Source organism: Chelonus insularis, unplaced genomic scaffold, assembly GCF_013357705.1.
Source record: "Chelonus insularis isolate UGA/USDA-ARS -01 unplaced genomic scaffold, ASM1335770v1 contig_90_pilon, whole genome shotgun sequence".
NCBI lineage: Eukaryota > Metazoa > Arthropoda > Insecta > Hymenoptera > Braconidae > Chelonus > Chelonus insularis.
Genome location: NW_023276779.1, coordinates 361,041 through 433,129, shown reverse-complemented (window position 1 = coordinate 433,129; position 72,089 = coordinate 361,041). Strand labels below are relative to the sequence as shown.

At 32.4% G+C, this 72,089-nt stretch overlaps 2 protein-coding genes across 2 annotated transcripts; both read left to right on the top strand.

Annotated features, from left to right (window-relative positions):
• Nucleotides 1-17,317: 17,317 nt before the first annotated feature.
• Nucleotides 17,318-19,928, top strand: LOC118072276 (uncharacterized). Its single transcript, XM_035091989.1, has 3 exons — nucleotides 17,318-17,527; nucleotides 17,608-18,469; nucleotides 18,529-19,928. The coding sequence occupies exons 1-3, from the start codon at nucleotides 17,318-17,320 to the stop codon at nucleotides 19,926-19,928; spliced, it is 2,472 nt and encodes an 823-aa protein (XP_034947880.1).
• Nucleotides 19,929-31,616: 11,688 nt separating this feature from the next.
• On the top strand, nucleotides 31,617-65,288 carry LOC118072255 (uridine phosphorylase 1-like). Its single transcript, XM_035091967.1, has 6 exons — nucleotides 31,617-31,917; nucleotides 50,416-50,539; nucleotides 55,204-55,365; nucleotides 55,462-55,647; nucleotides 60,793-61,125; nucleotides 61,771-65,288. Exons 1-6 carry the CDS (start codon nucleotides 31,883-31,885, stop codon nucleotides 61,951-61,953), a joined length of 1,023 nt encoding a protein of 340 aa, XP_034947858.1. The 5' UTR covers nucleotides 31,617-31,882; the 3' UTR covers nucleotides 61,954-65,288.
• Nucleotides 65,289-72,089: the final 6,801 nt, after the last annotated feature.

Here is a 72,089-nt window from a genome sequence, read left to right as displayed (position 1 = left end):
AAGAAACTTTAGAACATTGGTCTATAAGAATGCGTATAGTATGAGTGTGAGCAGGAGTTATAAGATTAGCTAAGCTGGTTGCAAGAAGAATTTGTGAACATTGAGTATTTTCAGGGGAAGCATTAGGTGATTTCGATAGGCTATGATCTGCATTGGTGAATGCAGGTGAGTTATGGTGTTGAGTATTTGAGTTTGTGAGTGGAAGAGAGTGAGAATGAGTGTTGTTGAGTGCAGGAGACTGTGTGACAGCCTCAGAAACTATTAAAGAGTGAGACTGCTTCTTTAATTGAGCTCGATGTTGAGTTGTCGGTGACGAAGACCGGCGGTGAGTGCCTTGAGTAGTTGGTTGAGTGTAAGTGAGTATGTTATTATAAGTTCTTGATTGTGGTGGTGAGTGCGGACTAGCATGAGTTGTTGACTGAGTGTTTGAGTAATTGTGTGAGTGCGAGGATGAGTACTCTAGCACAAGCGTGTTTTCTCATTGTTGAGTGTCAGAAGAGGTAGCAAAATTGTGGAGCATTGTATGATGCAAGCCTCCTTAGTGTTTGCACCTTTTCGTTGTGTTGCAAGCTTCTGGCTTGTGATGGCCCAAGCAGTTATCACATTACTTCTTGCGACGTGCGTAATCAATCCGCAACGGCCTCGTTAGGTGAAAGAATTTCTCACATGTGACGATGTAGTGGTCAGGATCACCACACATGTCACAAGGATATGCAGGCTTTCTGATTGCCCCTGACTTTTGAGTGCTTTCTGAGCTCGCTAGTTGTTGAACTGCTGATGATTTCTGTTGAATACTAGTTGGCGAACCAACTCATGAGTGCGATTGAGTGCCTGAAGTACTTGGTTGAGTACTTTAAGGATGAGTGCTGGCAAGGTGAGTATTGATGAGTACTGGTTGAGCTCGGCTTGGAGGTCCGCGGTTGAACACTGGCAGTATGAGTTTTCGCTGAATTCTGCGTCTTTTGTGGAGACCACGTAGTGGCTGAGCTAAATGATTTTGCTAGAGGGGCACTCTACAGACTTTTTTGAGCTTTTGCTCTGCCCGTGATGAAGTCTATGAGTGCTTGGAGCTTCGGTATCTCCGTCGAGGCACCCTGTCGATTCTTCCAAGCCTCTTTGGTGCTCGTATCAAGCTTGGACGTCACGAGAGGTACCAATAAGTGATCTCAGTGCTGTATTGGTGAGCCCAGAGCTTTGAGTGCGTTGAGTGAGTCAATGAGTGTGCTGATGAGTCTATTGAGTGCGTTAGCCGACTTGCTTGTAAGTTGTTGCAGCTTCAGAAGTCGGTCGACTTGAGCAGTTATGAGAAGTTTCCTGTTCTCATAACGCTTGGTCACCGTCTCCCAGGCTGACTTGAACATTTCGCCGGTTGGAGGCACAGAGGCGAACAAACTCTGTGCTTTGCCCTTCAGGCTACTCTTCTAGTATCACATTTTCTTCACTGCAGGCATAGTGGAGTGATCATTGAACTCAGGGATGGTAATTTTCAGAAAAATTATCCTAGAGCAATGGTTGAGCAATGGAGTGCTGGGATGAATGCTGAGCCTGTGGGAGATGTTGAGTGCGCAGATGATATTCCTTTTTTATCATCTGAAGAAATTGAGTGTAGTGTCTGAGCGCTGTTTCGTAGATCCCTTTTTTCACGTAGTCAGACTATAAACTCTTGAGTGCAGTTACTGATGAGTGCATTGTACTCGTGGATAAATTCACGTCAAAATGTGTCTACGACATCTTGCTTAGCGAGCAAATTAACAGTTGGGAGTAATGAGTTCAAAAAGGTCTTTTGATTATCGACCTTTTCCAACAAGATCCTGTGTCGTCTATATTGAATTTTGAGGCGATACACAAGTGTAGCTGACTGTAAAGAGGCCTTAGAAACAGGGGATTTAGGCCTGCCCTTGGTCTTTTTTGTGCCTCCAGCATCAGTGCCGAGCTGCTGTGATGGACCAGGATCAGTATCTGGTTCATCGTGAGTGTCTAATTCACTCGTGGGCTCCTGAATTATGATGATTGGACGATTGAGTGCATTTTCGGGTGCGTCAGGTGACTCAGGTTCTCTTTTCTTCGACTTTGCCATCTTGAATAGTTGATAAGTTCACACAATCCACTAAAGCACCGTTAAATTGAGAATTGAGTCCAAAAAAAATAATAATTCAATTAAAAAATAATTATAATGAGTCTATGAGCTCTAATTATTACAGTAATGTGTCAAAGAAAATTAATCGTGAGTAAAATGGATTATAATAAGTCCAGAAAGTAATAAGCACAACTGTTAATGAGTTTAAATGAGTCTCACTGCATACAAAAATGGTTGAGTTTCAGTTGAAGATGAGCACCACTATAAAGTGTAAATTGAGTATCACTATTATAAAATTGAGGTCGATGATAATCACTTAGCGCCAAACCAAAACTGAGTATCACTGGTAAAGAATGTCTCAGCACTTACGGGCGATAGCGACTAAAAGTTTTGTTTACGTCTTGAAACAAAGAGCACAGAGCGTTCAGGAAGTGCATGAAAACTGAAATCACTGCGCCACCTATCGAGTTAATCCAGCTTGATGGACCATAAATATGTATAATAACATGTTATGCTTGCATTCATAAGGCAACAATTCTAGATCCTCGGCGGTAGACAACCAGTGCGCTCATTTATTCACAGGTGCATTCTATGCGCTTATCAACTCATGGGACAACTCCCAGAACCACGAGTTGCTCCATCACCTACATTCACCGATAATTTCACTCATAAACATACATAATAATAATATAAGATGAGAGATATTCCGGGTTAACTCGATCGAAAATCTACAAAAATTATTTAACACTGATAACTTTATTAAATAATAGGCAACAATAATCACAGTTTTTACAGTTCTATAAGTGTATGAGTTCATTTGGTTCCATAGAGATGATGAGAACTGATAGTAAAACTATCAAAATGAATGATTGAATGCACTACGACGTGGATTGTAAGGCCATGTCGCTAATAATGAGTCCAGAATTTATGATTACAGTAAGAGTTATGAGTTTTTTGAATCCTAGATGAGTTCAGTGAGCTGCTAAAGTTAATTGTTGAGCACTAATTATGATCTCGATAATTACTTGAGTAGAATAAATGCAGAAAAAAGAAAAATAAATGCTCGTACGACAACTACAATCTATCGTCGGTGATCACGGTTCAGCAACTGATCGGCTATCGAGCTTCATCAAGAAAATTCGTGAAGCCCGGAAGTCGGCGTCATTGATGGACCCTAATTGGTCCGAGTGATGAGTGTTTTTATTGGTTACCGGCAAGATGACTAGATCTGAATTATTTAATTGAGTGAGGTTAGCTATTCAGTAATTAATTACTGAACAAGTAACAAAAACAACAATAACAAATTCAATTCAATATAAACAATTTTCATAAACGAAACGTAGCCTATAACCTTTTTAACAACCCCCTCTATGTGCCTGCAATGTTTGGTTTCGATCGGATTAGTTTTTTTGGAGATTAGCGCGGACAGACATACAGACATTCGAAATTTTTTTTCCATCGTTAAATAAACATGATTATTCATGTTAAAAAATTTAATCAACTTCTGTTTTACATAATTTAGATTCGAAAATAATCCATAAGTAAATAATGTTATTTCTATTTTCTATAAATTTTGATTTATAAGACATAAAAATCTCGAACGAAACAAAGATATTAACCATTCATTCGTTTAATTTACGAAGTAAGATTATACCTATATATATATCGTAGAAAAATTGTGGCCACGAGAGAGAGATCCGCGTTAGATGGCATTTAGGTAACACTGACAAACAAGAGGCTGGGAATCGAGTGTAAATAAGCGGAAAAACGGGATTTCTTTTAGATGAAACATGTTATTTGAACAACAGGATTGATTGGATTGATTTTTGGATAAAAGAAGCTTATTTTCAATTTTGTTACCTACTCAATAAGTTGTTTCTCGAAAATTTACATTGTTGGATAGAGCATTTTAATTTTCTGATGAAATTATAACTTTATCCTGAGTATGTGATATATTTAATTGTTGGTAGTTTTGGGCTTGAAGAATATTTTGATTATTCTCGTAGCAACTTTGAGTATATTTATACATTTGTAATACAACAGCTGTATTTAGAAAAAAAAAAAAACCTACGATAAATGCGTGACTTTCATTATTAAAAATATTCACTAGATAATAGCTAACATGATTCAATACGTTATGCATTTCATAAATAATGAGGAATTTATGTTATTGAAAGAATGTTGCTTCTATTAGATTGATAATTATTACAATATTGAATCAGGAGAATGTAATTTTTTTTTCTTTGTACTATCCTTCAATGTTATGCACTCTATCTCTCCTCGTTTTGTTTTTGTTTTGTTTGATTATCAAAAATTATCTGTGACATTTATTTAAAAAATACCTAACAACTTCGAATGAAATGAATTTATTTGACTTTGATAAATATAATTGATTTTATCTGCATATAATTAATTTTATATAATTATTTTACGACTTTTTGTAATCTTTAGAGTTGCATATATTTACGAAAATAGCATTTAAAGAACAAAGATTATCGTCCTTGTTCTTTTGACTTAGCGCGCTATTTTTTTATTTCATGGGGCTATTTTTGGTAAGATTTTAGCACAGGTAGCATAACACAGTCTAATAGGCAAAAAGTACGACCACCTTGTTGATACAATCTTGAATAAGTACCGTTATTTTCATTTTGTCACTCTTTGTTTTCGACATATCAGCATTTGTCCATAAAAAAATCTTTTTTCTTTAAATAAAACATAAGAAATTGATCTCATGCACTTTTAATCTTACATACTAGAATAAAAATGCTAAATTAATTATAAACAAAACGATTGAATCCTTTTTAATTACTGTCGAAAGTAAAATGTTTATCAATAATCAATGACAATTTTTTGAATATAGAAGTCGTATGGGTTTGAAAGTTAAAAGTACGATCCCTCTACAGAAACTTTTATAAGAAAAGTTGTATTGTTAAATGAAATAAATCTGTATTTTCTTAAATCTTGTGTATGGGGGCATGAACAACTATTAATTATGTACAATAATTAAAATCGAAAGACAATAGTATCCCCAATATATTCTTGAAGTAAATTAATGGGGTTTACCGAAGTTTTTATGGCATGTTCAAGTCATGATAATAAAGATATTGCAATTTCAAAGTGCATAACTTCAACAGACTATGATTCAAGCAGACATCGAGACACGGTGATGCTCTCGTCCCCGCCATTTAAACTTGGCGTACAAGACACTACTAACACAATCATAACTACCAACACAATCATAATTATGTTAAAAAGTTCGTTCGAATAAATTTTTCAAATATTATATAACTAAATTCACCTCCGGCCTTGCCCCGTATCATAACAATGTTATGTTGTTAAACGGAAAATAGTAAGGTGTATGTTAGGTCTATATTATATTACTGCAACATAATGAATATAACAAAGTTATATAACAGCAATATAACAATGTTTACTGAGTATTTTGATGTGCTGCACTTGATGTTCATGCGAACAAAATGCTCTACTGCTTCGAAATGAACAAAAAAAGTATGTTTTTATTTATGTCATACGGTTGGTAACATTTTTTTAGTAAAAGAAAAAATTATGCGTTAAAAGTACTCATATATATATAGCATGGATCCCTATTTTTATTGTTTATAACAATTTAAAACTTTTTTTTTAAATATTACCATGATCAATAATCATTTGTTAGTAACGATTTTCAATTGTTATGGACACAATTCCATATTATTAACAATTATTATTGACTATTATAGGGTCTATAATGCTGTTTTCTCAATCCGGACACGAGTTTAAAATTCTTTCATTGCTGATTTTGTTTTTTAAAATATTTTTTTTTGATGAAATGTTGTCATCATATTTTTATACAAGTATTCTAATTATTTAATATTCATATCTTTTTTAAGATTTCGAAATTTTATCTAAAAAATTGTATAATGTATAAATTGAGAAATTCAGTTTATTTTCCATTTTTGCTAGTTTTTTGGTTCTGCACAAAAAAATGGCTAAACCGAGTTTGCTGAAAATCTAATCAGTTCTGAGTTACATAATGACGCGTCGTATGCAATTGGTCCCACATCGATATGATCTCTTGTTCTCGAGATAATCGAGGCGAAATATAATTTCGAACGAACGTACGCACATACGTACATCATACACACAGACGTCCACTGGAAAACGATCGTATTCGACTCTGAGGACTTTGAAACGTGGAGATATGTCAAAATTCGGGATTCGCGACATTGGGTCTATTCCTATAACTTTCCACTAGGAAGTTAGAAACTGCTCTAATATGTCGTTGAAAGACTGCTGGCGAATGAGAGAGCCCGAATGGAACCCTCAAAAACTCATACTAACTATCGGGTGTCACAAATGATGTATATTTAATGCTCGACTCTTCAATTGACACATGACAGATACCATCTCTAAGATCAAGAGTACTAAATACAGCTGCCTGTTGAAGTCCATCAAGTTGATCTTCTATTAAAGGTAGAGGATACCGATCCCTAATAATTATCTTATTCAGTAATCTATAATCTACACAAAGTCTGAGTTCGCCATTTTTCTTTATAACCAGCACAATTGGACTGGCGTATTCTGATACACACGTTCTCACGACATTTTCTTTTATCCACTGATCAATAATTTTATTTACTTTACATCGTTGTGCTTCAGATAATCTTCGTGGATTCTGATAAACAGGAAGTTCATCTTGCAACATTATACGCATTTTCACACCACTGTCGGCTGTTTTCTCGGGTTTATAGTTTTTAACTAACTGCCGCACTACTTCTTTAATTTCTGGGTCCACTATGTGTCCAGTCAATATTATTTGCTCAGGTGATTGAAAATCAGTTTGTGGGTTGTCTTCTTTGATCTCAGTCAACGTCGCTTGCCTTTTTTTCAAAATGACCTCATCATGGTCGGATAATTCGCCACCAATTAACAAATAGTGTCCTGTGTAATCATCAGGAACCACGTCGAAACTGGAAACAAACGACACTCCATCAATTTTTATCTCTGCATCAAATCGTCCCGACGTTTTTCCACCCATCGATCTAACGCCATTAAATGGAATCGTTTTTTTTTGTAACTTTGGTGCACGCCTAGCTAAACATATAGTGTTGATCGTACTAAATGCAAATCACTATCCGAATCAATTATTGCGTCTATGTCTTTTCCAAAAATGTTTATCCTTTTATGAATTTTCTTGTCATTAACACTAGCTAAATCACAGCGAGGTTTAGTTCCACTTAAACCTTTATTATCAACATCTTTCGTGCATTTACTCGCGACGTGTCCAAACTCCATCCCCAGAATCCTGAACATTTCGATCACTTTGACGCCGCCGATTTTGATTTTCTTGCGACCCTGAGGCTTCATCTGCAGGTTTTGGTAATCCTTTACATAATCGCTTAGCAAGTACAGCTCTGCTACCACTTAAATCCATGCTTCCCCCGTCCGAAGGACGGAAATTGAGTCCCTCGCCTCTTAGGGCATAACTCTGGGAAATTATGACTCTACTCTCTTCGCGATGGCGTTTACCGGGACGCGTATACCTGCATCTTGAAACAGGCACAGGGATGAATGTAACGAGCACGAGGCCTTACAACATACCACTACGAGTCCGACCTCAATTGGCCAGTTGTACCCAGTCCTACATGTCATATTTTGACTTTGCAGCTCCAGACACAGGGCTTGAAATTTAGCCTCCCGTAGTACCAACTTTATGCGCTTTGGTCGGCGGTCGCTAACTTGTCTCGCGTTCGGCACGTTCGAAGTGCCCACATTCAGACTACTATACAGGGCAGTACGAAAATGGGGTACGACGAACTATAATCTGTCCCTGTTGTTACGCGACATATCTTAGAGGACAAAAACATCTATGTAACTTCGGGAGCCATCTACTACCACTTAATAAAAGATTCAGTTCTTCCAACTTTTATCTCAACTCTTCAGTACCTAACGAATCTACGTTGAAATCAGCAATATTCTGTTCAGTCGCCATTGCACTTTAGACCAAAGAGCAGGGAGTACTGATTGAACACCTTGTACGTCACTAGATAAAACTGTTACTAGGCCGTCTACCGTTAAACAGTTTTAATACGTTTAGCACGTCTATCTAAACGCTCAACAACATAGCACTTACTATGTTCAACCGTCCTCAAGTCCTTTGCTTACAGCACTCTCAAAAATCTACGTCACAAAACTCTAACCGTTCGGGCATACTTATTAATTTCATATTGATCCTGAATCGCTAATGTGGCTCTCATCCCGGACGAGCCCCCACATTTGTAAAAATGAAAAAACCCTGGGATGCGTGATACAGGAATAATTTATTTAAAAAAAAAGGATGTCGAAAACTTGCACTCTTACATGCATCTCTTTCTTTGCAGAGCTCATCACACACTGCCCTCTTTCCCTTTCATCTCCCACTCTCACACTCTATAATGTTAACTAAAGCTAATACGCACTTATTCAAAACAGAATAAACAGGATCACACGCATTTCATCCATTCCTATCTGCTCTCATTCTAAACACTAATTCTTCGTAACCATAACTTTTTTATGGAACGAAATAGAAAAAACAGTATATCTCTACACACATATGTTCACAAGGGAGAAAAACTGCAGTTGCTTCGTCTCTTTGCATACACAAAATCTTCACTTTTTCTTCTAACTCTAACTTCGGAGTTCGACACAAATCTATGACAAAACAAAAAATATTCATTCAAAAATTTGTATTTTTACACTTATTTCGAAAACCAATCGTGATTTTGAAAAATTGTTACACAAAATAAGTCACTAATAATTTTATGATTAAGTAATATAATAATTAGTTTTATGACGTAAGGATAATATAACTATAAAAAAAAATTGAAAAATTAATTCATTTAACATACTTATGGGTTTAACATTGTTTATTCAATCGCCGTCGGAATGATTATGGGATCCTACAGGGATCCATCGTCCTGTCGTGTGCTGTAGCCGCAAGTTTGCCTCACAAGAATTTTTACAGTCTCCTTGACTTGCACTACACGTGTACTTAGCCAAGGTTCCACAGTTTGTATGATAACTTAAATCAATTGGAAATCTATTATCATGAAATACAACGTCGTGCGGTCATGTATCCATGGCTTTCATACAAGAGAATAGAAGTTGACTGTTCTGATGATAAAACGCGACTGAGTAAATTGCGCAAATGTATCGAGAATAAATTCGTCAGGATTTCATGGATCTAATTAGATACCAAAACAGAAACAATTTATTTATAAGTGATGCCTTAAAAAACATGAGATTGGCATAAAAATTAATGGAGCTGGCTACAAATGACTGTAACATGACAATTGTGAACTTGTACTCATTTGTGAACAAGTTGGAGCTATAAAAAAACGGATTCACAAGAGCAAATAAAGTAGGTTAAGTATCATTTCTAAATCGGCATTGAGCACGTGTTTTATAATTTACACTGTGCAGTCGACGTTTTTTTTCTTCTTGCTAACAGATAAATTGATACCGTAGGACATAATAAAACTCAGTCGATAACGGTACACTGTCGAACTAACTTAAAGAGTTCTGGTGTGCCACAAAACATTCATTGTCGGTACGTCGAAAAATGTGAATTTGGAATTGAAATCAATAAATATTGTTATAGATGACTACTACATAAAGATCGTAGATTTGTAGTAATTTGTAGTGGAGTAAAAATCATGAAAAAGTTAGATACATCTATGCAAAGTGAATATAAGATTTTCATTAATATCAGTGTTTTTGTAATGCATTCAAGTCGTGCATATTGCATCAAATACAGCAAATACATTTGTAGTATTCACGTCATATCCTACATAATAACGGGTTAAGATAATGTAATTTTTCTCTTAGATTGACAATATTTGCCTGTTTCCAACCAGATAGTTGAGATACAATTAATATATCATTACAGCAATGGAAAACATAAGATTAGCCTTGAAATCAATAATGATTGTTATTGATGACTTGCACATTGTTCTGACTTTGAGTCGGCTAAGTGAGAAGTCGGGAATTTGTGGACTGTATTTGTTAGGATATTTGGATGCTAGAACAGTTGGGACTTTTTTAGTAGTCTAAGTTCCATTGTGTTGGCGTCAGCCACACAGACACAAGCGAGTTGTTCGTGTGTGGATCTTGTGTGTGTGTCTGTCCATGAGGCCGTGAGGCGTCGAAGCCGACATCATGCGCGCCTTTTGTAAGAAGGTGCTGATGCGGACCAACATGAGCATACTGATGATGTCTTCTGAGAGGTAGACTGCCTTATAGATTAATAATCATCACTATTGATGATTAACTGGTGAGTTATTCTATTTCTGAGGAAGATTCTGAGGAGTTGTCTGGGTTTTCACAGGAGAGTTCGACTGCTTGAGCTCTCTGCTAGTACACACATACCGAGTTGACTGATGCAACGAGTTGTCTGTGGGTTGGCATCGTCCGATGATGCTCAAAAGTCATTCGAGTACGAGCTACGTACGAATACTGACAGTCACCAACGAATACTGAAGACTACAGACCGTTTTTCCCGATAACTCTGCGTTCTCGATCCTTTGAGAAGTATATCTATGCCTAGGAATTAATTAGAGTAGTCTTCTTATTCATCTTATTATTTGGTGGAGAGAAAAATGTTAGGCCGTCGGTAGAGACCAAGTCGGAACATTTTCCCCTCATCAGCAACGTCTTTGCTGATGATCGTGGTGGTCTGTCGATCATCTGAGGTCTGTTCATTGGAGGTGGAGTATGTCTGTTGGTACTGTTGAGTTGGCTGTGTAGATGTGATGAGTTGTCTTCAATGTAATTTGAGTTATCTACTGAGGTACTGAGATCTTTATAAACTGAGAATCCATATCGGTATTTCCCACAATCAACTCGAGGGTGAGTTTTCTGAGTTGAGTTATTTGCATTTTCCTAAACTATCACAGGCTAGGACAGAAAAAATGAGTTGAAGTGAATTATTCAAGACCTTTGATCATCTTGGGCAAAGTTGAATATGAGTTGCTGCTGATGAGTTATCTGAATTTTCTCTTAGTTTTCCCAGCTCCTTCTAATCTGTAAGAGATGAGTCGTCTGAGAGGTTCGTTAGCTGACAGATGAGTTGTCTAAGAGGTGTGTTAGCTGACTGAAGAGTTGGCGGCTTGATACACTGTGTTCCTTTTCATTCGAAGAGTGTGAGTTTTTGTCGTTCAGTGAACTATCCGAACGTGGCACCACATAAGTCTGATGGAAAACTATGTCAATCCCACACTGCATTGACTGAGCGAGAAGCGCACGGAAATGCATGTTCATCGCTGTTGCTATTCTGGAGCTCCTGCCTCCACAAGACTAATGAGTAGGTGAATCAGCGCGTTCCACACCACAGACGGCGTATGGTCGGACGAAGTCATCTTCGGTTGAGGCATGTGACTTATGAGTTGCGGTGCTTGTTCGCCATATAGAAGATAGACTATGAGAGTTCTACCGGACTTTTTTTTTTTTAGAGTGCTGTGGTAGAACTCTCATAGCTGTAGACGTGAAAAGTGGGGGGGGGGTCCTAGGTTTTATTGACGCAGGGGATCGAGGGAGGATTCAAATGAGGGGTTGAAGAAAGATTCCTGAGGTAAGGTGTCGAACATAGATGGGGAAATCTTACTGAATAATTAATGGAGTGTTGATCTAAGTGTGGGTGTGCTGTGTCTCAAAAAAGTACTTTTTGTAATTTGTACTGATTTAGAGTGCATTATTGAACCACCTATTGGAGAAAGATCTAATCATATACCATGTAGTATAGCTTTCTATATACATTGCTCTTATGATGATTCACAATCGAGATTTGCTCTTAAACGTGGGGAAGATTGTATAAAATGGTTTATGTTGCATGAATTTTCTAAAAAATATAAAGAAATAATTGACAATTCCAAGTCAATGGATCCATTGAGTGATGAGCAGCAGTCTTATATTCATACAGAAAAAAATTGTCATATATGTAAAAAACGCATTGAACCCAATCAACCGGGAGTTCGCGATTACTGTCAATTAACAGAAGAATTTCGTGGTCCGGCTCATTATGAGTGTAATTTAAATTATCAAATAGAACCCATACTTTCAATTGTTTTCCATAATTTATCGGGATACGATTCACATTTTCTTATTTAATCAATATCATTATCAGATTTTCCGGGTACTATAACTATTATTCCTATAATAAAGGAGAATATATATCATCCTCCAAAGTAGTTAAAATCGATAAGAATAGAAATTCAAAAAGATCAAATGAGGATAATGATTAAGAAAAAAAAAAATTCAAACATACAGCTTCGTTTGATAAATTCATTTTGTTTTATGAGCTCTAGTATCGATAAATTATCTGAATTTTTATCTGATGATGATAACATAATGATGCGTAAGAAGTTCCCTGATGAAGAATCATTAAAATTAGCAATATGCAAAGGTGTGTTTCCATATGAATATCGCAATAATTGAGGAAAACTTGAAGAAAATCAATGACCTGATAGAAAATTTCTTTTTTATTCTCTAAATGATTTAAATGTAACCGATGAGGAGGATTATGAACATACACTCAAAGTATGGTCTCCCTTCAATACTAAAACATTAGGTGATTGTTATGATTTATATTTGACCATAGATGTTTGCCTTCTAACTGATATATTTGAATATTTTAGAATCAATTGTATGAGAACTTATAATTTAGATCCTTATTATGATGTAAATAATTTGTATGGAGCAGCCATGAGCTCTTCTTTACCATATGGTTCTTTTAAATGGTTTACGACAGAAATCCATATTATGACTATAAGCGATGATGATCTTACTGGTTATATACTTGAAGTTGATTTGGAATACCCTCAAAGTTTATTTAAAAGACACAAAGGTCTGCCCCTTTGCCCTGAGCATTTCCGAGCACCTAATTCAAAGCATTCCAAATGTGATTCCATTAAATCAGTGATGGCATCAAATTTTTAAAAATATAGAATTAGCATAAATTCTCTCTGCGATTAATTTTTGTTCAAAATGATCCAACATCTTCTCTAAAATAGATACAGTTTCATTTAATGATAATAATGATATTTCACCGGATACTGAATCTTCTATGTCGTTTATCTGTTCTTTCAAAGTAGATATAGATTCTCTTAATAATCATGTTTCATCATGTGATAAATCTATTGTTTCATTCAAATCTGCCAACAGTATTTCATGTAAGTTTTTAAATTCTTGATGCACAATATTATTAACACTTTTCAATGATGCTGCATCATTTAAATCAGTTATATTGCACAATCGTTTTCCATCAATATCGCCACTAGTTAATTGGAAACCTTCCAGGAGGCCCTCTCACTAGACCGGGAGTAGATTCCCAACGCTCTCCAAGACGATGCATGCTTATTTTTTCAGAAAACGATGTGAACACCACAAAAGTTACCACACGAATGATTAGTTTCTGACTATACTTCAGATTATATACCTTTTTCAAGTATCATCTCTAATTCATCCAACTTGGTTTGAAGTGCTGTTAACTTTGAATTTATTGTATTGATTGAATTGGCTGTAAAAGATGTATGAGTTTTCACCCTGAAAAGCAATTTCTGAATCTTCTATGTAAAGCGTATTTTCTCGAAGTTCTCTTACGCCACACTTTGTATCCATATTTTAATTATTATCTCTAAGCATTTTTATGTATTTATTTATTGTTTCGATGATTTTGAGGGGGGTACTTGATATCATACTCGCTGTAGGCTTTTGTCGTTGATCTTCTTCTTCTTCTACAACTTCCATTCTTTCTACTAATCCCTCCTTTTCTCCTCCCACCGCTACTTCTTTCTCGCCTACAGCTTCTCTGTCTTTTCCTTTTGCTGCTCTTTCTTCTTCTTTATCTTGTACTTTTGTATTTTCCATCATTTCGTGCTTCGAATTATTTATAGGGATTGGTCTTTTCATAGCTCTTAATATTGCTCTAACTTCTTTGCTCTGATTGATTTCTTCACGTTTATTTTTTTTCATGTTATCGTTATAAATAGAGAAAATATCCAGCTTCGGATGATTGAATTTCCTCTTTCCCGAGGCGGCATATTGTCTTCCATTCTTCGATATATATTCCCATTACCGTCGTTCAATACTGATATTTTAGGAAAGACGTTTTTTTTATTTATAAGTTGATGTAATGGTGTCACTACGGGCTTAGAAAATTCATTTAATGAATACTCACTATCATTTTTCCCATGCTTAATCATTTCATGTTTTCGACGTATAACATCGCTGACTTTCATCAATTTTCCCAAGACATTGACTGCCTCCTCAAGTTGTCCACTCAATTCACTCATATTGATGATGTTTACTTAACAAACAATTATTTATAAATGTATATACTCAGAATAAAGCATTTAATTTATACATATGTGTTGAGAATTAATTAACTCCCACTTTGAATTTGCCAGCTGACAGAAACTTCGGCGGCCATCTTGGGACTGGGTCGACAACCAATCGACCAAATAATCAATATTTCTTAATCTAGTCACTCATTTGACTAATTTTTAGTGTCCCTTTTGACTAATGAAGTTCCTGTCGCCATTCTTTTACTGTTCTCGTTTACGTGTACACGCCATACTTATTCATTCTTAACAAATCTTACAAGTTTGAGTCAATCATCAGTACTAGTGCTATTGAAAATTATCAGAGCCATTCAAGCTTCATTCTAAAACTAGAATCAAGTAATATTTCAAGACTTTTCATTGTAATTCACGACATTTCATCAAGATTCATTTTGCATTGCATTGATGGGCTAACGCCACGTGCACAATCACATTCTTGCTCAACTTGAGAAGCGTGCTGAGCTCGTGTGGGAGGTCAATAATACCGAACACGCCAAGTTGAGTATATTTTGGACATTCAATTCAGATTCAGTATAATTAAAATAGACATTCAGTGATTTTGAGCGACATTCAGTCTTCCTAGTTAGTAACACAAATTTGTCTGTGTATTTAGTGTACCTGTTAGTGCTTAAAATAAAGATACTTTATTTTTTATATAACGATGGCGCAGAGGAGTTTGGTAGTTCAACCGATTAATTAGATGATCCATCAGCTAAGCTAGGTAGAAGATCAGCTACCGAAAGCATCATTCCAGTTGGCACACCACCCAATCCAGGTCTACCCATTCAATTGACCTTCAAGATCAAGTCTCAAATGGCTCGGCTACGCTTAGCCCAGTCATTCACTCAACAAATCAGAGACCAACAACAGACAATCACCAAAGAAGAAAGACTCTCGCTGGAAAAACAACTCACAGCTTTGCACGAGTCTTTTAATTCAGAACATCAAGTGCTCGAGGAGGTTTGGCCACCATCTCAATTTCATCATCCGTACATTGTGGATGATGTCTTTGAGACATTCAACAAATCAGTCTCAGACTTCTTCATGATATCTGCTAAAGTAGCTTCCAAGGAACCTCCAGCACAATCAACATCAACCAGTGGTGCATCTGACGTCGCACAAGCTTTAGCCCGACTTCTTAAGCTGTCAGCTGCCTCATCTTCCACATTCTCAAACATCTCGATCAACATACTCGTGAGCCCTGGGAAACCCAGAATAATGATCTTGAGTGAATGCCTACATACTCAGAGTTTCATGACTTCCTATTAGCTCGGATTCGTACTTTGGAGAAACTGGAGCCACGCATCAAATCAGACAATCAACAACGCTCATCGCACTCAACCACCAGTGAGCGTAGATTCATTTGTGACTGCTGCAATGGTGGTCATTTCATCGTAGTCTGCCCAGAATACAGGGCTTTGCCTCTCGAACAACGGTTGAGGACTGTAGACAGTATAAAACTGTGCAGAAACTGTCTTGGAAGACATAACACACCATCCTGCACCAATAAGAACGTATGTAAGGAATGCAACTCCAAACATCACACCATGTTCTATTCACTTCTGTTTAGACAATCATCAGGCAACAACAATCAAGCGTCTTCCAGGACACAATCGCCACAACAATCACCATCAGACACTCAACCTTCAACTTCACAGCAATAAGGAGGCGAAGCAGTCTTCGAAGAACATTCAAACAATTCACAGACATTCAATCTTGCTGATGGACTTGCTCTGGAGGGTCAAACTGACTGGATGACCTTAGCACATGAGGTTTCGGCCTCAGGAGGGTTGAGGGTTCAGTTGGAATGGTCCAAAGGACGAGTTCAGAAGCAGCAAAATCATCTAGGACAATCAAAAGGTCAGAATGACCACAAGACAATCAATCAACATTCAACTAGTAGTGCAAATAGCACGCAAAATCATCAATCAAGTGACGTTAAATCAACTCAACTTAGTAGACAATCATCGACGAGAGCAATCTGCTCAAGTCAAACAATTCCAAGTCATCTACATGATGATCATTCAACGCAGTTAGCAACAGCAAAAGTCAGAGCCAATTCACATTCAGGGAGTTACATTGCACGAGTGCTCATAGATCGTGGATCAGAGCTAACACTAATCACAACTCAACTAGCCAATCTGCTGCAACTGAGAAAACATCATCAGACAATCAACATAAGAGGAGTAGGCAGCTCTAAGCTCACTCAAACAAAAGGTGTAACATTCTGCGAGCTACAATCATTATTATCCAGTCATTCAGTATACATTCGAGCTCACATAATGAAACAGTTGACAGCTTCAATTCCGAAAGTACCATGTAATTATCCCAACAATCATTGGCCTCATCTCAATGGATTAACACTAGGTGATCCAACATTCAACATTCCACAATCAATAGACATTCTACTTGGAGCTGACTTTTATGGACAAATCATAGAACAAAATATCATATGTAATTCTCCAACAGCTCCTATAGCCCAACTTTCTATCTTTGGTTGGCTAATTCTTGGTCCAGTAGCACAAAATTCATCAGTCAATCATTATCATATTCACTATGCTACTACAATCACGAACCATGAAAACATTCAAGAGTTGCTGACAAAATTCTGAGTCCAAGAAGAGGTTCCCATGTCAAATCAACATCAATTATCATCCTTGGACCAACAATGTGAAGATCAACTCACTCTAGACATTCATCAGGACAATACATTGTCAGAATTCCACTCATTTCTTCACCTGCAGCTCTTAGAGACTCCTATACAACTGCGTATCGATGTTTGAAACGTCAGTTGAGGAGACTAACCAACGAGACTGAGTACAGCAATCTTTACAGACAATTCATGAAAGAATAAGAAGAACTTAGTCACATGAGACCTGCTCCAACAATCAATCAAGAATCTCAAGACATTCATCCATACTTTCTTCCTCATCATGGGGTTTTAAGACCAAGTAGCACAACCACCAAGCTTAAAGTCGTCTTTAATGGATCCAGCCCGACGTCAACTGGAATCTCATTGAATGACATCACTCATACTGGAGCAAAAATTCAATTAGACATCTTTGACGTACTTCTTTGGGTTCGTCAACATCAATACGTATTCGCACTAGATCTGCTCCTTATCTAGCTCAGACACATTCATATTCACATCAAAATCAGTCACCACATGAGTCAACATATTCAAAACGCCTCATTCTTTCAGAAGTAGCTCAAATTTATGATCCTTTAGGGTTTGTGTCACCAATCACAATCAGAGCTAAGATGCTCCTTCAAGAACTATGGTTACACAAACTCAGCTGGGACCAACCAGTCTCACAATCAATCATCAATCGCTGGCTGATCATCAGAGAAGAATTCACTCAACTTCATGAGATCTCACTTCCACGATGGATTCACTCAACCAGACATTCAACTGTAGAAATTCATGGATTCTCTGATGCTTTACAGCTTGCGATGGCTGCGGCAATCTACTTAAAAATCAATTCACCGTCCACAGGGCCCAAAATCACACTCATCTGTGCGAAAACTAAAGTAGCACCAATCAAACAAATCACGATCCCCAGGCTAGAGTTAACTGCTGCGTTAATTCTAGCAAAACTCACAAAGTATGTTCGAGCTACACTCCACAGAGTGAACATACATTCAATTTACTTATGGACGGACTCTTCAATCACTCATCCATGGATCAATTCAAATGCAGGACGCTGGAAGGACTTTGTCAGGAACAGAGCAGTGAAAATTCAAGAACTAGTTGCGGACGCGCACTGGCACCACATTTCTGGCAAGGAAAATCCAGCGGACTGTGCTTCAAGAGGCATTACAGCCAATCAATTGAAAGATTACTCGCTATGGTGGAGGGGACCCACCTGGTTAGCTGAAAATCAAGAAAACTGGCCAGTAAATTCACCACCAGCTGACGAGGCTTGTAACTTAGAAGCTCGTCCTGGAATTTTACTCATAGCAGCCATTCAAGACAAAATCATTCAATGGGACTGGGTAACAGATATTCTACACTCAACAAGTTACTTAGAATCACCGCCTTAATCATCGAATTTACTCCAAGACTTCGACATTCACCAGTTACCAGTCCTTTAGCATCAATCACAATAGCTGACATCGAAAAGGCGAGAAATTTCTGGATAAAGTCTACTCAAGCAGCACATTTTCACCAAAAAATCAGGACTTTATCCAACAATCAACATCTTCCACCAAACCATTCATTCAACAGACTCACAGCATACGTTGACTCAGAAGGAATTCTACGAGTAGGAGGACGACTTCAGCATGCTCAGTTGAGTCATGATTCAAAACATCAATCAATTCTACCTCGACATTTGCCATTCACCACTCTTGTTATTAGACATTATCATTTAACCACACTACATGGTGGCACTCAACTTACACTCACAACAATCAGACAACGTTCCTGGATCATGGGTGGAAGAGCTCCAGTAAAAACATTCATTCTTCGGTGCATCAAATGTGCTCGACAAAGAGGCATAAGAGCACAACAGCTCATGGGCCAATTGCCACGATCACGTATCACTCCTTCATGGCCATTCTCTCATACTGGCATTGACTATGCTGGGCCATTCACAATCAAAACATCATCAGGCAGAGGAGCCAAGACTAGAAAAGCTTGGGTTTGTGTATTTGTCTGCATGTCAACTTCTGCAGTTCATTTGGGAGCAGTTAGTGACTATTCAACTGAAGCATTCATTGCTGCCTACAGGAGATTCACCTCTAGACGAGGATTATGCCAGACAATCTATTCTCACTGTGGCAGAAATTTCATAGGAACTGATATAGAACTCAAGAAATTATTCACACAATTCACCAGAGAACATGAGGTCATCTCTAGATTCATCATCACCAACGGCACTCAATGGTCATTCAACCCACCTGCAGCACCACACATGGGTGGCAAGTGGGAGTCAGTAGTGAAATCACTTAAATTTCATTTGACGAGAACAGTAAAAGAATCACTCTTTACGTTTGAAGAGATCACCACACTACTGACACAAATAGAAGCCATTCTCAACTCAAGACCTCTAGAGCCAATCAGTGATGACCCAGAAGACATTCAAGCACTCACTCCTGGACACTTTCTTATTGGGTCAGCACTCAACACTGTTCCTGAACCATCAACCTCAGAACCTGCACATTCAATTCAAAATCGATGGCGGATGATTCAACGACAATCACAGCAGTTCTGGTACAGGTGGTCACAATCTTACTTACAAAAATTACAAGCTATTTCTAAGTGGTTTTTCAGGAACAGAACAATTCAAGTTGGTGCATTAGCCTTGCTAACAGATGAAAGATTCCCCCCCTCCCACGAAATGGCCACTCGTGAGGATCATTCAATTGCACCCAGGGCAAGACGGGCTGCTACGAGTAGCAACGGTGAAGACACCAACAACGACGTTGGTCAGACCAATCGTCAAGCTAGCCATTCTACCAATCAACCCAACTCCTAAAGCCCAGCAGCAGAATCAACCAGGAGACAATCATCAACCAGTTGCTGATGGCGGGCGGCATGTTGAGAATTAATTAACTCCCACTTTGAATTTGCCAGCTGACAGAAACTTCGGCGGCCATCTTGGGACTGGGTCGACAACCAATCGACCAAATAATCAATATTTCTTAATCTAGTCACTCATTTGACTAATTTTTAGTGTCCCTTTTGACTAATGAAGTTCCTGTCGCCATTCTTTTACTGTTCTCGTTTACGTGTACACGCCATACTTATTCATTCTTAACAAATCTTACAAGTTTGAGTCAATCATCAGTACTAGTGCTATTGAAAATTATCAGAGCCATTCAAGCTTCATTCTAAAACTAGAATCAAGTAATATTTCAAGACTTTTCATTGTAATTCACGACATTTCATCAAGATTCATTTTGCATTGCATTGATGGGCTAACGCCACGTGCACAATCACATTCTTGCTCAACTTGAGAAGCGTGCTGAGCTCGTGTGGGAGGTCAATAATACCGAACACGCCAAGTTGAGTATATTTTGGACATTCAATTCAGATTCAGTATAATTAAAATAGACATTCAGTGATTTTGAGCGACATTCAGTCTTCCTAGTTAGTAACACAAATTTGTCTGTGTATTTAGTGTACCTGTTAGTGCTTAAAATAAAGATACTTTATTTTTTATAAAACCTGACTTCCGTTTGCTCTGTTCCGGCACAATCATCCCTATCCTTAAACGGTTAGGTAAGTTCACAAGTTAAGATTTTCTCAACAATATGAAACTATCAAAACCTCTTCTATACCCTCCATTATTGATTTTACCATCTCTATCGATGACGAGAAGTCTAATCATTTTTATTCCAACATGAAGTACACAAATCTTCAAATTGTTAAAATTTCATATCTGCATTAACATGATCATTATATATGTATCGTAAATTCATTTCATCTTGTCGCAAGAGAATGAGGAAATTTACATTATCCCGTATTAGATGTTTTGAGATTCTTGCATAAGTTTGACAAAGATAAAAACTATTAACATCTTTGTGACGACCCATACAAAAATATGCTCGAACATTGTCTGGCTTCTCACAAGCTATATCATCAAATATCATAATGGAATTAAGTCATCATCTGTCTTTACAACTTGTTCATTATTATTGAATAAAAAAAAAACAACGTCATCAATCGGCTTGAGTAGTTTTTCTAAGTATTTATATTCAGGTTGATTTAATGATTTAGAATACAGATAAATATTTCCAAATCTTAATCCATTTGGATGAGTGATTAAAGCCAACGATGCATTTGTTTCTCCACAATTAGACGGTCCATAAATAACTGAGCGTATAGAATTTAGTAATAATTTACCATGACGTTTAGTCTTTGTATTTTTTTTCATTGGTATAACTTTATCAAAATTTTCTACAGATAATTTCAAATCTTGTGGTTTAAATTCCATCTCGATAATAACTAAGCGTAAGGATTGAAATATCGACACTTTTATAGTTTTCAATTAGTTGAATAATGACTGTCAAGAAAAAAACATCTAATAAAGGAGCGGAGATACTAAATAAAGTCATTAATAATTCATCTGTTGAATTACATATTTCAGACTATCAATTTTGTGGGCCGGGTACAGAATTACAGCAACGATTGGCTCGAGGTGATCAAGGAATCAATCTATTAATTACTGCTTGTCGAGCACATGATATAGCATATCCTCAGAATAGAGAAAATCTATCAGAAAGTTAACTCACGAAAGAAGAGAGTAAAAGGGGGACAAATAAAGAAAAAGAAAACTCCACAACGTAAACGTCGTCTACCTTCAACCAAAACATCTGGTGGCTTGTTACCACTGCTTTTATTGTTAGCAGGTTTACCATCATCAGGACTTTGGGAAAATGAATCAGCAATTATCAATTTAGATGGATCTGGAACTCATTGAGTGTCCCAAGATGGCCGCCGAAATTCCTGTCACGTGGCAAATTCAAACTGAGAATTAATTAATTTTCAACAAATACATTTCATCCATTTGTAGTTTTTTTGTGATATAAGTGAAGGTATTGTTAATCATCAACTTATTCTTCATCTTAATAGCATGTTTTTGTTTTTTTAAATTATTACTTTTTGTTACTCGATTGCACAACAATGTTTAGGTAATCTTAAGACAAATTGTAAGTTTTTCTATTTATCCGTGGCTGCATGAAATCTACTCAAATTTTCATCTTTTATCCGAATATCTCTAGCCTTTAAATGCTTATGCTGTTTGCTTTTTTTAATTTATTGTCATTAGTTTCTTACACAATATTTGAGATTTTTATACTTTTGATAATTTTCTTGTACATGCGTCCGTATGGTGGTTTGTATATTGCGAGAAAGTAGTATGTAACTTTCATCATTTTCAAATCGTTTATACACGAGTTATGAATTCGTTTCCATTGTAATATGGAATTACATTTGCTTCCATTCCCTGCCTGTTACGGAGGTTCGTGCATTAAACAAATTTAGAGATTTATCTTTGAGAATTTTGAAAGTGATAGCTAATAATTCAAATGAATTTAGTTGGCTGTATCAATAAATGTCACCGTTTAGATTAGCAATAATAAATGTATAAAGTTCAGTTGAAGGTTCAGTTAAACACTCAACCGAATGGCGCAATTAAATTCAGATTTCTTGTAAACAATACGATTGAAAGTTTCATAATTTTTTAATAAATTAATTCTCATTGTCAAGTATAATTTCATATCAAATACAGTCATTTATCTTTAAATTATATTTTAACATAGGTTTTCTTCATACTATACTATTAGTCGTGCATGAATTTCTTTAACGGTAAGCGTTATATATTTTTTCATAACTCAAATAGTATGCTACACTTGTCTCGAAAATACTATTTCGATTCTTTAAATCGTAATTCGATTCGTTTACATCGATTTATCGTAGCCACTTATCTTTTTTCTACTAACCGTAAATTGAGAGCGTTGTTATTGTGTATTTATTATTACAAAATATTGCTTTTGGTGGACGTAATTCATTAAAATCTTTAACTTTTATTATACTTTGGTTGTATCCTTTTCGATGATGATTTTCTACGATACATTTTTGACGTCAACACATTTATGTTAATTTCCGAGAATCACATAACCTTAAAAATTTTTCCTTAATGAATAAACAGAGATATTCGAATTCATTTAAATTTTATTATAATGCCACGAAAGCCTGCGAAATCTCCGGACAAAATATTTAATGTTCTAAAAGATATAAATTTTCGTTTAGATGATAACAAATTTTTGCCATAGAACGATTTCGTCTGGAATAGAGCATCTCAGTTGTTACAACCTGTAATGTCTAAAGATTATTTATACCAATATATTACTCATAATCGGAATAATGTTTCAAACCGTATTAATTTTTTTATCAGACATAAAACTGAGTAACCAGCCTGAAGATTTTCAACAATCTCCTTCAACGGTTAAAGAGAGAAGCTTGAATGTTAATGAGATTTTAAGTGATCACGTTAAGGTATTATTAAGCGGAGTAAAAATTTATCTTCATCAATGTTTAGAAAATTCTGAAAATTCAATTATAAATATTGAAAAAATAATTGTAGATCGATCAGTCATACTATGCCTTCGTATCAAAGTTATATCGAATCTATTGATCATGAAGTGTTTAATTTCTTAAAGAAACTTTCCAAGAATGGCGTTGATTTACATGTCTATGTATTAAGGACTAAAATTTTGTCTACATTAGAGCCTCTAAGGCAAAACGTTCAACTTCAACGCGAATATCAGTAGTATTATAGGTGAGCTTCTCTACAATATACCATTTCTTACTGAAGTAACCAAATGTGATACTTGTAATGTTATTAATCGACAAATTTTTGGAATTATAACGTTAGATTTAGAACGATTGTATCAGAATGGAATTTTTGAGCTACAACAGGCATTAAGTGAATCTTATCGACCTAAAATAAATGTCTGTAGTCAATGTAGTCAAATAGAAGAAAGAACATTTGCAAGTGAAGAACACATATTCATTGATATTGAATCACTTCAGTGGCCAACTTTAGCTAAAAATGTGGATTTCACAAAAAATATAGACGTCTCATTGGACTCACAAGTTTACCCAGTGATATCAAATTTCATGGAAATAGTTATAGACTAATAGGAGTTGTAGAGTATATTAAAAATATTCCTGTGTCACATTATCGATGTTTCGTTCAACGAAGAAATGGTGACTGAGAATTATATGATGGAATAAGTAAAGAAGCTACATCTATAATATTGTCAGATACTGAAAAAGACAAAGAACGAAAAATTTATGTATTGTTTTACGTTAAAATGTAATAAACTACCATATTTGCCACTAAAATAATTGTGATTTTTGCTACATGATACCATATCGTTCTTGAATTCTGTAATATAAGGTGGGTGACCCAAATAAAGCCTATGTCCTAATAAGGCCTTATTTGGGTCATCCACTTTATTATAAATTATTATCTCTAAATAGCTGCGTAACTCATAGATACTTTTTTACTCTATTTCTCCAAGGCATTTGAACATCAGTTATATAAAGTCGTGTTAATAACTTTCAACAGTCGTTGATGGCGATGCTGAAAGTAGCTCTATTTAGATACGACTTGATGAATACCATTTCACATTTGGTAGTATTCAACACAAAATACCATGAGAAAAGCTTAGATCTTCCTAGATACAATTAGATCTTTTCTCAGTAAATCTAGTATATGAACCCGAGAAAAAAAGTTTATATATAAACATATATAATCGGATATAATTTGATCCAGTTGGATATAAAATTTAAATTTTATGATATGTTTTTATATATAATTATATTTACTTAGATATAATTTTATATAAAAATTTTAAGTTATATATAATAAGATATTAATACTTAATTGACTTTTAGATCTTAGTAAGTACCAGTATCTATCGCTATATCAAATTAGATATGAGCATATAAGAACACATCTAAGCAGACATCAACATACATTATAAGGGAAAATCATTTTATTCAAACAGATATAATTTTACGTAACCACATATAAACATATATTGTTGGATTAATTTATATTAACGCAAAATTTTTCCAAGTTTCGCATTATATTCCTAGATATAATAAGGTATTACAACATATGTAAATATGGATACATGCCTCTAAATTTATAAAATTTATGTATTAAGACATATAAGTACATATTACTGTATTCAATTACTATTATTTTCAAATTAAGATAATTTTCTCGATTAAAAAATAATTATGCTAGATATTTATGGAATAATTAATAAACAATGATTTAAATTTTAATTTTTCGACTGTTTATTAAATTTTAAAAAGTATTAACAGTAATATTACATGTTCTTTCGTAATAAATTAGGTCTTTTACATACATATCGCTTTACACGAATGATTTGTGTAGTAGATCGGACATCCACTATTTTAATAATTAAAAATTCATCCTTTTCTACCATTGGAATAATATGTCTTCCTAAAGTATTTGTTCTATAGTGAATAAACATTCTATCATGTTCTAGAGAAAATTTTTGAAGTATCAAGTACAGTTGATGTTCAATTTCAAAGAAACATCTAATCAATCCGTAAATATGGAAATTATTATTTGCTTTTAGCTGAACCTTGTGGCTATTAGCTTTTTTTTCTTTGTATAAATCGGTTGTATAAATTTCATCATTCAACTTCGCACGGGTGTGTATCTGAAGTTTTGTAACATCAATATTTATGTCTGATAATATCGATCATTCTATATCATTTAACTTCAAATGGCTAATACTTTTACCTAAAACTTCATAAGTATATCTCACATTATGTTCTTCATTACACTGATTCTGCAAGTCTATGCGATGCTTTAAAATAACAATGCCTTGACATATTTGTATATTGTTTATAATTTGTTGGCTCATTTGTTTAGTACCATGAATACTTTTAGCTATGAAACCATTATAATTTTCAAAAGGGAATGCTGAGTTAGCCCATAATGGACCTCATCGTTTAACTGATAAAACAAGATGTAATAGTTGATGAGTATTATAAGTTAGTTCTCTATCACTAAAAAGATTTGGAATATCTCCGACGAATGATCGTAGTAAATTATCTGCTCTATATAAATCATCTATTGCTATAGAATCTTGAAGTAAATTGAAAACTGCAATGACTTGGGTTATTAAATGCTGAAAATATTGTTCCGGTAAATAATTCACAAGAGCGGGAAGAGAATAATACAGAAGCAAATTATAAAATTCAAATGCCTTGAAATATTTCAAATGAGATAACGGTCTTGGCATTCGATTACAAGTTAGAAGTAGATGAATGTTTTTTAAAAAATCGTCTACATCACTGATATGCGCTGTAATATTCCAAGGACCTTTTTTTTTAAAAATATAAATTAAACAATTGTTTAACGACTCCTAGTAACACAGAATGCAGAAATTCTGGTAAAAAACATGTACCTAAATCTAGTTGAGGTATACTGGATAATATAGAAGCTCCCTTCACTCCTCTTATCTGTTCTTTATGGTATACAATTAGTTGTCGAGCTCGATGCTTCTTTCTCTCTCCATCTCTAAGTTTTTTATTACAATGAAAACATTTTGTAGTTGAGCTCTAGCTGGAGCATCAGCAATAACTAATGGTGCAACTATTTCAGAATTGAAAGATTTATTCGTTATTTGAGCAACCCAATCAATACCATATTCGAAAAATTTCTGTAATTTTAGACTTAGTGGTTAAAAAAAGATATTCATAGGTGGTTTGCAGTCTTTATCATACCACAAACCCACAAACACATTATTGGCCAACAATGATTTTTTGCACTTTTAGTTAACGAAATTCCATCTGTATTTATTATTAACGTCAAATCATATTTATTTCTATGTAATCGCGAATTAACTCGGATGTACTCCGAGCTATCAGTTATATCTGTAATGACATCATTATGTCGAGGGTGTTTTTAATTTTTCTCCAAGTTTGCAATTTTCAAATAAATATTTTATCTGACTACAAACATCAATTTAAAAAAAAAATGCATCTTCTTGTACAGTTGTATTGCAAGACGGACAGCTAGATATTTTTTGATTATTACCAATGTAAAATGAACAAGTTCTACAATAAAAATGTTTAACAGCATGAACCAGTATCTTTGTCAATATTACAATCTCCTTGGTATAGATATGGATAACTTCTGTAGTATTATTTAGTAATTGTAGTTAATAATATTTCTCAATATCCTCAAAAAACAGAGTAAGAGTATTCTTATCTAGAGTTAAAATAATTCTTCTTCAATTTGCGGAGTCGAGTGATTATCGGTGGTGACACACCCCACGCGAGACTCAAGCTCTCATTGACCTATTGCTGATTAATTATTGTAATCTTAAAGCTAGCCGGTTCAATTCAATAAATTGTTCAAGGTCACTCTATCATAAAATTCTTCTTATTTTCGAAAGGTTGAACCCAATTGACCTCTGACTCGGCGCCTAAAATTAATATTAATTTCTTTTTAACGATAAACACTGCGCTGAGGCACAACAGTGGACGTAGATTGAGAACCACTCTCTGTTTATCGTTACAAAATATATTCTGAATATACCTGGAATACATTTGGAGTATAAAACAAATATAGAAAAAAACGGCCAAAAGTTCTATAATTAAGGTATATATTTCATATGTATGAGTATATTTTTTAAATACTTTTACCGTATACACTATATACCCATGATATAAAATGTATTGTGACGACATTTTTCCACTGTAATAGGTGTACTAAATATTCACCTCCATCTAGGACAATATTTTACCATCTAACATCCCTAGTTCGCTTATAACAATTATAAACGACAGGCACCAAGTTATTTTTAATCGCCAGAACAACTAAACTGGCAAAACTTACATCTTAAGTTCGAAAATCTTAAACCTAAACCAAAACTTACAATTAATTTCCACTCAGAATCCAGAACGAAATTTCAAAGAGCTCAAAATTCCTTAAAACTAATCTAAAATCTTAAAACTAACTTAATGAATAAGATGTTGGTGGTAAAAATGCCCTGACAGGAGATCTCCTGGAACTGAGTTATGTGGGTTGTGGAGAGAGGGTCAGGGCCGGCAAAGAAATTTATCAGTTGTACCCCATAAAAATTATCCAAACAACAAATAAAATGATGGAGTTGAAGATTCCTTATTACATGAAGTATTTAAACCATAATTATTCAGTAAATATTAATTCATTAAACCAAAATCAATCTTTCTGTAGCAATTCTGCATTAACCAAATAAAATATTTCACAATCAAATGACGGTAACTTCAATTCTGGAACGTTCTACAATTTCTTCCAACTGTTAATTTGTACTTATCAATAATTATCTTGTATAAAATTTCTAACATAGTTAAATCTCAAACTAACAACTCAAATACAATAGCTTTTACTCTACAATTGACTCTCAAACCCGAAGCAAAATCATGAATATTTCTGAAATTAACTATGATCTTTTAACGGAACTTACTAACTAACTAATTCACGAGAGCAAACCTTGGTTGGAAGATCAATTATCTTACATTCTTTTTAACTAAATTTGACCACGGTATTGAAAATCCCACAAAATTTAGACTCAATACGACTTACAGAAGCTGCAGAGGATACCTAAGTGTAGTAATCTGGTCTCGATTGGTTCCTGGGTGAACTGGAACCTCCTCTCTGCATCAGGGAACTCCCTGCAGTCTGCCATGTCTCTACCTTGTTCCATCCTTCTCCTTGACCTGCTCAATGTCTTCAACCTCTAACAATTTTCTTCATGATTCTGACGTTTTTCAAAACTAGACTGCTTCTCACGCCTTTCAAAATTTGACTAACTAATTCAATCTCAAAAATAAGACTACTACTTTTCTACTCTTCCATCTCCAAAATCCTACTCCTCCCCTCTTCAATTACTCAATTTCTCATTCTTTTTCCTCTTTCAATGTCATAACTATTTCTTGATTTGCAGAATTGTGTCCCCTTCAGTAATTTTATCACGTGATCTCTCCTCGATTTTTCTTGTAGAAGAGCGTCTTATCCTAGGTGCTTTCTTGGAGGCAAAGTTGATCAGGCTTTCTCCACAAGGCCTGCAAACTTATATCTAATTCTTCAAACTTATGGCTAATTTTTTTACAAAATCTCTAAAATGCCTATTCCACACCTCCATCTCTTCTATTGGAGTGCCAAGTTACTGGACCTGATCGAATGATGATAACTCATAGGGCTAAAACGTCTCCTAGCATGGACCATCTAACGGGTGGCACGTTTCGTTGGTTTTTTTTGTCTATTCTTAATACTAACAAATTTATCACTTTTTTTTAATACTATTGCAAAGCAATACTGTAAAATATTTGTTTGTCGCCATCTGATGACTATTAGACTAACGACAGTTTGTTAGGTAATGACGATTGCTTGACGATTAGATTGTTTATAGCAACGAGGGGAAAGTTTGTTTATCTCCAGTTTTTGACTGTGACTTGAGTTGACCGCACGGATTCTTACTTTTAATTGATTGCTGTCAATCATTAATAAACATTTTTCTTTATTTACTAATTTTCCGAAGTTGTTATTGAGTCTGATTTTGCAATACGTATTCGGAATTGGCTCATTTAAACTATAAACTCACTATTCCCAACTATTTCCTATCAATCTATTATTATATAACGAAATTATGCACATTATGCAGACAAAATCGCGAGAATCAGCTAGTTCATAATGTGACAACGTTTCAGGATATTTCGAAGAGATTCTAGATTTATCCAAATCTAATATCAAAGTTTTCATGTATATTCGAACGTTTTTTCGAAAAATATTTTCACAACAATACGAAGGATTGCTCCGTTCTTTTTCCTTTAAAAAATAACAATGTAAAAATTCGATTTATAATCTAATAACCGTCAACGGTTACAGATGTTTAACGTTCCACACAAAATTATTGTACGACTGTATATTTTTGTATTGAAATGCACATTTCGTGGATTTCAAAAGTCTATTTTATTCCGTCCCTGATTAGTTACAATGCAACTTTAATACATTTTTTTTATCTTAGTAAGAATTACGTTCCAAGAACACAAGTTTATTGTCTATTTCTGAATATATTTATTGTATTGAAAAGCCTATTTTTTTCTTATAGTTTATAGAAACTGCTTCTCAGTTTTTCATATTAAATTTAATTATTATAAATTATAATTAGATGTTAAAATACATACACAACTGTTCACAGTCATTCTTACAATATTTATTACATTTAAAGTTGAATTTCTTCTATTTCGTTAGTAAAAATTATTTTAAATTATTTGTAACTACAGAATTACTATAAACAATTCGATAGTTCTACTATTTTAATCATTATACGTAATAGTCATCAGAAAGGAAAACAGCCTACAAAAATTTGTACTTGATAAATTTGAAAGTTTTCTTTTATCAAAAAACTAAATACGCTACCATAAACAATTCAAGATAAACTTATATAGCACAAGAAATTAAATAATTGATTTGGCAGGGATGTGGCACAAGAAATTTCTAGTTGACTCTGCACCCTCGATTTGTGCGGTAGAATGCGTAAGCTCAACGTCAACTGAAATTGAGTTGGCAACAATGGTATAATTCAAAAAGTGATATTTTCTTTTGTAGATTTTTCATATCATGTCAACAATGTATGCATTCGTTTTTATCATGATTTTATATAAAGTAGTATGCTAATTTATGAATGACTGTGAGTAAAGATATAAATATCTAAATTCGTTTCAAATTTCTTATGTTTTGTAAAAATTTTATGACGTGACATTTCATCGTTCAATATATTTTGTGAGACTCATAGATTCTCTAGAGCTGTGGTAGGAACTTTTTAAAGTAAGCACTCATTCTTACTCGAATTCACTAGCACGCTTTTCCTTCCAAATGTGCTAATATAAGGCTATCAACTACTCTATCTTTGAAAAATAACTAATTATTATTGATTATAATCAATTAAACTTACATTAACAAATAAGAGTAAATCGTGTTTATTGAATAACCAGTTGAATGGGTTTCTTTAGAAATTATAAATCCAATTTAGTTCTTGATAATCGAATAGGAGAAATAACGATTCTTCATTAACAACATTACAAATCTGTCATAATAGAACGAGAAATAATTTCGTAAAGTTTTTGGTAAAATTACATTTAAGTATTACAAACTTAGATACAATTTGAATGTGATCTTATCGCTGATTTTTACAAATATCTGTTTTATCCGAATGCTTTATATATCAAAAAGAATAATTTTGGTTGAATATTTATGGAGGTGTTTTGCAAAATTGTCAATAAATTATCGGAGAACAACATCATTTTATTCCGTCTTTTTTTTATTTCTACTAATGTTTTTTTTTTTTTAATTTCTTGCCCTGAGTAATTTTTAAGATAGAACAGAGTACATGAAAAGAAAATAGTTTCGATAATGACAGAATGTTCCGACTTCCAAATTTGCATGGTAAAAAATTCATGGAATAATAGAACTTACTATTGCTTATTTAGTACAGTCCATGATCGAGCAGAAAGATTTCGATATAGTGAATACTCTTGTATGTTATTTTACCTTTTAAATCTTTATTTTAATAAAAACGTAGTGGGAGACGATTAGCGCAGGCGTAAATTTCAGTCTCTGATATTTCTACTGTTCTTCCTTGTAAAAAGCTATTCTACTCTTGTGCTCTCTGGTTTCCACCTTTAATATTAGTTCCTTTAACTCCGAAATTATTTACAATACTAATCGATTCCATTGATTGTTTTCTATTTCAATATGAACGACAGTTTAAACTTGAAGGAATAATAAATTTTCTACAATAAGGAAAATCAAGCTTACGGTTTATTCCATATTTGGTATTTGATTCATTTCAACACCTTTTTTGGAACGTTTACACTGACGAAAATATGAGTTTACTACTGGAAGAGGAAGAGGTTGATGGGTGAGCTAATTACTAAAATAAAAAATCCTCAATCTTTATTTAAAGTGTGCGTTCTATGCATGTATTGCATGTGTAAAAATAAAAAAATATTGTATCGACATAATCAATATTTACATTTTTAAGTATAATTTTTCAATAGATGAATATTATTTACAAATTTGTGTTCGACATTTTTACTTAAAAAATTCATGTAATTCATGTAACTCACTCGTCACATAATAAAAGGATAGAATTATCAAATTAAAGTACTACAACATTGAATTAGAATAACGTTCTTAATAAGTTTGCTGTTGATATTCGAAAAATTTAAAATAGACTAAATTAATATATCATGCATATTATTGTCTAATTTTTTATGATATTTATACTTAAAATATCTTTTTATTTCCTTAAAAAAGCTTAAAAAGAAAGTGGTTTTTATTTTTATATAGAATTTGAAGGTAAAAAATCGTTAAATTCAGGGTAATAAAACTGATGAGTTTTCAGCACTTGTGTGCTTATTACCTGTTAGAAACATTTCTTTAATCGATGAAAGTCTGTGAATATAAACGTGTTTACAAGGCGAAACATTCCATTTAACATTTATGAAAGATAAAATTTCATTATTCATTGAATAGAAAAAAATCTTTCTATTATTAATTTTTATTAAGTAATGAATATCAATAGTACGACTATTTTGCTTTTGAGTATATTTTTGAATCGGAGTATATTTGATCAGCTTCAGACTTTTGACATGTATCATATTGATTAGGTACACAACTTTGAAAGAGTTGTATTTAAACGTAATGCTAGAATAATAAGAGTTTATAATACATAATTTGAAAATTACTATAAGTAATAAGTTAGAATCAGAGTTTCTCACATATATCGATTTTTAAGCAGCCACACCCTTTTGTCAAACTACTAACAAAAATTATTTGTAAAACTATTGACGAGAATCTGATACTGATACTTTTTCTTTAGCTGAAAGCTCAATTTTTTAGGGCTTATTTTAGTCGTTTTCAGGCTAGGGAACAGTCTGAAAATGAAAATTTGACAGACTATTCAAATGATTTAGATAGGCTTGTCAAATTTGCGTATTCTTCGGTTTCTTCCGAAGTGAGAGATAGAATTGCTGGTTTACAATTCACTTCTGGATTAAAAAAAATGAAGTTGCAATTTTCTCTTCGTTCAAAGAGGATTGAGTCTCTTCAATTAGCAACTCAGAGAGCTTTAGAACTTGAGTCGATTGAAGAATTGACCTTCGGAGGTCAGAATAAAAACAATTTTAACAATAATTTCAAAAAAGATAAAATTTATAATGATAATAATAATCATTCCGATTCTACTGAAGGGAATTTAAAGTCTTTTAATAGTCAAAATTCTTTTCATGGATTTAGATGTTGGATTTGTGGAATAGAAAGTCATTCTAAGAAGAATTATAAGCTTTTTCAGGCTGTTAAATCAAGTTTAACAGAAAATAATTAAATTTGGTTTGAAATTCTTTTAGATTAAATTCAGAGATTTAATTCAATTTTTCTTTAAAGTGAAGGAAATCGCCTGAAGTTTTAGTTATTTTTGGAAGGTCTCCATGCATCTGAAATCTACTTAAAGATGTTGTGTTTTGAATTTCAGAAAATCTTGAATGGTCGTTTTTAAGTGATTGAATGATTAGACTCGCTCCGTATGATGATAATTAATCATTGTTGACTCTTTCTGGATTCCTAATTTCTGTTGAATTCAGGGTTTTTGTAACTTCCAGTCTGAGAATGTTGGCTCTCATTGATCATTTGATTGTTGATTTAAATTCACAATGTCTGTCCTGGAGCGTTCCCGTGGAGTTACTGTAGGATATACACGGTTGGAGTCATTGTACCGGAATCTTTTTCTTTATTTACTGGCCAAAGTGAAGCGAAGTGAGTTACTAGATGTCCACGGTGTCCTATAAAGTTCTAATAGTTGGTTTAAACTATTGAACTTATGTTTTTGAAAATTCCTTGCAAGGTAGGTCATTTGTGATTATAATTTTTGTGATTTTCAGAGTCTGATTTTATAAATAGGATGCGTAGTCGGTTATCAATTCGGAGAAATATCCTCCTATTATTTTACAATATGTACGTATGTGCGTGCGTGCGTATGTCAGGTTTTTTCTCGTTTTCGATTTCTCAAGATCTACTCAAAATATCGACTCTGGACAAATTTTATTTGAATGATAATAGAATGAAGAAGATCTGAAAGGAGTTAAAACAAATTCAGCTCAGCTGTTTTTTTTATAACAAAAAGTCTGTAAAGAAAAAGAAGAAATATCATTCAAAATAATTTTAACTTTTTAAATAATCACGATTTTCTGCAAGTTAGATCTATATTAACAAAATATTATTGTTGAACACTAAATGTGGGATTTCATAATAAGATATTGTTTACAACAATTGAATTTGTTATAAACAACAGGAAAAGGGATCTATGCAAGATATTTGAGTTTTTCCAACGCCTAATTTTTTCATTTACTAAAATTGAGTTACAAACCATATAAAATGTTTGAAAACCTACTTCTTTTGTTTATAATAATCGAATTTGTTATAAGTAAACTATTGCTAAAGTTCGAAGTGAAAGTCAAGATAGAAGAAGTTTGACATTGTCTGATTACAGCATAAGTGATTTAGCTGTTGGTACATTGTCTTAGTTTGTAAAATAAGTATAACGTTATTAGAGATTTTTATTATTTCAAGTAATTTTTTCTATCAATTATTTACAGTTTTTTCAATTTAATTTTTAGTACGTGGTTTATTTTCATGATAGCATGATTATAATGTTACTATATTTGTTATTAAAAAAAAAAAAAAATTGATCGCAATGATGTACATTTCGTAATTTACTGAATTTTGTTAATACAGAAAAATTCAACATTTAGTTTAATGTACACATAGTTACTTTCATTGTGTACATATTATTATTAGTGAATTATAAAAAAATAAGTAGGGATTAAAATCTTAGTACACAGAGTCTATTTCCCTGTCGGAAATTTTATCTTCATACAATTTCGATTTCAATCGTTAGTAATTAATTAAAACAAGATCTGATTTTTTATTAACATATTAAGTAAATTTTTTAATTTCAAAATTTCTGATAATAAAATTTTATGAAGTCTTATCAAAATAAAAGATGTGTGAAATTTTATAAACGTTGCATTCAAAAATTTATTGAAGTATCTTTTTATTATTTTTCAGTTTACTAATATTGTTATAATTGCTATCATTTTATGTTATCAATTTATTGTTATTCAATTTTTGTTTTTTTTAAATTATTATAATTGTTATTATATTATGTTATCAATTTATTCCTATAATCTGTTACAAATTATTAATTACATTGAGTTATTATTAGTGTTATTGACTTTATTATATATTTATTCGAATGTTTCTTTTTTTCAATTTTTATTTTTATGATTTAACGTCACATGAATTTTTTTGCTTCCTCCTTGTTCTTTTTCATCTTTATTCTTCTTCTCGTTTTTCTGTTCTTTTAAGTCTTCTCGCCGGCTGCCTCTTCGCCCATAGTTCTTATTTTTCTAATTTCTGTATTTTAGATTTCCTTTTTTATTTTTATTGAAATTTTTTTTTTCTCGATGAATTTTTCTTTTAATTTCCGCCTGTGTGCCTCTTCCTAAATTTAAGAATTACATTATTATAAATAAAAATATAAATTAAAAAAATATCAGTGCTCTGCAGTGGTCTGGGTGCGACCCGAAAGGTCCACACGACCAACTTCCCAGAGAAAAAATTGCAAAAACAATTCGAATAGAACCCGTTTCCATTTTTTATAACAAATGGAATTGTTATAAACAAAATGAGTGTGTTTTTATTCATTTAGTATGGTTAGGTACTTCATTTCAGTAAAAGAAAGAATTGTGCGTTAGAAGAATTCGAATATACCTCATAGATCCTTTTATTCATTATTTACAACAAATTTCATTGTTATACACGAAAAAAGTATGTTTTTATTTATGTAAAAGAAAAAATTATGCGTTAAAAGTACTCATATATATAGAAAGGGTCCCTATTTTTATTCTTTATAACAATTCAAAACTTATTATTTAAATATTACTATGATTAATAATCACTTGTTAGTAGCAATGTTCAATTGTTATGAACACAATTCCATATTATTGACAATTATTATTGACTATTATAGCGTCTTTAATGCTGTTTTCTCAATCCTGACACGAGTTTAAAATTCTTTCATTGCTGATTTTGTTTTTTAAAATATTTTTTTTTGATGAAATGTTGTCATCATATTTTCATACAAGTATTCTAATCATTTAATATTCATATTTTTTTAAAGATTTCGAAATTTTGTCTAAAAAATGGTATAATTTATCAATTGAGAAATTCAGGTCATTTTCCATTTTTGCTAGTTTTTTGGTTCTGCAAAAAAAAATGGCTCGACCGATTTTGCTGAAAATCTAATTAATTCTAAGTTACATAATTACGCGTCGAATGCAATTGATCCCACATCGATATCATTTTTTGTTCTCGAGATAATCAAGGCGAAAAATAATTCCGAACGCACACGTGCACATACGCACATACGTACATACACACACACAGACGTCCACTGGAAAACGATCGTATTCGACTCTGGGGACTTTGAAACGTGGAGATATGTCAAAATTCGGGATTCGCAAAATCGGACCCATTACTATAACTTTTCACTGGGGAGTTAAAAATCATTCCGTATTTGTACTAAATTTGTATCAAAATTTGTAAATTTCTATTTCATTTATATGTAATTTTGTAATGAATGTAAATTCGTATTGAAAGAAGAAAAACTGTACTCTTTTTTGTATAAATGTATGGCTTCTCTTTGTTGTCGTCCTCATTCATTTTTTGGATATATTTTGATCCAGATCGTCTAAGTTCTGAGCCATCAGTCCTTTAATTTCTAAAAAAAATCGTGTTATACATCATAAAAAAATCCGGTAATTATTCGGAAGTGGGGTCCACCCTATTTTTAGCTATAAAAAATCGAAAAATTATGATATAGGAATTTTTTTTTTATTTTATTTATTTTTACGGCGCATTTATGATAAAAAATAGAGCTATATCGAAAAAACAAAATTTAAAACAGTTTTTGGTTCTCAAAAGTTGAAAAAATGACAAATTTTTATGTTTTTAGCTAAAATTTCTATTATATCATTTTTTAACATTATCGAGTTATTTTTTTTCAAAAAGTACACTAAACAACGAATAATTTAAAAAAAAAAAAAAATTGAATATGATGATTCTAACCATTTTTACAAATTATTAAATTTTAAAAACCCGAGTAAAAATCATCAGTTTTTTGGCGCGCTCAAAGGAGACACAATTCGTGCCCAAATGATTTTTAGGCTCTCAACGCGCCCAAATCAAGCCTAAAACTATTTGCCAGGCCTAAAACACACCTAATTGAAGCCCAAAAATATTCTCAAGACCGAAAACACGCCCAATTGAAGCCCAAAAATATTTTTGAGGCCCATAATGCGCCCAATCCAACCCCAAAAATATTTTCTAGGCCTAAAACGCGCCCATTCCAGGCCCAAAAATATTTTAAAAATCTAGAAAAAAAAAAAAAAAAATTGTCATAAAAACGTATCATCAAATTAACTTTCGTGCTACAAATTTACATTTGGAATGATTTATTGTCATCATTGTCGAATATGATCTTAGAAAATGGACTTGAATCGGGCGTGTTTTAGGCCTAGAGAATATTTTTGGGCTTCAATTGGGTGTGTTTAAGGCCTGATTTGAGCGCGTTTTAGGCCTGGACAATATTTTTGGGCTCGAATTAATAATTAATTAATAATTCCAAATAATTACCAAAAATCCTTAATACATTAATATTATTTATTAGTTGTAATGTTAATGTATTAAAGAATCTTTTTATGATGTATGAGGTTATTATTAACATTTATACTTACTCTCTATATCCGTTATACTCAGTGTCCTTTTCAAATTAAGTATTCACGGAATATGCGCGTAATGGTCAATGACTATGATAGAAACAATTTTATGGTTTCGTGATTATGGCAAGTCGGGCTTGGCGCAATCTTATGATTTCACTTACTTTTGGTAAGATATCCGTAATCGTTCGTTCGATATCTGTAAAAAAACGGCGCCGCCACACTCTTGTTTGAAAATCCGATATTTTTAAATTGTTCTACATACCATAAATGTTTGAAATTATAAAATTGCGCCAAGTTTGACTTGCCATAATCGCAAAACTATAAAATTGTTTTTATCAATTGTTTGATGAAAAAATTACATAAGTATGCGTAAGAAATTGTAGATCGAATGTTTGATCAAAATATTAATAAACATTTGATAGCATAAATCTTATTCAGAATTTTTCTCCAAGTGATCGAAGTATCCTACTAAAACTGCCATCATCGGATGAAAGTAAAACTTTGCGCCATGTACTCGTCTTGAATGATTCTGCAACTAACCAAATTTCATTTTTGAATAATTATTTAGAAAAATTTTGAAACACCAAAAAAGTTTAAAATCAAATGGAGTACTATGTCATCTATAAAATTAAGACTTTTTTTTGCTTTACTTTCGATGAATTGTGTAAGAAAATACTTTTTCTAATTTTCTTGAAATAATTTAAAAAGTAATTTCGTAGATGTAAATTTACGATAAATTTTTTACGCTCTATGAAATGTGCAAAAAGTGTCTATAAATAATGTATCATTTGTTTATAGACATTTTACATTAAATACGCTTTATGTGTGTTATTTTGACACGTTTTTGTAATCTTGGGATTTGCAGTGCACCAGAGTAGAGATTAAGTCTGACAAAAGATATAGGATGTACTGGTTTTTTTCTATCTATGCTACGATACGAGCTTATTCTCGCAAATTTGTCCGCGTAAATGAATCGATTGATTAAGTGAGGTTTTAAATAAGAATTTCGACGGTTAAATGTCCCAATTCTAGATACGTAATACTTTGTGATAACATAAACGAAAAAGTAATAAATTTGTGTTTATAAATACGAATAGTAATAATTCGAATTCTAATGTAAAATCTGATATATGCTCATTTAGAGCGATTACAATCGTAATTAATAACATGTTCGATTACATTATCCAACATGAGTAATAACTTTTTTGTCATATTACGGCAGAAAGCTCGTTTTTCCTACCACCAAATTAGACTGAAAAGAGCGTTTTTCAACCAGTCTTGAGTTGGGATGAAATGAAATTCACTAAAAACGCATGCGTAGAAATTTTATGAGCAAAATTCAATTATTGGACGGTAATTTAGTCATAATTAGCTAGGATCACGTTAAACAACACTAGTTTAGTCACAAACAGCTAGGATTACGTCAAAGAAAGGAACAAGAATACGGTTATAATACATAAAGTTTATAATAATAATGTTTATCAAGTTTAGTGGAATTATATGAATATTGTGTAAAACAATAAAAATGAGTTCTGACGTTTCTAGCGACGAGTTAGAATTTTCAACAAGAAACATTGAAGAAGAAGCAAGCCATATAAAAAGTGATTTGTTGCTAGCGAAATCATCAGAGCGATACAAAAAATGTTATCATGATTTTGAAGAATGGCGGAAGAAAAACAAAATTACCTTATATGATAAAAGCATAATTGCCGTATACTTTAATGAATTGTCAACAAAATTTCAACCTAGTACTTTATGGAATAGATATTCAATGGTCAAATCAGTATTGCTATTAGAGAAAAATGTTGACATTAAATCTTATCCTCATTTAAAAGCATCAATGAAAAAAAAATATACAGATATTATTGCTAAAAAATCCATACCACAGAAGAAATATCAAAGTTTCTAACTACTGCAGATGATCAAATTTATCTTGGAATGAAAGTAAGTGAAATAGTACAAAATTCAATATTGTGTTAATAACTAGTTGTCGATTTTTGCAAATGCATAATAAAATTGAAGGAAATCTGATACTAATTTGAATATTCCAGGTTATTCTCATTTTTGGCGTGTTTGGGGCACGTAGAACATCAGAGTTTTGTAATCTGATGACTACAGACATTGATGAAGCTACAAACGAATTTGTTGTATCAGTACCTGACACAAAAAACTTTTATCCCAGATCATTTGTTATCGGACTTAAATTTTATAAAACATTGAAAAAATACATCACACTGAGACCTAAAGATACAGAAACAAAAAGACTTTTTCTACACCAGAATAGGGGTAAATGTACGAAACAACCATGCAGAGAATCAAAAATATATGAAACGCTCAAAAATATCTGATAGAATTAAAAATTCAGGAGATTACAATATGGAAGTTTCTGAAAATATTTCAGCAGCAGTCGTCAAAGATTCTACAATTGTAAAACCATCTTCATACCCAGCAACAATAACTAGTACTTCAACTCCAACATTTTCCACTCGAGTTGTTAATGAAACAGAAGCTTCTGGATCTAAAAAATTGAAGACAGATGTTTATGTTGATGAACTTGATAATGTAAATTTGAATGAATCATCGACTACTGTTGAAAATGGAGGACCGGAAAATTCTCATAACTTTAATACCAATACAGCTACGAAAATACCACTGAAAACTATTGAAAACAATCAAAGATATGATTTTATTGAGGCATCTGCATCAAAGAAAAACACAAATGTTTTAAAGGCGGATAATACCGAAGCAAGTTTCAAAAATCGCCTACCATTAATCATTAACATACAAAACATGACCAATGTGACAGTCAATTATTATTAGTTTAATGAGCAAGAAGAAAAAGAAAATCAAATATGAAATTTTTCGTTTACAAGCTGAAAAAAAAGTTTTTACATAGTACTATTTCATTTTTTAAAAATGTATTATTACTTATTATAATTTAGAAATTTTATTTGATGTCTGATGATGATGATGAAATGAATATATCATTACATTATTTAGAAAATTAAACTTTCAATCTAACTGAAGAAGTATTATTTCTTCATACATTAAGATAATATTAATTTAAGTAAAAAAATTGTTTGCATTTAAATAATGTTAAAAGTTTGATATTTTATTTGAGATTCGAAAATATTACAACTACTGTTGAGAATTAATTAATTCTCAATTTGAATTTGCCAGCTGACAGGAACTTCGGCGGCCATCTTGGGACTGGGTCGATAACCAATCGACCTAATAATCAATAATTCTTTATCTAGTCACTCATTTGACTACTTTTGAGTGTCCCTTTTGACTAATGAAGTTCCTGTCGCCATTCTTTCACTGTTCTCGTTCACGTGTACACGCCATTCTTATTCATTCTTAACAAATCTTATAATTGTGAGTCAATCATCAGTACTAGTGCTATTGTAAATCATCAAAAAATTCAGGCTTTACGCTAAATCTATAATCAAGTAATATTTCACGATAATTCATTGTAAATTCAAGACATTTCATAAAATTCATTTTGCATTGCATTGATAGACTAACGCCACGTGCACAATCATATTCTTGCTCAACTTGAGAAGCGTGCTGAGCTCGTGTGGGAGGTCAATAATACTGAACACACCAAGTTGAGTATTTTTTAGACATTCAACTCACATTCAGTAATTAAAACTAGACATTCAGTGATTTTGAGCGACATTCAGTCTTCCTAGTGAACAACTCAAGTTCGTCAGTGTATTCAGTGTACCTGTTAGTGCTGAAAATAAAGATATTTTATTTTTGTTATAAAACCTGACTTCCGTTTGCTCTGTTCCGGCACAATCATCCCTATCCTTAAACGGTTAGGTTAATTCACAAGTTGAGATTTTCTCATCAACTACGAAAATGTTAAAGTTTATAGAGCTATGAATACAATATCACTTTAATTTAGATACTATTAATAAAAGTTTGCATTAAAGGTTAAAAATTAATGAGTCGATGTAACTAAATTTATCAATAAAAAAAATTTGAATTGTAAAAAACAATCGGTTCAATTATTTACTTTTTAATCAACATTTCTATAAACAATAATATGACTTTATATATATATCATCTATTGAAATAATTGGTTACCAGAGGAATATCTAAATATCTAAAGTCTCGTCACTTCCATTAGATTGACAAGACACAACTACACAATTTTACAAGATTTCATAACCTTTACTTATTATGGTTTATTACTACTAAATGCCAATTTTATTACATTTTATTTTATTTTATTACATTTTATTTGCTTTCCACAAAATATAACAATAAATAGAATACTTTTGAGCCCTTGATACGTAATATACTATTTATCAGTTAAAGAAAGAAAAAAATTCCGTTGAAAAAATTCGAATTGATTTCATTTAAATGAGTCAATTTCCATCCATGTAACATAGTTAGTAACTTTTTTTAGTAAAAGAAAAAAAATCACGTTAATAGATTTCGAATTGATTGCGTAGATTCCGTTCCTGATACTTTGTAACAAATTCAGTTTTCATATGCTTTATCTTTTTCAGTTAGTTATAAATAAACATTAGTATCTATATCCAAAAATGAAATAAACTTACGTTCTACATCATTTCTAATTCGAGATAATCTATAAATAAATAATATTATTTGTACTTTTTATCAATATTAACGTAAGAAATACATAAACCATTCATTCGTTATATTTATACATTAGAAGTACACCTATATATATCGTAGAAAAATTGTAACCACGAGAGAGAGAGAGGTCCGCGTAAGATGGCATTTAGGTAAGACTGACAAAGAAAAGGCTAGAAATCGAGTTGAAACGTGCGAAATTATATTTAAACATTGCGGCGTGACATCACGCGCGAACTTTTCAGTATAGAGTAGCGTGTTACTAGGCACTGTTAATGTATGCCACGAGAGCGCGTTAGTTTGACAAGAGGCAGTAATTCGATAGGGCAAAAAGTGCAGGTGACATAGTGCCGAGTATCTACAGCTGCTCTAAATATCGAAGATATGTCATTTTATTTACATAGAAACTAGATAATCCAATTTTCTTTTTCTCTCTCAAAAACAATGCGAATCTAAAATTGATTCATTTAGACCACGTAATTATTATTTAAAACTTTACCTGAACAATCGATTCTTATGTAACGCAATTATGTCAGATTAATTGTTTACTCTCAATAAGAAATTTTTGTAATCAGCTGAAAATATACCATGGTTCTAAATTTTCATGTATTCATTCCTTTTGTTCATTACTGCTTTAACCAGACAAATAGCATCTACGCGGACGAAGTTGCAGGAATAAGCTAGTTCTCTGATAATTACTAATGATGTAAGTTAGGCACTGATTTATAATTTGAAGCAGTCTCGTCACAGTTAAGCACATGATCTTCACTTAAACCTTCTTGCTGGATAAAGTAAAAATTGTTCTCTTAAATGTATCTACCATCATTTACTGACTTCTAGAAATTATTTCCATAAAGTTTTCAATAAAATTTTTGTGCTTGAAATCTAATTATTGCACCACTTAAAGGTAATCTACCAGCACGTTGTTGACGGAACCCGATCAAAACTTCTCTGTCGACATCCATCTATTCAGCAGGTGACATTCTTCTATGATTCTTCGGCACAACACTTTCAACAGCTAATTCTTTTGCTCATATTTTCATTACTTTTCTTTCAATTAGGAAGTGTTGAAGAATCAATATTCAAATTGTGTATAAAATTTATATCACAAGATAAATAATGATATAGGGGAAAGTGGGGTAATTGCGAAAACCTGAGGGAAAACTGAAATAAAACAAAAATAGTTAAAGCTATAAATGTTATTTATTATCGAAAGTTTACTTAAATTAATAAAGCTGGAGATCTCGAAGTCAACGTAGATAAATTTTCAATAACAAAACAATCTTTATAATTAAACAAAACCTTGGTGACCGGAATTACCCCAAAGCACGTGAAATAATTACAGATGATGTAAATTCTTTAATTATTGAATCACAGAAAGATCCTTTTCATGAACTATCACTAATCGAAAAGTTTTTGTGGGCCCTATCCATGACATTTTATTCAATTGGCATTAGCAGGATCTTTGTGCTTTAATCATAATGCTAGACACCTATTTCATTTTCCCTGTAAAAAATTCGATTCTCCACAAAAAAAAGTATCAAATTCTTTTTTATCTATCACCATTCTTGTAAGCGGTAAAGCATATCAATTTTTTTAGATTCAGATCGAATTGGATGTTTTTTTTCTGTTTCATTCGATTTGGCAAAAAAAATTCCTATGAAATACGTTTTCTCACTCGGATTTTCATTTCAATCGAAGTGAGAAAAATTGAAAATACGAATTAGGTGATCTCAATTCGCTACGTAACTGCCGCTGAGAGAATGACATACCTCTCATTTTCATCCACACTCATTACATTTTTCTGCACCTGTACAGCGCATAAAAAGTGTGGGTGCGAGAGAAAACGGCAATTTCTTCTGTTTGACCCACACTCATTACATTTTTCTGCACCTGCGTAGAACTTAGAAAAGCATAAGTACAATTGAATTCGTATATTTCTACAGTAAGGGGCCCCCGGGGTTGCATAGATGTCTCTGCTCTTAAGATATGTCGCGCAACAACAAGGGCAGATTAGACTATAATCCGTCGTACCCCACTTTCGTACTGCCCTATATGGCAGTCTGAATGGGGGTACGTCGAACACGTCGAGCGTGAGACGCGTCAGTAACCGCCGACCAAAGCGGATAAAGTTGGTACTACAGGTGGCTAAATTCCAAGCCCTGTGTTTAGGGCTGCAAAGTCAAAAAATGACAGGTAGAGCTAGGTACAACTGGCCAATTGAGGTCGAATTCGTAGAGATATGTTGTAAGGCCTCAAGCTAGTAACGTGTATCCCCGTGCCTTTTTCAAAGTTCAGGTATACGCGTCTTGGAAAATACCGTCGTAAAAGAAGTAGAGTTATAATTTGCCAGAGGTATGCCCTCTTAGGCGAGAAACTCGATTTCGGGGAAAGCAAGGATTTAGATTTCTACAGTGAGTGCATTAAAGATAGAAGGAGGGCCCAATAGTTCCCACTTTAAACAAATAAAATTCTATTGCCTGTCATTGTTAGATATGAAAAGTCAGCTGCTATAAAATTGCCAGATTTTCCTCCTGGGTCAAAAAAGCTCATGGACGCCACCATAAAATCCTAGAAAATTTTTCTAAGTTCTTTCGCGCTATTATATATGGGAAATTGGGTCAAAAATTCATAATGACTTCAATATATACAAATCGATAGAGAATTGAATTCTTCATCAAATGGGTTTAAGTTGTTTTTTTTAACTTTTTTTTCCATTTATTGATTATGAAAAAAAAAATTGCAAGAAATTTTTAACCTTCTCCCAAAAATAACATGTTCTAAACATCTTGAGGAACATGTTCGCTAATTTTCTTACCGTCACGATGATCAGACTTTATCCTTAAGAATTTTTGAAAAATTACAAAATTGCCCTAAATCATTGATCTCATGTCTTTAATTATCCATAGAGACATACATTTATCGTAAAACGGGATAGAGAATTGCTATTAATTTATTAAACAAATTAGGAGTATATTCGTAATATACCACACCGACCATAATATCAAACTCCACAAGGCTTCAACGATTCATTCATAAACGATAAAAATTGAAAATGAATTTGTACAATATGTTTGTGATAACACTGACCACAATGTCGGTATTGAAGATGGTCATTGAACCTTTCATTGTTTGGATAGCATTGCTGCGTATACTTCAGCTGATCATAAGCTAGCGTGACTGAACATGATTCGTATGAAGGAGGTACAATTAAACGTAATAAAATACCCGATGTTATAATGTTAGCATCTAAAAATACCATCCTTGATACGCTATGTGATAGTAATTGTGCTTCAGGTTTAGCTAAAATTAAGCATTAAGATATTAGTTTATTAAAACTGGAGTATCGAAGTGAAATATCATCAGCATATGAGACTTTTGTATAAGGTAAGTGCTTTATTAATGATTGCAACGCTACCGCGATCAGGGCAAGTTGCCTTAATCCCTGACCGTGTAGGTGCCAATCTACCCAACAAATTTACTTATTCAATGATTCTTACCTGTGGACGCCACTCGTTTTTTAGGCCAGAAAACGAGAAACCTGGGAAAGCTGGCTAGCTCTGGTTTACCTGAAAACCGCGAAAAAATACTCGCGAACACAAATAATCTTTACACCAATTGTATATGTTTAATCAAGGACTTTTATTAACGTAAAATTAAATTTATTTGAATTAATTAATGCAAAGAAAATTAATATCTCGATTAACAATTTCGTTAACGCGAAAATCTATATATTTAATTGATTCACAAAATTATACAAATATCAAAAATAATCGATTCAATTTAATAATAATAATAATAATTGGAATTTAATTGAACTTAATCGTGAATGAAATCAATTATAATAACCTACGATACTTATTAATGTGACTAAATAATAGTAATAATCACGCGAGAACGTTCTCGAAAGCATTTATTTCTTGAAACAAAGAAATTCCTCAGCGAGGAACAAGGACAGATGGTCCTAGACGAAATTACTGGTACCGGATCGCAAAGCACATACTCTCTCTCTCTCCCACTTGCACACAGGGAATATAGAAAGGAAAGAGATAGTAGATAGATGTAGATGGTTTCAGCTTACGGAAGCTCCTCGTCGTCTAAGTATCCCAGACCCCTGGTCCAACGGGGCTTACTTCCTCGGCGAGACATCCACAAACTATCTGCGACTGGTACACTGAACAATAACTGGTCCTTTGAACAGGTGGTAAAGTACACCAACCAACAATGGAATAACTTCACCTCGCAACGTCGAGGGCTTTTTCAATAAATGTAGCCTAACTGGCACTTCACTGTTGCTCTCGCAACGTCGAGAGACTTGTTTTCATAATTTTATTTCAATTATTACTCCGCAACGTCGGAGAAAAGATGATTGCAGAGAATCAGAGAAGAGAACTTGACACCACGTGCTTACTCTTTCGACAACAACTCCACAATGGCGTCTTTATGTAAAATTTCTAGCCGGCTGACCACGTGGTGATGATAGCGCCGCCAAAAATAAACTATTTTGACCTAATTGGTAAATTAGGTCAATCAATGATCGACAGGTCGATAACGTATCGACCTGCTGAAGGGCTGGGTGACACTCGATTCACCCATCTCGTTACATGATGTATCACCTATGTGGAGAGGTTTCATGAAAACTGTATCAAATACAAAAGATAATTATTATGTTTTTCATGTCGAATGCCTGCCTTTTATTAATCGGCTACTGTTACAATAGCCGACATTACCGAAAAATACCACCCCACATGACGCAACTGCAGAAAGTCAGAAATAGCAAGAAACAACTTTTGCGATACTTGATCAAGCACTATATTCAAAAGCTTGAAATATCGTCGCTTAGTATGTAGATAACCAGTTAAAAAAAGTAGTCTTACAATTAGGCGGTTTTTATCTTCTAATGTCCTACGTAGGTGTTATTGCTTACATTATAGCTGAAAGTGGATTAGAAGAAGATTTATGGTCAATAGCTTATGCTTTGGAATAAGTTAAAAAAATTTTTAGTGGCCATACTTTTTCCCGTGCAATTAAAGCTTATATTTTGACATTTACTGCTTGAAGTCATTATATGTAAAAGTATCCCACCATACGAGATATATAAAAAGATAATTAAATTATTTTTTGCTAAGTAGGATGAAAATCCTTTATCCTTTGGTGACTGTGAGTCAAATCGTGAAATTAGAAAATTATCTGAACTACTTACAGAACCTTTAACGTTTATGAGATAATGGTTCTACAGCTAAACTATGGATTCAATATTTTCAAACAATGTTGATTGCACTTGAAGCAGAACGCTTAGGAAACTGGAAGCTGCATTTACACAGTATTGAAAAGCCTGCAGCATATATTTCATGCTACAGGCCATTATCCTGATGCAAAATGTGCGCAACTTCATCTGCAAGATATGGCGGGACTTGAAACATTAATGGCTGATAACGAAGAAGAATATGAAAATTTCCCAACATAGGGTTTTTTCACTATTCGTAGATCATATAAAGCGGGGGCTGGAGTATAGTCTAATATAGCGGTAGAACAAACGTTGAATCAGTATTTTGGAACACATTTGAAACGTGTAGGAGGCGTGACATCGAGTGCAGTGGCTCAGTATTTATCTACTATTCCTTCTGCCTCCAATATTATGGGTAATTTAGAAAATTTTTGTGGCATTTCTAGTTTAACAAGTGAGCAACATGTAGATCTTTCACTAGGTCGTATCCATCGTGATGAGAAAAACATAATTAGATTTATTTCCTAATTAAATGAACATGAACCATTTCAGCCACGTGTTCGATTAACTTCCTGATCTACTTGAATTATTGAAAGTCCCAATATTGATTGTCATTTTGCATTTGAGAAAGGATAAAAAGGAATAAAAACATCCGGTCAAACACAATTAATAAAATTTCACTACACGAGCACACAAAGTTCAAACTTTTACTGTTGCCCGGGAAGGAATCATAGTAAACTACAGTAATTTACCAACAATTAACCTCTTCTTATTATCTTGAAGAATTACCAAACTTTTAACGAATAAGACGGATTTAATATTTACTGCACTGGAATTCGGATTATCACCATTTCCGTAGTTATTATTCAATGAGAATGCATACATGAGGAAAGTAACTAAATCCAATTTCTATGATGTTTGTAAAACAACTCATGCGACTAATTCAATTCCACAAAAATCTGTTTGTATCATCATAGCCAATGAACGGAAATTTATTATTACATCAGCAGAATTCTTGTAGCAATTAAACATTAATGATAAACTGGTACGTGAAGATGCAGACACATTAATTATTACTACTGTTAGTGAATTAAAAAATTGGTGGTAGTTGTAAGTCACGATGTGGATTTCATCGTATTATTAGTCACTCTTACTTTACCTTGTGCCATAATTTACTTCTATAATGAAGGATCAGGTGAAACAGAAAGCAAAGTTTGCAAAACACATTGTACTGTACGATTTGAAGACTTGATTTTATTTGTCACCATAGTGACAGTGAATATTGTCGTACAGCTTTTGTAAATAAACACAATTACATATCCTCATGGGATTGTTTAAAGATTTACTCAATCCGTCATTATTTGTTTCAAAAACGTCAAAAAAAAATTTGGTGTTCACTTAAGATTGATCATGATTGTATTTTCGAGTACTTAAGTTACTAGAAATTTAAGTAAATCACTTAGGTTCCACTTCATTTCACCAATCGATAATCGACAACTTAGATCCCGCTCTCCAGCCATGATAAATGTAACTTATGATATAAAAAAAAAAAAGTTTGTGTGTATTAATAATGGGCGGAAAAAATTCTAATTTTATCGTAAAGTTGAATTTCTTCTTGTTTACAACATAAATAATTATTGTAAAATAATAGAATGAGAACAACTATTATTAAAAGTTAGTTTATTAAAAATGACAGATTCAAATACAGAATCAAAGACAAGACGTCTAATGTTAGCTAGTCTCAGTCCTATACTGGAGATAAAAAAACTCTCCCCTCGTTGCTATAAACAATCTAATCGTCAAGCAATCGTCGTTAACTAACAAACTGTCGTTAGTCAATCCATCTATAGATGGACACACATATATTTCACACTTCTCCCGATCTTCTGAAAATTGCCTCCTGGCAATTTTCAATAGCTGGGTAAAAATATTGGATTAGGCTGAAATAAATAAACATGCAAAATCTAAAATTAAATTTCTAATTCGAAATTATGAAAATCAATTAAATAATCATTCAGCCTAGATTCCAATATTGCCGCTTCTCAACTCTGCCTGCTTAAAAATAAATAAAACAAATTATTCTGGAGGGAAAAATCCTGTGGTGGGTAAAAACCTCCAAAACAGGCCAAAATAATCTAAATTAACTAATAACGTGATTCTATACAATTCAAAATCTTAAAAACTAAAAGTCCGTCAGTCAAAATTTTCATTCTTAAATTAACTTCATTATTCTTTTTTCCTTCGTCTTTTCCATTGGAATGGATTAATTATTATAACATTATCGTCCCACGTCGATATCATTTTTTGTTTTCATGTTTAGAATTAAAAAACTAAATATTAAATTCCATGATTACTTCTATAATTTTCTTGAATATTCGAATTTTTCTTTCACTTTCGGATGACTTTGTTATAATACATTCGATATTAAGAGAAAAATTGTGTCGACGGCCGGCGGCTCTCATGGTTTCAATCTCTATATGTTCATTCCTACGAAGCGAATACGTTCTTTATTATATTGTTATGGAAATTTCGATTTTATTTTCAGTCTAGAGGTTAGTAGAATAAGATGTTTTGTCTTGTAGAGAAAAACAGTATGCGTTCCATCATGCACATAAACAAATGTTGTCATTCTATTCATGAATAAAGTCATTCACGTGGGTATATGACAAAACATATTTTATTTGAGGCAGACAAATATTTCAATTTCATACTTATGATTCATACTATTATTATTTTGCAGTTACAGTGATGGAACAGTTTGTCTCAGAAATCCACACATCGAGTTAATGGATCAAGATATCCTTTATCATTTAGCCTTGGGAAGCGGCTCACATGATCTTGTTGAAATGTTCGGAGATGTAAAGGTAAAGTTAAAACTTTTTTTTATCACATTGTAGGATAATTACAATATAATATTGACAGAATTGTTTGAGTTATACGTATCTATTCATGTACTTTTTCGATTTATTCATAGATACGGGCAAGATTTAATGTAGTTTGTAGACTGATAGTAATATATGGTTGAATTTTTTTTCAAGATTCAACCTTTGAAAAAAACACTGAAAAAAAAATAGTAAGATCGGAAAAATTTATTTTGCTGAATAAGTATACTAATAAAAGGATCAATCATCCCTATTAGCAGTAAACATTTTTCTGTAAGGGTAAAAAATTAGTTTTCTCGTACTACTACGACACAGGTACTTATAAATGTGAGAAACTATGTAACGTTTTCAACAAGACTAAACATGGAATTGGGATCTAGCAGTTGTAAAGAGTAGTTAAAGAGACTATCACTCCGCGAATCCCAATAACAATCGTTAATAGTCGTTAGTTAGTACGGAATAATACAGATAACCAGTTAAATAGTGACAAGTTCACTCTAAGTGATTTAAGTGCACTATTTTTCTCAAGCCTCCCTGTGTACAGAAAGAATATTGACCAAGCTCCATAATGATGACTTCACAGTGCAGTTACGCGACCATTACAATAGCCTCGGTATCATATATTCAAACACCCTAAGAATGTCAATGGTTCTGAGGTCAGTCACACATTAAACTTAAAGGCCAACGAAGTCCTGCACTAAGTGCAGCATTCAGTCCTTTGGATCTAAGCATCAGTGATTATTGATCCAACTCGTTAAGAAAAAAGAAATCTGATTTAATACTCCATTCCACAATGGCATATATTGAACCAACAACAGACAGTTATCACGATGGTGCCGCTCCACCAACGCAGCAACTCTTATGTCCAGAAGGTATCAGAATAATTTTTCCGAATTTCAGAAGTGTTGCAGAACATATTCCGGAGCTCGAACTTCTGATGAAAAAAAGAAATGTTTTTGCTTATGTAAAAACGGGCCTGAATTCAACCGGGGAAATACAATTCCCAGGATTTAAAACAAGTAGAAAAGCCAGGATTCGGGCTTGGTAAGACAGTTTGTTAATATTTATAAGAAAAGAGTTAGCATTTAAAGGAATAAACAATCTTAAGACGCCCAACGATCCGGTTAATTTTTGTAGTTTCCAATTTACTAATGTCAAAGTTCCATTTAAGCTGCTAGTGTGTTACAGAGTCCCGGGTTCAGTCCCTGATCAGCAACAATAGGACACAATATCTAGTTATTTTGAAAGTAGTAATAGGGTATTGTTCGAGGGAGATTTTAATGCATACCAAATTTACTGAAACTGTTAAGAGTCTGATAACAATGGTAAGAGACTCCTTTGAGTGGTAGAGGACAAAGAATTACTTATTCATAACACAGACACATTGAGGTGGAGAGACTTTCATCGAAACAAACTACAAATCTTGATTTAATCATCTTTACTTTACTTTATAGAAATAAACATTTAGAGGGGTGAAAACTATTGCCACAAAAAATCTTTGAAAATAAGCTGGGTCCGTACTGATTGGTGTAAGGTAGATAAATACGTAGAAGATCAATATGTAACGTTTAAAAGCTAGTGGAGAAGAAAAATATAATATATTTGTTAGCATAGTTTTTTTTTTTTTTGGAAGAAGGAGTCAGAATATTCCGCCTTTACCTGCGCTCACCCTGTTAGGGCTATTGAGCAGAGTCTATTTTACACAGTAAGGATGGTCTTATATCTTAGGCTTGCAGGCTTCCAAGTTCCCAAGTTGCCTCAGTTCTCCTTATCAGCTCCGAAACAATCCCTGTTAATTCCCACGGTGGTTCGAATTGAACGTTATCTTTCAACCTCCGAAGATTTCACCAGCCCTGTGCCCCCCCCCCTCCGGTTTCCTCAGCATCAGCTAGGCAAGATCTATTGGCCCAGTGTCAACCTTAGAGGTCGTCCCAATTCCACAAGAAATCGCTCTTGCTTTTGGAGATTACGCCGGTTACCTTAGAGGTTCCTAGTTTCCTCAGCATCAGCTTAAGACAACAAGAGAGAGTGTGAGGAATTTTTGATTCCACCTATGCCTCTTGCTCAGGTAAAGCTGGATATACAATGGGGTGTCGCCTGATTCCCCAAGGGCATCATAGCGGCAATAAAACTTTTTGTACTATTTAGTCATCAACACGATTGCTTACACTTGTGACTGCCTTCTAAGAGGCCTTCTGCTCATCTTGGTCAGAGAAGTTCTATATTACAGATGGGTCTCGTCTCGACCGGAAATCGAACCTATTACCCATAGTGCGCGAGTCTGGCACGCTACTACTCAGGGCACAATGTCGGTTTACCAGCATAGTTACCAACGCAATTAAAGCCAATACTCCTAGAAAATAAGTAATAAATACTAAAATTCATAGAAATCCTGTTGAATGATGGTATACAGAATGTCATCAGGCAAAAAAGATTTTTAAAAAGCGTATGAGAAATGGAAAATAACTGAAGAAGTAGCAGCTCTAATTATATATAAAAAAATATCGGCGTGGACAGGAAAGCTCTTGAAGAAAAAAAAGAATGTTTCAAAGAATTCGCAACTAACATAATTTTAGAAACGATATTAAATACACCTGGAACATAGCTGAGACTCCTAAGAATAAATAAGTCAAAACTTACCTAACTAATAAAAAAGAAAATTTGCAAACTAACGTAAAAATAAGCATAGCTCTTAACAAACTATGTCCACCTTAGGTTCCTACAGATCCTGATTACAGCCCACCTGCTCCAAACTGCGAATTCTTTGTTGCAATTTTTGATTTCAGGGAATTTAGCATTGCCTTAAACTCTCGTAACTCCAATTCATTTCCAAAACTAGATAAAATTAGCTATGAAGCAATCAAAAAATTGCCAACCAAATATAAATTAATATTATTATACATCTGTAACATGCATCTAAAAGCGGGCAGTATCCATCTGACTGGAAAAGAATATTTATTCACTTTATTGACAAAGAAAAACAAAACAAATTTTAGACAAATTACGCTATCATCATGCTTTTGTAAAATTTTCGAGACACTAGTTAGAACCAGGCTTCAGTAGAGGGTTGAACACTTTCAAGTTATTTCCCAGAGTCAAACCGGATTTCGCCAAGGGCAATTCTTTATAGATAATCTTATTAATTTTTCCCTTTTTGTTGAAGAAGGTTTTGTAGATGAAAGAGATACCCCAACCGCTTTCCTAGATGTGAAAGTAGTTTCGATAATCTGAAAACTGATGTACTCCTCGATAGACTGATCGAACTTGGATGCTCTAAACAAATAATAGATTTTATTGAACACATAACACAGGCAAGAATAATTAGTACTGAGGCTCTCGAGCAGCAAACAATGCTTTTGCACATAGGTGTTCCCCAACGGGGGAGGGGTGTTTAGTCCCCTGCTGTCCATAATTTGTACAGTCAAAATAGGTAAAAACCTACCAAGAAATGTCAATACTGCTGAATTTGCTGACGATATTGCTGTGTATAATTAAAGTAAATCAATAAATAATTCTAAGAATGCAGTAGAAAAAGCTATTAAAACTTTAAAGGTAAACCTGCAGAAATTAGGGCTGGTACTATGTCCCTCTGAAACTAAATTAATACACTTCAATAAAATAACGCGAAGCCAGAAAGCATCCTTAATCGGTTAGGTCATTCAAAGTTGACATTTTCTCAACACCCTCACATATTGGCATTGTAGGAAACGAGGAAGCAGACACCTTGGCCAAACACAGGACCAAGGGTTCACCGGACAAGTCCATTACTGTTTCTTTTACTGACTTTAAAATCATGTTGAAGAAAAAAAATTACATTGACACCGCAAACTACAACTTTTAATCGATAAATACCAACAACACAGGCAAGCAATACTTCCAATCAATAAATCAAAATAAAGTACGGTCATAGTTTGCCGAGAAACGATTAACGCGACAGGTGATAGTCACAGCTAACAGGTGTAAAGCTAATCACTGTAACCTGGTTAGCTTCCTTGACCGTGTAAACTTTCTTAGCTCCCCAGAATGTAAATGCGGCTATCATAAAGAAGATTTAAATCACGGAATATGGTTCTGTTCCCTAGTCACTAAAAAAAAAAGCAAATTGATTAAAAACTTGAAAAAAAATTAAGATTATACCCTACTGTGATGTTGAAAAGTTATTAACAAAACCAAATATACCAGCGATGATTAATATATATGAGAATTTTTCAATAACTTTAATATTTATGTACCGTGTCTACGGAAATTTCTTTTTTAAAGAATGAAAATTTAAAAAACTTTTATTTCCTAAACATCATTGTCATAAAATGAAGGGAAACTAAACGAGAATTGAAATAGATCACTTCACAGAGCCCCAAAAAACTTTCTTTCGCCAAAAATACAGATTATTAACGTTATTATTTGTTTCAGTAATAAAAAACATAGAATGTGATGGACAAAATACTTCGCATCACATACAATATTAAAGATAATTCATGTTGTCAGAGTTTTATATGATTAGGATTCATTTTTTTAATAAAATTTACAAACATTCATGTTTCAACTTAATTATGAGAATAATTTTTTTTGCTTAAAAATTTTCCGAAATTAAACTCTTTGCCATTTTACTCAAAAGTATGTCAATCCATAATTTCATTTTCTTACAGTTCATATGCATGGGAGGAACACCGAAAAGAATGGAAAATTTTGCTTATTTTATAATGGAAGAAATAGGTCACAAGCTTCCAACAGGAACGACTTTGTCAAATATCACACAATATTCATATCGCTATTCTATGTATAAAGTTGGTCCTGTTCTATCAATTAGTGTAAGTTTCTTTGCACGCTATTAATTATTCTAGATATTTATTATTTTTCGTGAATTCAAAATTGATATTAATTCTGAAACATTTATTTTCTTGAAGCATGGAATGGGAGTATCATCATTAGGAATACTCCTTCATGAAGTGATAAAACTAATGTACCACGCAAGGGTAAAAGATCCATTATTTATTCGAATTGGAACGTGTGGAGGAATCGGCATAGAAGGCGGGACAGTAGTTATAACAGAAGAAGTTGTTGATGGAATGCTGAAATCGTACTTTGAAGTGGTAAAGTTAATTTATGAACTATTACAATAAATTTTTAATCTATTCAAAAATTTAAATAAACATCAGTGCTCTCCACTGGTCTAGATGAGACTCGAAAAGTCCACACGACTAACATCCCAGTAGAAAGAAAAACAAGGATTAGCTAGTTTACCATTGAAACGCAGAGATGTGTCAAAATTCAGGATTCACAAAATCAGACCTATTGCTTGTTATGCCGTGGATAGTTTTCAGGATTTTAATTAATTTGTAAACACAGATTTTATTTTAAGAGATCACAAATTTATTAATTCACTTAAACTTAGTTACACTTAACTGGTTTACACTAATATTATAGGTGAACAATTATTTCTATTTATAATTGAAAACTATTATCTTATTGATTATATTCTATTTCTCATCCTTCTACTGATTCTAAATTTTTTAACAGAAGCTTTTGCTTCTACCTTTGTTGGAAATAAAGGGCTGATAAATGCTTTAAGTTATAGGGGTCGTCAAAACACAACTATACCACACTAAGTTCTAATACCTAATTGAATAAATTGAAATTACTCGTTTAAGTTGCAAGATTTTGTATTTTAAGTTAAAGAGATTTTGGGCACTGAGGAATAGGAAACAAAAAACTATATTAGCGGGGTTCTATTGTAGTAGTTAATTTAATTATTAACTGCTGTATTTCTGTATGAAATAAAATGTACTGCCAACACAAAGGATAACTTTTGTAAATATTTTATGGAAAATTTACTGTAATAATACTTGATAGTTGTTAATAAAATAGCACTAAAAGAAGTAGTAAAGAAAAATTCTACTATAATAACAGTCAATTACTCTGCATGAAAAACAAAACAAATACAAATAGGGTTCAGAATTTGAGAAATCAATGTGACCATATAATTCCATGTGAAATTTGGAATTCATGATTGTAATTCAATCTCAAAAGATAATTACAAAAGTCACTCTTTTTAACTCTGCTTGGGAAATTAATTTTGTATTGCCAATATTCTCAATTTAAAGAGAAATAACAGAATCTCTAATCAAGTTCGAGTTGCCAACAGTTCTTCGTGAACTCTTGCACGATGTTATCGAAATTTTATGATTAATAGGAAAAAGTATTCTTTCTAGCGGGTTGATAAACTGAACTGAACAATAAAAATTACCCCCCCCCCAAGTGGGTTTATGATGAAAACAATAGAATAGAAAGAGAGAATAGTTGTAATTTACAAGCAATAGAAGAAGAGAGATGTTTATAATAATTTTGATGCCACTATCAGTGAGGGATGGACAAGTGGACGGATTTAAACAGTATGGATAGAGCTAGATTTTTCTTGGATAGACACACTTGTTTCCAAAGTGTTCTACTAACGGGACCAACGAAAGTTGTAGCTCACGTTGTAAATACCAGAGTTGTAGCTGTAGACATACGTTATGACGTCTGTTCTCCAAAAGTAATATAAATGTGTGTAGATAGAGGTAGTTTTTTCAAGTTATGCAAATATTAACAATATATGAGTTTTACTCCTAACAAATGGAATTATTACTGATTTTTCAAAATTATTATCACTTCCAATTGATGCAGATAATAGTTTTTACACTGTTTTTCATGTAACTTTATTAAATTGTCTTAAAGTTTTCAATATAATTTCAATGCTTCATTTCATTCAGAGTAATGTTGAAATATAATTATATTTTCACACTCTTCTTTATAATTGTATTACATTGAAAATGATGTAGGATTCTCCAGCATAATAACATTACTTAAGGTATCAGGAGTTTCAGTCGAAAATAAGTAGTGTCGGATTCTAAAATTGTTTATTTGAAAGCATCTTTGATCAATAAAACTCTCAAGAATTTTTGTGGGAGAGATGAGCTCTTTTTTTACCAATAATAATATTAATAATAACAATAATTAAAATGTCAATAATCATAATAATAATTTTAATTTCATTTTGCGATTCATTTTATGTCACATACGGTAATATTTTTATGCAATTCTGACGATCACTTAATTTATTTTTGTCTTGAAATTGCTGACCTTGTGACATCAGCTATTCTTTCTTATATTTCTCATACGTGAACATAACTCTCCTTATCTATCTTATGGTTTTTGTTCACGTTTGTGTTCTATTCAGGCACGTTTATTGTGATGAAATACTCGGAATAATTGTGACAAGCGCTGACATGTCGCTCTGTCTCTCTCACTACACTACAACAACTTTTGTAAAAAACATTTTTTCAGATTTGTCAAAAGAAATGAAAACAAACATAAAAAATTCATAAAAATGTGTTAGAGAGTGATTTCAACTCTTGCCTGGAGTCGGAGCTCACTTTTTTAGGTGAAATTAATTCTACATCTCCTGAAAATATACTACCAAAATTTCAGCTATTTCAATATTTTTTAACATAAAACCTAATATGACTGGACGATCGGTGATGAAGGTAGAGATGATAGCTCTAAAATTTGTAATGATAATAATAATTCTGATTCTGAAAATTTGAAGCTGTTCAAAGATTAAAATTTTCTTAATGGGTTCAGATGTTGGCTTTGAGGAGTGGAAAGTCATTCGAAGAAGAATTGTTGGATTTTTTAAACAAGTTTAATGGAAAAAATGAGATCAGGTTAAAAACAATTTTAGATGAAGTCTATAGAATTGATACAAATTTTCTAAAAAGTAAGGGAATTGCTCTAAACTTCAGTAAATTATTTTTGTCTTTAAAATAATTTGTTCGATTTATTTTCAAGCAGACAGAGTTGAGGAATGGCAATATTGGAAATTAGACTGATTGAAATTTCGAATGATGAGTTTAATTTTAGATTTTGCTTATTTATTTCAGCCTAATCCAATATCTTTACCAAGCTGTTAAAAATCGCCAGAAGGCAATTCTTAAAATAACGGAGGAAGTATAAAATATACATATGTGCCCATGTAAATGTATTTATGATGGATTAACGAACGTCAGAATTTGTTGATAGCAACGCGCAAGTGGTTTGTTTATGTGATTTAGGACTGAGATTTGCACAGATTCGAAGTCCTTTTAAGATCTTGTATGCGATCTGTCATTTTGTCGGGTTATCTGGAAAGTTCGTACCGTTTTTTTGTAAATAAAACTACCAGAATATTACAAATTTGACTGATATTAATCTACTAGATATTGACCATTCTGTTCAATTACTTGCTTCCATCTTTCTTCAAACTTATTAATTCCACGTTTATAAAATGATTCATTCTTTCATGTTTTGAGCACCGTTCAATATCTAAGCAGTTTCAGATGCAGCACGAACTTTCCGGATGATCCAGTAATACTTTCTTTAAAAACATCTGTGGTCCTTATCCTATATTGTACAATATTGTAAAAAATTTATTTTAAAGCTATCCTTACAACTTTTTTATTCGCTCTTCAAACATCTTAATAAGGCCAATATAATAAGTGCCTAATTCAGAAGGAAATTTTGTCATAAGGCATCATAAAGACCAGATAAACATTGTTTAATAAATGATTAACTAAAACATTTTTCAGTAAAAGTTGTAAGTTTGTAATGAGAAAGTTATTGAGTAATGCGAAATTAGAAAAATCTTAATTCATCTGAAAAATAAATTTATCAGCCATAGGTTGGGAATGCCTGATTTACGCTTACCTATTTAATTCCCAATAAAGGCCTGATAGGTATTGAGGCATTCCTGGAATAGATTTTCCTCGAGAATACACGCAGCTAGCCTGTGGTCTGAACATACCACTACGAGTCCAACTTCAATTGAAAGACCTGGTTCAACATGTCGTTTTTCGACTTTACAGCTTCTCATGTAGGCTTGAAATGTGGTCTTCTGTAGTACCAGTTTTATCCGCTTTGGTCAGCGGTCATAACTATTTATGGTGTGAGGGAATGCACCATAATATTATCAACAGTTGTAAGAAAATCCAAATTAGTGGTAATAAAATTTGGTGATAAATTGAAAGTTGACATTAAAAGAGAATGATCCACAGACTACAAGTGTTCTGCGACGGTTGCAGTCCTGCAGCCTGTGCTCGGGTTCTCTGGAAATATCCAGACGTAGATCACTATTGTTCACGAGCTATCGGGGTGTATTGACTGCTATCGGTTATAGCAGTCTGCTACTTCGACAAGGTAGAGAAACTGGCCTATTTTTTGTAGTTGTCGTCGTTTTTGCGTTCCTCTTTTTTCTTCTTCACTCCCGAATGTGCCTAACATCCTTGCAAAATTTCTCTTCCACGCACGATTTCATAAATTGTTCGAGTGCCTTACATGTGTCCCTGGTTTGGAAAAACTTTAAAGTTATCTTGGGCCACGCTTGGCAGAGATCGATATTCGTTCCCGAATAAATGGCTGAAATGAGGTCTTTACGTTTATTGTTATATGTGGGAAAATGCAAAAGGAAAAATTCACTGTATCGTCTTCTCCACTCCCGCAATTAGGGCAAATTGAATCAGATTCTACGGTATTTTATGCTCGATGTGCACGAAAGATTGCATGCCCTGTCAATACGGAAGTCATCAAATCATTGAGACGGATCGAAATTCGTGTGTTTCGCGACTTTATCCAACGTGTCTTACTCTGTCTGCGAAATTTTTAGCATTTGTTACCTGAAGTTCATCAACAGCATCGACGCTCTAGCCGACGTATTGTCGTCCATAGAAATTCTACTATTATTATAAGTTAAGACTTCTTCAGTACGAAGGATGTATCGCACATTAAGATCACCAATTACGTACAAGCAGTACCCCTGACGCCACACATAGATCTCCCCCCGGACAATTGTACGGGCATGTGTGACAACTCCTGTTTCAGTCATGCCACTTTCTCTCTATATCGTATTGAAACTGATCTTCGAGCTTGATAATTTGCATGCCTTAGGCGAAATACATAGTTGCAATTACTAATCTTATTTTGAAATTGACACATGATTGTAAATCGAATTATTATTGGATTGGGATTTTAAGTATAATTTTTTTTTTCTGAGTGTACGTGAAACTTGAACTTAATCAAAGTGTTAAAAAAATTTCAGCGTTAGCAATATGTCAAATTTTTGATTATTGACTCTTTGAATGTAAAGATTATCTTCTGACAATTATCGATTTGTTAAAAAATTTTATTTAATTTTATTGTAATATATTATCTTCTGTCCATACTAGCCAGTACTGGGTAAAATGCTCCGAAGGCCAGCAAAAATAGATAAACAATTAACACGGGAGTTGAAAGCTATGGCTCACGAAGATGATCCATATGAAACAGTAGTTGGGAAAACAATGTGTACAAATGATTTTTACGAAGGTCAAGGTCGTCTTGATGGTGCTTTTTGTGAATATACGGAAGCCGATAAAATGGAATATCTTCAAAAACTACAAAAAGCTGGAGTGATAAATATAGAAATGGAAGCATTAGCATTCGCAGCACTTACACATCATGCAGGAATCAGATCTGCAATTGTGTGTGTTACATTATTGGATCGATTGAAAAGTGATCAGGTATTTAAAAACAATTTTTACATAACATTTGATAATAAAAAAGTTAGTTTCAAATATTAACATCGACCAATCCTTCAAGAAGTATATTTATAATAAAATACTCACTAAATTAAGACTCAGACATCATTTTTGCCGGTTGTTCAAATTCAATATCAATTTTATAACTCAACAAAAAAAAACTAACTGCTTTGGTAATATTTCTATAATTCTTGTAGCTTTACTAGAAATCCCTTCACTCATATTTATAATCGAATCGTTAAGTAAATTTTTCGAAAAAAGTCTTGTCAATAGATATACAACAAGTGTTCAGTACGACATTGTTGTTATTATTTATATTATTATCATTACTACTATTCGCGTATCAATTGTTGTTATACAAGAGGAAAACGTGATGAAAGCATAAAATAGAAATTATGAGACTGACTTTTTTTATTTTTCTTATGCTATTTATCATCTAGTATGAGAAAGTGATTTAGACTGCAGATGAAATTTTACTAGAATTCTAGTAACGTTTCCTAGAATGAATTTACTTGATTAACCGAATAATAAACCTCGAATTATTTTTTCCATAGATATTTTGATAATTATAATTTGGCTCAATTACAAAAATACATAATTTATTATTCCATTTTCACATTTCTGCAGCTTATGGCACCTAAAGAAGTCTTAGAGGAATGGCAAAAACGACCTCAAGTTCTCGTTGCTAGATATATCAGAAAGTACCTGCAAACTAAAGGTCGCTTAATTTGCGAAGGCCATGGATCTATAGCTGTTAAAAGTCCACGTCGCTTTAAACTTGTTCAACAAGAGTCAGAAAACTATGACTGAACTGCCAGTTATTTAATACAATGTATTTATCAATTTGTTATTTCGTTTAATCTAATTGTAAGATTACATCATTATAAAATCTGTATTAATCGAATTCTTGAGAAAAAAATGTTTATTCATGGTATTCTTAACAAATTTTTACAGTATAATTATAAAAGTGAATAAGACATAAAATTTATAAACTTGAAAATAAAGCATCGTTGGTAAAAAATAATTATCAAAGCTTCGTAGTTAAAGAATTTTTTCTCATGATAGTGGAGAAAGAATTTTCGTTGGTTGCATTCTTTATGGGATATTTGAGTACAAATGAGTGCCGATTCATATTTCAAATCGTTACGAAAAAAATTACAAATAGTCTAAAAATAAGATGAAACATTTAAAAATATCAAATTTCTCTATATATCGAGAACTGTTTAATGGTTTTAAGCTATGATGCAGAATTTTCGACACATCAAGAGAATTGTTAATGTAATTTGATGTTATATATCTAAAGAAACGAATCGGGTTATAAACGAGTCTCTATAAAAAATTGTAATCAACATAGTGAGTTTACTGAAGATATAGTAAAAATTATTTAAAATACTTTGAATTGAACTTTGGTAAATTATCAATCTCCTTTTGTGGTAAATCGTTAACTCTTTCTACAAGAAAAAAAGGTTCTGTAAGATTGTACTAAAGAATCTTTTAAATTTTACTACAAATGTTTATTTATGGATCAATAACTAAACTACATTTATACATTTGTTTTTAACAAAAAACATTACAATTGTTGTCTGCGAATGCTGTGATAACATCTAAAGTTTTTACAAGTATTTCCAGTAATAAAACGATTCTCAGTCTTGTCGAATGAACTTTATCGAATCAAAGAAATAGAAGTTAAAATTGTCATTGCACCTCATTGCATTCCAGAATAACTATAGATAATTTACTTGTTTAAGATTAAGCATTCAATTTTCCAATAAATTTTGATTATATATTTTTATCAATAAAATACATATCAATACAAATATTATCTTCTTGATATTTTGGTATATTAATAGCAACTTAGAATGTAACTATTTCACAATTCTACTACTGTTCTAAAATGAATAAACATTGTTAAAAAGGAGAAATCATAAAACTTCTGAAGAAACCTTATAAACAAAATAAATGAACAAACGTGTAATTAAGAAATAGCATATACTACAGATAAATACTCTAGTAAACTGAAACTTTTTATGAAAATCTTTTGTTTTCATTCGATAATAAATCTATTTTGTAAATGAATTAAAAAACGATCTTCAATGAATTTGAAATCTTGGAATGACATGCATCAATGGAATGAGAATATTATCGTTAAATAATAAATAATTAATGTAAAAATGAAATAAATCCCAATGCCACATGTTTACATTTTATTAGCGGCCTTTTTTCAATTGACTATCTTAATACTCATTTTATAATGAATGTCCATTTTAGTATTTTCAGATTTTGTTTTTAAATAAAAATCATTTTTAATAATATACATCAATTAAAAAGAATATTTTCTACTTAAATAATTATTTATAACATATTGAAAAATATAATAAGTTCAAGATTACACGTAATTAAACAAACATTATGTGTAAAAGTTATATTGAGCTCGTTTCAAACTAACGATGTTTACCATATTCTATAACCGTTGCATTTAATATCAAATTTTGAACTTCTAAGCCATAATACTTCTGCTAAATTACGATTCATTATTTATCGTAACAAGAGAATTATAAAAATAGCTCAATATAGCATAATAATAACAATAATATAAAATGAATTATTCCATGCGTAATTGTTTATAAGTAATTTGACATAACTATCGTATTTTGAAAAAAAATTTATCACACGAAACTGTTCAATTTTAGCACTTTAAAAAGTTCTTAACGTTTAATAATATCCATGTAACAACATTCGAGTGTTATATTATGTACACTATATATAGCAAAATAACTTGACACTGATTCTTTTTTACATACACGTGATACGTACTCAGTACAATATTTGAGAACATTGGCATGATAATAAAAAATAATGTATGATACTCTTGTAAGAAATGTGAAAAGTAATGAATAGAAGAGATGACTATTTCGATTGAAACTAATGGCAATGTTTATTATTCATTGAAAAATATGAAATTCAAAATATTCTTTTATTATTGTTCCTTATTTTAATGATAGTAAGCCATAATTATATTTGAAAAAAGGCTTACGTGATATATATATTATAAAAAGAAAGAGATAAGATAAGAACATCTTAACGAGGTGTAAAATGCTAGACTAAGGGAAACATATACAAAAATGATTATTAGTATTTTATGAAATTGTTCAAAAAAAAACTTTTTAATATTGGTATTAGTATTAATTTAGAAAAACTTTAAAAATGAAAATGTAAAATTCATAACTTAGAAGATAAGTAGGAAGGGAAAACTTGTAAAAAAACTAGAAATAGTTCAGATTTCTACAATTTTCAAAAAACAATAATAAACATCTCTATAAACTTCAGTCATGCAACTTAATGGATATAACTATATCAAAACAATGTCGGTGCTTTTCAGCGGTCTATGTGCTACCCGGAAAGTCCATATGCCTAACTTCCTAGTAAAAAGGTTGGGAAGACTGATTTTGCTTTCAAAATTACTTATTATTATTATCATAACTAGTATAATTGTATTACTTATAATTATCATTAGGAGATCAGGCTCAAAAATTTTGTCTGAATCACAAAAATGATTGCACGATTTTTTTTAGTTTTTTGATTCGGCACAGAAAATGCTGCTCCGATTCTACTGAAATCTTAATCAGTTTTAAGTTGCGTAATTATGCATTGAATGCAATTAGTCCCACGTCAATATTTTTTGTTTTCCAAAAAGTCAAGATAAAAAATAATTCTGAACGCACATACGTACATGTACACACTGATGTCTACTCAAAAACTGTTGTATTAGACTCCACAGACCTAAAAACGTAGAGATTTTTCAAAAGTCGGGATTCGCAAAATAGGACTCGTTACAATAACTTCTCGCTGGGATGCTAAAAATCCTTAGTGATTAGCTGCAGTATCTAAACGATGTTTTAAGATCATTTTTGATCACAGATACACTACGTTATCTGAAACTCATGGAAGTACTTATCAACATTGTTCTAGTAGGTTATTTGACTCAGTAAATCAATAAATAAGATGTTGATATATTTAGGTTGATATGAAAAAATGTACTGCGTTACATGACATACTTATGTAAAGTAGTAAGAAACATTGTATGTGGTGATGTATTAAATACAAAATATTGTTAATTGAATGAATAATAAATATGTTTACACATCTTTACTGAGTTTGGAAGATATATATATATATATATTGTAACGTTATTTTTTTTATAACGTCTCATTGTTAGCTCTAGCAATATTTTATTAAGATTTTTAAGGCTAATAAGAGCCAATTTAGTATGTTTCGGTAATGATTTATGAAGAAAATATTACATAAAAATATAAATTAAGTTTCGGTGCACATTAGTTTTAAGTGACCCCTCCATATGAAAATCTGGGAGAAGTCACGTGAACATAGAAAACCACCAATAGAAAATGTGATTCGACAAATTGAAAACGTTTTGAGTAGAGAGAGAAGAAAATGAAGAAATTGGAGAATAAAAATTTGAGGAAAAATGTTTTTTGAGGAGTCGATTGCGAGCTGTGCTCATGGACAGTCGAGTGTGACCACCATGGTGAAAGGGAAGAGCTAAGAAGGTTCTAGAAAGAAGAATGAAGACCAGAGAGGATCTTCAATGGAAGTAAAAGGAAGTCCAGGACAACCAGGACTAGGTTTGACAAAAGCTAGACTATCAAAAGCTCTCTGCAGAAGATGTAAGTTATTGAGAATTGAATTTTAAAATGGGTTAAAAGGTAAATTTGTAGTTAGTTGAAAATATTTTATAGTATAAAAGTAAATCCGTGAGGCTTGGTTTGCTCTCGTGCTTGTTATTTTAAGTTTACTTGTGGATTTGATTAAAAAAGATTAGGATTAAGTTTAGTTAAGTTGATTTGAAGATTTGTTTATTGTTAAAAATTATGATATTAAGTTTTCAAGTTTAGTTAGTTATGCGATTTATTTAAGCCCCAGAATTATACTATACTTTATACGTTATAGTCTTATTTGGTTTAATTTGAAGTTTGTCTAGTAATTGTTAAGAAAGTTGATTGAGAAAAATTATTAAAATAAATTCGAGAATTAAAAATATGTGAACCTGTCAATTTATTTCTTGTAGTTTGGGGACCTTCAACTCATTCTGTTGGTTAGTTATTTAATTTGGGTTTATTTTTTTTTATTTAATTGTCTTTTTGTTGGTCGGACACGACCCCTCTCCACAACCTACACAATTGAGGGCTAGGACATGCCCTGTTCAGGAGGATCCTGATTTTGTAGAACCCTCTTAGTTAAGTTAGTCTGAGGTTTAGTTTTAAGTATTGAGATTTTGAGAATATTCTGTAGATATTGAGTCAGTTAGTAAGTTTTGAGATATTGAGCTTAGATTTAAGTTAGTATTAGTTTAAGTTACACCAGTTTAGTTATTTTGGTGAATAAAAATAACTTGGCACCCTAGGTAAAGAAGTTGTAGTCTCTCAGGGATGGTTCTAATCAGGATGCCCACCTGAAGGAAGGTGCGTTATGGAGTATACTCTTTAGGGACAGAAAAATAACGTTACAATATATACTAAAAATATAAACTAATAAAACAATACAACTAATAATACAATATATAAATTAATAAAAAGTATTGCATTTGATTCGACAATATCATCATTTTATTTTATTTTAAGCATAACTGTCATAAGATAATTTGGAAAAATCACGCTTGTATCAGACATGAATTTCTTTATCTATTGTATGCCCACTAAATTCATAATACAGTGTGCAAGAGATGATTTTCAGCTTATTGTTCAAAAGATCGTTTTGATGGTAATGTTAATAATTTAACACAAAATTAAAAACGATAATATACTTACAACGAATCTTTAAAAAAATTCGCGGGAAAAGATAAGATCCTGACTCAAAATATAACACCTTTTTTCATCCTATTCTTATCTTAAGACTATCCTTTCTTAAGATTGAACTTAAGATGAACAAATCCTAATTAAAGTCGGAATACGCAACAAATTAGCGTTTCCGTTGGACGAAATTTCTTCGATTTTATTCTAAATTCATACTAATTTTATCCTATCTTCATCCTAATTTTATTTTTGTTTTGCCCTAACTTCATCCTTCTTTTATTTTATACTTATCCTAGTTTCAATCTAATTTTATTGGGTTTTCGAGTAATTTTTATTACAAGAAAAATATTATTTTTTATAATTATTGACTTTATTTTAATTTTTAATGTTAGAACGTTTACAATAAGTACACATAAAGAAAAATAAATGTAAAAAATGATAGAACTAAATCATAATAATTTTTATAATAATTGTTATTCATGAATTATAGATTAAAAAAATTAGGCTGTTCATGGGGATAATAAGTAGAACCACTGACAGTTTGGTAATCGTTAGTAGCTGAAAAACTTACCAAAGAATTATTGACGCCCGTTCCAGCGTAATATGGGTCTGAATTCCGATCGAAGCTATAGTTATGACGTTGATAATTTTCAGCAGCTTCATAGTTTAATTGAGTTATACGTGATTGACTGTTGTCTGGATAATTATTTTCTTTGTTTGGTAATTTCAACTTAATTCTTTTTTTAGAGCGACTATTATTATGTTCAGAAGTTGAAGCATTTTTTTTTTTGAATCAAAATGGATGATTTTTTATATTTTTTCGTTGAAGGAGATTGTTATACTGATGATGGATTTTTTGATGATGAACTTGACCTTATTTGAACGTCAGAGCTACTGCTGTCATCCTAGGACAAAAGGCCAGTATGGGACTTTTGTCTGTTATTTGCAGAAATAGATGCATCTTATATAATATAGTATTCTCATCCAAATTGGGTGGCATTGATACTTGACTTCTCATCGATGAATTTGAAGAAGATCGTGAGTGATCAGGTGTTGACAAATTTGATTTTGAATTATAACGTTTTTTATGTCTATTCCTTGATAAATCAAAATTAGCTTTCAGATTTTCTGTTTTTTATAGTTTCTGTCGATTAATATTAGATTTTTTGTCTCTTTTGTTTCGTTGGATTATTGGTATAAATAGTTTTTTTCTATTTGAACATAATTTGCTGACATGTGCTGTATATTTTTTATAATCAACAATTGTTTTTTCCAAAGAGTTTATGAAATCTATTAATTTTATCCATAAATTGTTATGTAAAAAAACAAGGCCAATTCTCTATTACACAGATGCACATAAACGCTTTTTTTATAATTACTAATAAAGTTTAGCATACGCAAAAAAAATTTTTGTTCGATTTATTATTGTCGATTTTTAACTATTTTAAAAACTCAGAAAAGAACTCAAAAGATATCTCTCTACTTAGAAACTTAAAAAAAATGTTTTTGAAATTTTTCGAAAGAAAAAGTAAGTCTACTTTTATTATAAAATCATCAAGTTACTCATTCTTCTTCGTTCTCCTTTTTTTCGGTTCTTTGTTGTTCTAATTATTCATATTTTTATTGCGTTTAATTTGGTTTTTCAGCTCTACAAGTTTTGTGGGCGTCCTTCAAAAAATTTCATCACGCTTATTCTTAGTGTCTTCTTCATTCGCTTTCGCGAGAGACTAAACTGTAAAAAAAATTAAATGATGAATTTTATAAAAATTCAATAATTCCTGAATTACTTTTGTGATGTCTGAATGTATTTCAATTATTTCACATAACTATTTAAAACATATTTTAACAAAAGCTAAAAATGAATAGCAATAAAACTTAAGGATTGAGGTTAACGATTATTACTTAAGTTATTTTTCTTTAAGTTTTCTGAGGATTTCGTTGAAATAGAAAAGATTTCAAAAAATAGTTGAGGAAATCATCTCTTAGATATCTTATTGCTTTTGGAAAACCCACATCGCGAAAAGCAATAAAATTTTAAAAAAAGAGTACGTGACGCAAGAAGAGCGTTAGCTTTTCACAAAGGGAAAGACCATGCGAAAGGACTTGTGGGCGCTTGAAGCAAGGGACTTCTAATTATGTCACATTCAACTAAATAAATACGTAAAGTTTGATGCATCAGTCATCTCTTAAAATCGTAAGTCTTCTTTTGTCTTGAATATCGTATTGATAATATTTCAATGTTTGGAAATTTTTGGTATGAAGTATTTTAATTGTCAAATTATTTTTCAATTGATATTTGAATCAATTCGCGAATAAAAGTAAATATTGCGCTGACTGGAGCATTGACTAATGACCAATTGATTGTTATTCATCTCGACCAGAGTAAAAGAAATCATCTGTTTGTTACGTTTCAATTGCTGTTATAATTTTTTAATGATTTTCATTCTGTTGAGAATTAATTAATTCTCAGTTTGAATTTGCCAGTTGACAGGAACTTCGGCGGCCATCTTGGGACTGGGTCAATAACCAATCGACCAAATAATCAATATTTCTTAATCTAGTCATTCATTTGACTAATTTTCAGTGTCCCTTTTGACTAACGAAGTTCCTGTAGCCATTCTTTTTCTGTTCTTATTCACGTGTACATGCCATTTTAATCTTTTCGGACAATCTTGAAGTTTAGAGTCAATCATTAGTGCTAGTGCTATTCTGAATCACCAGAAATATTCAATTTTCATTCTACAATCAAAATCAACTAACATTTCAAGACATTTCATAGCAAATTCACGAAATTACATTAGATTCATTTTGCATTGCATTGATAGGCTAACGCCACGTGTACAATCATATTCTTGCTCAACTTGAGAAGCGTGCTGAGCTCGTGTGGGAGGTTAATAATACTGAACACACCAAGTTAAGTGTTTTTTAGACATTCAATTAAAATTCAGTAATTACAATTGACATTCAGTGATTTCTAAAGACATCCATTTCTTGTATTCAGTGACAAAAAGTTGTACAGTGTATACTGTGTACCTGTTAGTGCTGAAAATAAAGATTATATATTTTTGATAAAACCTGCCTTCCGTTTGCTCTGTTCCGGCACAATCATCCCTATCCCTAAACGGTTAGGTTAATTCAAAAGTTGAGATTTTCTCAACACATTCAATAAATTTCGTGATTGTTTTTATATAAATCACACATTTTCACTTTCTTTTTCGAAGATCCCCTCATCCCTGTCTATTGGTCGAAAGGCCAGGACTAAAAAGAAGAACTTAAAGTCTCTAAGGTTAAGCATATGGTTTATATAATGACGCTTTTAAAGAGCAAAAATATATAACACTTTATTTTTATTTAATTATTGATTGAAATACATAATATTAATTATTAAATAAATATTATTTATTAATTAATTGTTAAATTTATACATATTATTTACCTGTGACAGCCTCTATAGCTTTTGGATACATTATTTATGTATCTGCTTGCATTCTCTTCAAACCTTGAGCCCTTGCGCTTCTACCCGAAAAAGTAATAGTAAGAATAGCTTCAGAAGTGGAAATTCCAGCAATTGAATTCGCAGCTATGAGTCTTGCTACTTTTTTTCGGCTACCAACGGCAACATTATGGACGTTTCGAACACATCAAATATCATTTCCGATATGTATCATCTGAAAATTGAAGAAGACAAGAGCTCTGACCGAACTAAAAATAATAAAATATATTTTAAGAATATTAAATAACAGAAATGTCATTAAAAAAAAAAAAGTTGATAATTATTAGAAAAATCCTTTCATGCATACATCTCCGTTGTTGAATTTCGGACCATGAAGTTAATTAAGCTGATCATCGTGATCTTTTTCTTATTTTAAATATTACTTTGTGATGGTGTAGATGAATATTTATTGTTTGAAGATATTTCAGAAGATACCTCCTTTTATTTTGAATCCTTCACTGAATCAACTTTCGTACCATTTTGTTCTGTTCTATGTTTTTTTAATTTATTTGAAGAATTTGAGTTTTTATCAATTTAAGAGTCAGCCTATAATTAAAATTTACAAATAGTATTTTTATGTCATGAACTAAGTTTTTTTGACTTTGTGCCTTTAAACATTTCTGAAGTATTACGATAATAATAGCAAAAAGAAGTATAATTCAACAATTTAATTATGGAAATAATAAAATTTTTTTCACTTACATAGACTTTAAACTATGATTATTAATGAATGCTTGAGTAATGATTGATAAATCGTTTTTTTCAGATTCAGTGATACGCACTCATATTTCTAATAAAATTAGAGATACATCATTTTATTCACAATTTTGAAAAAAAATTATCTATTGATCATAATGAGAGGAATAATTAGTGATAATCATTATTTGCAGCCTCAGTCAGTACTGCAATTGAAAAAAACTTCAAAACGAGTAATTGCAAACATAAATTGCTCGAAAATTAATGTGAAAATAATTTTTTTCTCAGTCTATTGATTAAACTTAAGTATAAAGAAATTAACGGAAATTTTTGTATAGAAGTATAACATTTACGAATGATTGTATATATTTTATACATCTTATCATAAAATATTGTTATAAAGTTCATCTGTTAACATATACAGAAAAAAAGATAACGTTGAATCGAAACATCTTTTGTTAATAATGATAAAAATCATATATTTCATTCATGATAAAAAAGAAGCATGTTCATGTATCAGATCTAACTTGAGAATTTTTGAAAGAACTGTTGTTATCATTTCTCGATATAGAAAGACTTGATTCGTCCGATGTGCTGATACCGACACTTTTCGTAAATGATGAAAAGGTTGATTCATCAGATTCGTTAATCTCCGCACTTTTTCTGGATGTTGAACAGTTTCATTTATAAGATTCTCTGATATTAGTACTGTTCTTAAGTGGTGAACGAACTAATTTATTAGATTTCCTAATATTTGCACTTTCTGTAGACGTTGAACGGGTTGATTCGACAAATTTGTGGCTACTAGAAGACGTTCTGAGTGTAGATCCTTTTTTCCTATTTATATAAACAGATTATAAAAAACGTAATAAAAATCAATAACTAGTTATTAAAATTGACTATATTACTAAATCATTAAATTGTAATTTTATTTACCATGCTCTTAGATT

Bases quoted from the DNA above. Each gene is read 5' to 3' on its own strand.
- LOC118072276 (XM_035091989.1), top strand. From the start codon at position 17,318: ATGAGACCTGCTCCAACAATCAATCAAGAATCTCAAGACATTCATCCA. The intron at 17,528-17,607 runs GTTCGTCAACAT...CATCAAAATCAG, and splicing joins TCTTTGACGTACTTCTTTGG to TCACCACATGAGTCAACATA. The intron at 18,470-18,528 runs GTTACTTAGAAT...GACATTCACCAG, and splicing joins AGATATTCTACACTCAACAA to TTACCAGTCCTTTAGCATCA.
- LOC118072255 (XM_035091967.1), top strand. From the start codon at position 31,883: ATGAGTTTACTACTGGAAGAGGAAGAGGTTGATGG. The intron at 31,918-50,415 runs GTGAGCTAATTA...ATTATTTTGCAG, and splicing joins GAAGAGGAAGAGGTTGATGG to TTACAGTGATGGAACAGTTT. The intron at 55,648-60,792 runs GTAAAGTTAATT...TGTCCATACTAG, and splicing joins TGAAATCGTACTTTGAAGTG to CCAGTACTGGGTAAAATGCT.